Genomic DNA, 72,089 nt, shown 5'->3' with positions numbered 1-72,089 from the left:
TTTGGTATCTATTTACTCGGCGTAACATCATCTTTCACATTATACAAAAAAATTGGGGTAACTTTACTGTTTGGATTTTTTAAAATTCATGGAAGTGTCCCTTTTCCAAAAATTTGCATTTAAAACACCGCTGCACAAATATCGTGTGATATACAATATTGCAACAATCTCCATTTTATTCTCTAGATTCTCTGCTAAAAATATATATATAATATTTGGGGGTTCTAAGTAATTTTCTAGCAAAAAATATGGATTTTAACTTGTAAACACCAAATTTCAAAAATAGGCTTAGTCATGAAAGGGTTAATGGTTGCCACTATAATCCCAAGTAGGAAAAGAGTACTCACATACAGTGAGTGGATATAAAAAGTTTACACACCCCTGTTAAAATGTCAGGTTTTTGTGACGTAAAAAAATGAGACAAAGATAAATTATTCCAGAACTTTTTCCACCGTTAATGTGACCTATAAACTGTACAACTCAATTGAACAACAAACTGAAATCTTTTAGGTGGAGGGAAGTAAAAATAAAAAATAAAATAATATGGTTGCATAAGTGTGCACACCCTTAAACTAATACTTTGTTGACCCACCTTTTGATTTTATTACAGCACTCAGTCTTTTTGGGTATGAGTCTATCAGCATGGCACATCTTGACTTGGCAATATTTGCCCACTCTACTTTGCAAAAACACTCCAAATCTGTCAGATTACGAGGGCATCTCCTGTGCACAGCAGTCTTCAGATCACCAAACAGAATTTCAATCAGGTTCAAGTCAGGGATCAGGCTGGGCCATTCCAAAACTTTAATCTTCTTCTGGTGAAGCCATTCCTTTGTTGATTTGGATATATGCTTTGGGTCGTTGTCATGCTGAAAGATGAAGTTCCTCTTCATATTCAGCTTTCTAGCAGAAGCCTGAAGATTTTGTGCCAATATTGACTGGTATTTGGAACTGTTCATAATTCCCCCTACCTTGACTAAGGCCCCTGTTCCAGCTGAAGAAAAACAGCCCCAAAGCATGATGCTGCCACCACCATGCTTCACTGTGAGTCTGGTGTTCTTTTGGTGATGTGCAATGTTGTTTTTGGGCCAAACATATCTTTTGGAATTAAGGCCAAAAATTTCAACCTTGGTTTCATCAGACCATAACACATTTTTCCACATGCTTTTTGGAGACTGTGTTTTTGCAAAATTTAGTCTGGCTTGGATGTTTTTCTTGGTAAGAAAAGGCTTCCGTCTTGCCACTCTACCCCATAGGCCAGACATATGAAGAATATGGGAGATTGTTGTCACATCGCCAGTACTTGCCAGGTATTCCTGCAGCTTGTTTAATGTTGCTGTAGGCCTCTTGGCAGCCTCCCTGACCAGTTTTCTTCTCGTCTTTTCATCAATTTTGGAGGGACGTCCAGTTCTTGGTAATGTCACTGTTGTGCCATATTTTCTCCAATTGATGATGACTGTCTTCACTGCGTTCCATGGTATATCTAATGCCTTGGAAATTCTTTTGTTCCCTTTTGCTGACTGATACCTTTTAACAATGAGATCCCTCTGATGCTTTGGAAGCTCTCTGCGAATCATAGCTTTTGCTGTAGGATGCAGCTAAGAAAATGTCAGGAAAGTCCTACTAGAACAGCTGAACAGCTGAACTTTATTTGGGGTTGATCAGAGACACTTTAAATGATGACAGGTGTGTGCAGGCTCCTATTTAACAAGAGTTTGAATGTCATTGCTTAATTCTGAACACAGCTACATCCCTAATTATAAGAGGATGTGCACACTTAAGAAACCACATTATTTAGTTTGTTTTTCAATTGAGAGTTGTACAGTTTATAGGTCACATTAAAGGTGAAAAATTTCTGGAATGATTTATCTTTGTCTCATTTTTGAAATCGCAGAAACCTGACATTTTAACAGGGGTGTGTAGACTTTTTACATCCACTGTATGGGACCTCTATGGTTAAGTCCACACCGATCCTGGCTGCAATAGACTTCCTCGCAGGGGGTGAGAGAGACATCCGCACATGCAACAACAAACAGACTTAAGGTACTGGGTCAGGATGCCTTATCCAATAAGGGAAAAAGGTATGACACATGCCATTCCCACACATTAAACTTTCCTAATTTAAAATATAGAAAAATGTTTTCAATGCAAACTATTTATTAATGTCCAGCTATAGCAGTTATTAGCACATTTCAATAATTTTGACTACTATAAATGTATTATGCAGTGTTCATCACAAGTACAATAGTTGAACTGTTTAAGCCCCTCTAAGACAGTTTAAAAGATAGCACATTTCAAGAAATGTTATCATCTACTGAAATGAGAATCACTTATGCTGTTAAACCTTAGCAGTATCAATATTTCCATAAAAGAAAATTTATTTAGAAGTCTCTTATTCAACACGGCAGTAGAATTGATAGAAAACACTTATATAAAAAATACCTATTGGCTTTCCCAAGGCCCACTAGGATTACTTATGTCCCATTTACTGGAGTAGCATTTAGATAGCACCCCCTCCCAAAGACCACTGTAGGTTTGTTTGCATACAAGGCTGGTAATTCCCTATTCACTGCTCATTTATGCCCAACTTGGAGCAGTGTAGAATGTGGTTACAAACTTCCCATTGATTACAGGCTCTTTGTGGTCCCAACAGAGCAGCATCCGTATGCAACCCACGTAGTGATTCACTCCTTTACTGGAGCGATTATATAAAATGCAAAAGATGTGTTATGTATTGAAGTCCACTTGAGCATTGTTTGTATACAGTGCCAGTAATTCTCCTTTGCTGCTCATTTATATGCCCAACCTGGAGCAGTGTGGAATGCATTGCAAATGATTTCCCCTTGTGCATATGCTCTTTGTGGTCCCATCAGAGTAGAGTTCATAGACAATTCATTGTGTGATTGGTTGCTTTACTGGAGCAGTGTTTTGTTAATATGAAATGCAAATTATGTATTGCACAATCAAGCCCACTGTAGCATTGTTTGTAGATGTAATCAGGTGGTGGCTAATTTTTCCTGTGTTATCGTGGGACATTCTGTAACACCAGCTGCAGTGAGCCTGTTTCCCTCTAGTTTTCAGCCTAAACACTGTGTCATCATCGACTGAATACAGAGCAAGCAGAGACCACAGCTGAGAGCAGGGGATCATGGGATATGTGGTCTGAGGAGCCGGGATTTGCAATGGAGCCAGACTGCTGCATACTACAAATTCCAGCTGACTGAGTGAGAGAAGAATGCTGGGTGAGGACATAAAGAGCCTGGTCTGGGGAAGAGTTGCTCTCTTGGGACCATGGCCTTCAGCTGAGAGCCGGGACCCAGCTGCTCTGGGGAATGTAAGCAGGCGCCGCGGCAAGTGAGCGAGCCGATCCACCATTGCCAGATCCCTGTCAGCTGAATGACTGTTGGGGGGGTCACGCTTATCATCGCTGGTACAGTTACAGCAGAATCTCAGCATCAATAGGTGCATGCCCAGGCACCCTTCACTGGTTTCATATTCTTCAAGAGCCTTTTCCGTGACACCCTTAAACCTTGATATCATCAGGATTGGTGAGCAGGCAGAAGCCCACCCTGTTTACGCCACACAAAGACACTGCATGCAGGCACCTTTATCCCATCATATCCCATCTCTTTACATTAAAGCCTCAAAAAGGAAACACTTTGCACATGCTATTTTCTTTTTTTCTGGTTGCTATTGCACAGCAAACCTTCCGGGCCCTTGTTGAGCTAGCTGAAGACACTGAACATCTACATCACAAGGACTCCACGTTCCTCTCAATATCTGCACACATTAAGGGGAACTCTACTCAGAGAATAATTATTGCATTTCTTGTAAATTGTTCTATAATTGTGCCACAAACATGTTGGGCCCATGGCATCAGGATTTAAAGGGAGCAGTCTGGCAGAAAAGATCATTATCTTCTCTTTTATGCCTGCGGTCATAGGTTTAACACTGAAAGATATCTGCCTAAATCATTCTTGTTCTTATTTGCGTCAAGAATTTTAAGTAAAATACTTGCTTACTTTGCTACAGTAAGGTGTCTGTGTAATTGCATAATCACTTTGCAATATGTCCGAACCCAGGGTGTCAGAGGTGTCAGTCATCTTCCCGTGGCCCTCAGGGGGGTGGCGCTACATATACAATGCCAGCAATTCCTCTTTGCTGCTGATTTATGCCCAGCCTGGAGCAGCATAGAATGCATTGCGCATGATTTCCCATTGGTTGTAGACTCTTTGTGGTCACAACAAAGCAGCTTTCAGGTGCGAATTAGATGCAGTTCAGATGCAAATTTTTGGAGCTGGCGGCCACTGGAGACTTTAACATTAGCAGGCTGTTAAGGAGCGGGCAGGGAAGCTGGCCGTCACGTCCTTACCAATGGATGACTCATCAGCTGTCAGTGGGGTTCCCCGTCAACAGCTGAAAAAAAAAAAAAAAAACCATTGGCAACAATAAAAAATTGTGCAAAAAAAGCGTGGGGTCCCCCCAAATCCATACCAGACCCTTTCCCTTTTCCAAGCATGCAGCCCGATAGGCCATAAAGGGGGGGAGATGAGCAAGCGCCCCCTCTCAACCATACCAGGCCACATACAATCAACATAGGGGGGTGCTTTGGGGCAGGAGGGCTCTGCCCCCCACCCCAAAGCACCTTGTCCTCATGTTGATGGGGACAAGGGCCTCTTCCTTACAACCCGAACCGGTGAAAGAAAGCTAATGCAGCCATCACGTCTAAGAACTGGTAAGCTGCAATATAATAAATGTTTGCTTTTGGGCTTAATACCACTTTAATTTGGTAAGAAATGTGCCAACATGGAAAAAAAAGTCCCATGTTACTTTCCAGTAGCAATCTTTTGTGCTGGGGAATGTTAGCATCTATTAACAAGCTGTCCTTCTGTGTTCTTGTACTGTTGCCATAGACTTCTTTAAGACCTTACTGATAAGTATATTCCCTATCTTCTATACCTAGCACTCCTTTTTCTCTGTACTGCCTTAACACCGCAATATAAAAAAGTTGGCCTACCTTCAGCCTTATTTTAAAGTTCACTTACATGTGATTTATTATCAACGGACACACCTAATTTACATTAAACAGTCACATTGCTCATAGTGAGTGTAACATGACCTTGTGTTTGCCTGAGTATTACATTACTGGCTTGTATACATTTACTATATACATTAAGCCATTACCCGGGTTACCTTTGTGCCTTGTCAATGTAGGTAATACAATATTTTAACAATCAATAATACATGAAGATGATCTCACATAATGAATAGATTATTTTTGAAAGGTGTGACTCTTAATTTGTTAACAAAAACACCAACACTGACCATTAAAAAATCATTAAACATGAGTCATCAAAACCGCCAATGGCAGGTAAGTTTTCATCTACCTTTCTTTGCGAAACGTTCAAGTCCTTTGAAAAAACACCATGTTGGCCTTGGATACTCTCTAGGAGAGGACTATTTATTTTTCTGGTTTTGAAAAGAGACGGGAAGGGTTTGTCATGTTTTTATTGCCATATGTCCCAAAGTCATTGTAAGTTGTAATAAACCCTCAGCAATTTTTTAGCTTTACGGATTAAGCAAAAGAAAATAATGATCTTCCAGTAAACTACTTTGTTGTAATTCTCGATCGCCTAGCTGCCAATGAGTTGGCTTGTAGTGTAGATAAAGTTAATCAGCTGTCACCCTCCAAACCATTAAATAACCTTACAGATTCTACAACTACAAATGAGCAGGGAGGAAGACGTATTTACACACTGAGGTTCCAGATTGTCTACAAAGATCACAGGGAATATATTCATCTATCACAAACCCAAAAAAACCCTCTAAAACTATGCATTATTAGCTTCAAATATAGTGCATTCATAAAGTATTCAGACCCCCTTCATTTTTTTCAATTTTGTTACGTTGCAGCCTGATAGTACAGTTGTTTAAATTCTTTTTTTGCCATCTTTGTGGGCACTTTTGCCATTAAGCACAACAGGAATGTTCCTATACAGTATCTCACAAAGGTGAGTACACTCCTCACATTTTTTGTAAATATTTTATTATATCTTTTCATGTGACAACACTGAAGAAATTATACTTTGCTACAATGTAAAGGGGTGAGTGTACAGCTTGTATAACAGTGTAAATTTGCTGTCCCCTCAAAATAACTCACAGCCATTAATGTCTAAACCGCTGGCAACAAAAGTGAGTACACCCCTAAGTGAAAATGTCCAAATTGGGCCCAAAGTGTCAATATTTTGTGTGGCCACCATTATTTTACAGCACTGTCTTAACCTTCTTGGACATGGAGTTCACCAGAGCTTCACAGATTTCCACTGGAGTCCTCTTTCACTCCTCCATGATGACATCACGGAGCTGGTGGATGTTAGAGACCTTGCGCTCCTCCACCTTCTGTTTGAGGATGCACCACAGATGCTCAATAGGGTTTAGGTCTGGAGACATGCTTGGCCAGTCCATCACCTTTACCCTTAGCTTCTTCAGCAAGGCAGTGGTCATCTTGGAGGCATGTTTGGGGTCGTTATTATGTTGGAATACTGCCCTGCAGCCCAGTCTCCAAGGGGAGAGGATCATGCTCTGCTTCAGTATGTCACAGTGCATGTTGGCATTCCTGGTTCCCTCAATGGACTGTAGCTCCCCGGTGCCAGAAGCACTTGTGCAGCCCCAGACCATGACACTCCCACCACCATGCTTGACTGTAGGCAAGACACACTTGTCTTTGTACTCCTCACCTGGTTGCCGCCACACACGCTTGACACCATATGACCCAAATAAGTTTATCTTGGTCTCATCAGACCACAGGACATGGTTCCAGTAATCCATGTCCTTAGTCTGCTTGTCTTCAGCAAACTGCAGTCTTTCTTGTGCATCATCTTTAGAAGAGGCTTTCTTCTGAGACGACAGCCATGCAGACCAATTTGATGCAGTGCGCGGCGTATTGTTTGAGCACTGACAGGCTGACCCCCCACCCCTTGAACCTCTGCAGCAATGCTGGCAGCACTCATACGTCTATTTCCCAAAGGCAACCTTTATATATGATTCTGAGCACGTGCACTCAACTCCTTTGGTCAACAATGGCGAGGCCTGTTCTGAGTGGAACCTGTCCTGTTAAACCACTGTATGGTCTTGGCCACCGTGCTACAGCTCAGTTTCAGGGTCTTGGCAATCTTCTTATAGCCAAGGCCATCTTTATGTAGAGCAACAATTCTTTTTTGCAGATCCTCAGAGAGGTCTTTGGCATGAGGTGTCATGTTGAACTTCCAGTGACCAGTATGAGAGAGTGAGAGCGATAACACCAAATTTAACACACCTGCTCCCCATTCACACCTGAGACCTTGTAACACTAACGAGTCACATGACACCGGGGAGAGAAAATGGCTAATTGGGCCCAATTTGGACATTTTTCACTTAGGGTGTACTCACTTTTGTTGCCAGCAGTTTAGACATTAATGGGTTGTCACATGAAAAGATATAATAAAATATTTACGAAAATGTGAGGGGTGTACTCACTTTTGTGAGATACTGTGTATATGTATATATATATGTATATATCTATATATGTAAATATTTATATATATAATATATATACATATTTATATTATATTTATATATATTTTGTTGCCAGCGGTTTAGATATCAATGAGGGGACAGGAAATTTACACTGTTATACAAGCTGTACACTCACTACTTTACATTGTAGCAAAGTGTCATTTCTTCAGTGTTGTCACATGAAAAGATATAATAAAATATTTACAAAAATGTGAGGGGTGTACTCACTTTTGTGAGATACTGTAGGTAATAAAAGTGACTTTTGCCTGTATTGTTATTGGCCATGTATTTCTTTTATACATCAGCAGCAGGAATAAATATCTGATATAAGGTTATTTACACATTATCACAGTATTTTAAGACAGTGTCATGCAGAGGCGCAACTAGAAACCTCAGGGCCCGGGTGCAAGAAATCATGAAGGCCCCCCCCGATTAGCATGATTTTGATACTATATTTTTCCACTGTACAACAAAGTAAAAATTTCTGTTTCTGATTTCAACTTTAAGGCGGGTTGTAACAGTGGTACTTGAGGGGGGTGGCAGCGGTGGTAATTGAAGGGGGTGGCAGAGGTGGTACTTGAGGGGGGATGGGAGCGGTGGTACTTGTGGGGGGTGGCTGCGGTGGTACTGGAGGGGGGGTGGCAGCGGTTGTACTGGAGGGTCATTCAGAGGTGTAACTAGAAAGCTCAGGGCCCCGGTGCAAGAAATCATGAAGGTTCCCCCCCCCCCGATGAGCATGATTTTGATACTATATTTTTTTCCACTGTACAACAAAGTAAAAAATTTCTGTTTCTGATTTCAACTTTAAGGGGGGTTGTAACGGTGGTACTTTAGGGGGGTGGCAGCGGTGGTACTTGAGGGGGGGTGGCAGCGATGGTACTGGAGGGGGGTGGCAGCAGTTGTACTGGAGGGGGGGTGGCGGTGGTACTGCAGGGGAGGTGGTGGCGGTTGTACTGGAGGGGGGGTGGTGGCAGTGGTACTGGAGGGGGGTGGTAGCGGTCGTACTGGAGGTGGGTGATAGTGGTTGTACTGGAGGGGGGTGGTAGCGGTTGTACTGGAGGGGGGTGATAGCGGTTGTACTGGAGGGGGGGTGGCGGTTGTACTGGAGGGGGGTGGTAGCGGTTGTACTGGAGGGGGGTGATAGCGGCTGCACTGGAGGGGGTGGTGGTGGCGGTTGTACTGGAGGGGGGGTGGTGGCGGTGGTACTGGAGGGGGTTGGCGGCGGTGCTACTGGAGGGGGGGTGGTGACGGTGGTACTCGAGGGGGGTGGCAGCAGTGGTGGTGCCATCCTCTCCCACCACCTTCCTGCCTCTTACTGATCCCACACCCCCACCACTGATCTCATCCCTATTCCCCCCCATCATCACCTCTGTTGTAGTGGTGATGGATGGGGTGGGGGGATAGGGATGAGATCAGTGGTGGTGGTGGGATGGGATCAGTAAGAGGCAGAGATGGTGGAGGTTGGGATCGATTGCAGTGCAAAATGTCACTTGACTTACCGCCAATCAATCGATTTCCCCCTTCAAAAATGATCCTTCACCGTGCCTCCTCCAGGAATGCCTTGCCCCATGGGTGGAAGGACCGTAAACGGGACAGCAGGTACTCCACGCAGTCACAGAGGAGAGAGCTCCTCCCCCGTCTTCACTCACTTGGTCTGCTGACTTTATTTTTCAGTGTCTGCCCCGCCTCACTACATTCTCTCTGGATAGGCGGGGGCAGGGCGGTCCACAAACACAGTCTGTCTCAGCGCTGTGCTGCCTCTGCCTTCTCTCTCTCCCTTCAGCGGGAAAAAGCCCCCCTACCCGCGGCATGGACCGACACATGACAAATGGACACAGACACACACTCACACACTGGACAGTCAGGTGGGCCCCTTACGCGGCGGGCGGGCCCCTCACAGTCACACTGACGAACGGGTGGTTGGCGAGCCCCCCTGAAGTGGTGGAGAGCTACAGGGCCCAGCCACAAGTGTGACTGTTGCGACCCTGATAATTCCGCCATTGGTGTCATGGGTGTACTGGGATCACTAGATGACTGAGGATGCTCTGAAGTGCATGGGAGTCACAGGTAGCATAGGGGTGCACATATGTCATGAATGTACTGATGTCCCAGGGAGCACGCCTAAGTACTTCCAGCGTGTTGCTTGAACACCAAGCCATGAGGCCTTTTTCACTTTAAAACTGTGGCAGTCAGGAGAGCTATCTCCTTTTGACAGTAGCGCTGATCAGGGGAAGTGTGTTCTGTCACATTTAGCGCCTGGGCCCAGGCGTTCCACCACCATAAGTGGGGCCCCGCCTGGGGGTCAGGGGGGCTCTTTATGGTTTCTTGCACTGGGGCCCCGAAGGTCCTATTTATGCCTCTGAGTCTGGTTTTTTACTTTGGGACAGAAGCCCTTCCAGTCAAGCAGGTACTGAAGTTTTACACAAGTAATCTTGGAGTCTGGGATTTGGTGAACCTTGTTATTGAGATGGATTTACTGAGGGAGTTGCTAAAAATGAAGGATAAGGCCCCTTTCACACTGGGGTGGGAGGTGAGTCGGCGGTAAAGCGCTGCTATTTTTAGTGGCACGTTACCTTCATTTTAGCGGAGGTATTCGGCCGCTGGTGGGGAGGCTTTACCCCCCCCCCCGCTAGCGGCAGAGAAAGGGTTAGAAACCACCACAAAGCGCCTCTACAGAGTCGCTTTGCCGGCGGTATAGCTGCGGTGCCCCATTGATTTCAATGAGCAGGTGCAGTGAAGGAGCGGTATACACACCGCTCCTTCACCGCTCCAAAGATGCTGCTAGCAGGACTTTTTTCTCCGTCCTTCTAGTGCACCGTTCCAGTGTGAAAGCACTTGGGGCTTTCACATTAGAGACAAAGCAGCAGCACTTTTAGGGTGCTTTGCAATCGCTATTTTTAGCGCTGTAGCGCCTGCAAAGCGCCCCAGTGTGAAAGGGGTATTAGAGAATCTCTTCAGGACCAGAGGTGTGACCAATGAAACATGGAAAGAATTTGATAACCTATGATGTGGAGGCAGACAAATTTTGGAGCAGATTGGATTAATCTTTGCAGTGATCACAAAAGCCCCAATATAAACTTTATGGAAGGAACTTCGAGAGAAATATTTTTATCAGCAAGTCAAACTTTATCTCTGGGTTGGAGAAGTGGTGCCGATCCAAAAATGTCATGCATCTGAGGGCAGACTGCTGTTGTCAGTCCAGAGACTGGGGCCAAATATGGTTGAAGTCTTTCTGCATAGGACAGAGTGCAGCAAACTCTGTTGAGCTAAGTAATGGTAAAGCAAGAAGCTAATGCTTGCCATAGACAAAGAAGAAAAGGGACTGCTTGGTGCTATCATTAGGATTGTTATCTTAAGCACATTCTGCCCATGGGTGATCAAACCATCTTGAGGGGCAGACACTAGGGAATGAAGATATTTTTCCAAAGAGTGTTTTATCCATTAGTCTGTGGATGATGGGACGAGTAAACCTGAAAAGGGATATCCAGAGACTTCCAGAAGCAGGGGTGAATTGGACCCTACAGGTTGGCATTTAGACAGTGGCGGAATTATCAGGGTCGCAACAGTCACACTTGCGGCTGGGCCCTGTAGATCTCTGCCACTTCAGGGGGGCCTGCCGACCGCCCTTTCGTCAGTGTGACTGTGGGGGGCCTGCCTGCCGCATGAGGGGCCCACCTGACTGTCCAGTGTGTGAGTGTTTGTCGGTGTCCATTTGTCATGTGTCGGTCCATGCCGCGGGCAGGGGGGCTTTCGCCCACTGAGGGGAGAGAGAGAAGGCAGAGGTAGCACAGCGTTGAGACAGACTGTGTGTGTGGACTGCCCAGTCCCCACCTATCCAGAGACAGAGAGAATGTAGGGAGGCGAGGCGGACAAAATAAAGTCAGCAGACCAATTGAGTGAGTAAGGGGGAAGAGCTCTCCCCTCTGCGACTGCGTGGAGTACCTGCTGTCCCGTCTACGGTCCGTCTACCCATCAGGCAAGGCATTCCTGGAGGAGGCATGGTGAAGGATCATTTCTGAGGGGGGGGAATCGATTGATTGGCAGTAAATCAAGTGACATTTTGCACTGCAACCAATCCCAACCTCCACCATCTCTGCCTCTTACTGATCCCATCCCCCCACCACCACCACTGATCTCATCCCTATTCCCCCGCCCCATCCATCACCACTACAACAGAGGTGATGATGGGGGGGGGGAATAGGTATGAGATCAGTGGTGGGGGTGTGGGAACAGTTATGCCGCGTACACACGGTCGGACTTTTCGTCTACAAAAGTCCGACAGCCTGTCCGACAGACTTCCGGCGGACTTTCGGCGGACTTGCAGCAGACTTTCTAACGAACGGCCTTGCCTACACACGACCACACAAAAGTCCGACGGATTCGTACGTGATGACGTACACCGGACTAAAATAAGGAAGTTCATAGCCAGTAGCCAATAGCTGCCCTAGCATGGGTTTTTGTCCGTCGGACTAGCACACAGACGAGCGGATTTCGGGGTCCGTCGTAGTTACGACGTAAAGATTTGAAGCATGTTTCAAATCTAAAGTCCGTCGGATTTGAGGCTGAAAAAGTCTGCTGAAAGTCCGGAGAAGCCCACACACGATCGGATTACCAGCCAGCTTTAGTCCGTCGGCGTCCGTTGGACTTTTGTAGACGAAAAGTCCGACCGTGTGTACGCGGCATAAGAGGCAGAGGTGGTGGTGGGAGAGGATGGCACCACCATTGCCACTGCTGCCACCCCCCCTCGAGTACCACTGTCACCACCACCCCTCTAGTACCACTGCCACCACTCCCCCTCCAGTACAATCACTACCACCCCCCCTCCAGTACCACCGCCACCACTCCCCCTCCAGTACAACCACCACCACTCCCCCTCCAGTACAACGCCTACCACCCCCCCTCCAGTACAACCGCTACCACCCCCCCCTCCAGTACAACCGCTACCACCCCCCCTCCAGTACCACCGCAGCCACCCCCCTCAAGTACCACCGCTGCCACCCCCCTCAAGTACCACTGCTGCCACCCCCCCTCAAGAACCCACCACAGCCACCCCCTCAAGTACCACTGCAGTCACCCCTCCTAAAGTACCACCGCAGCCACCCCCCTCAAGTACCACCACTGCCACCCCCCCTCAAGTACCACCGCAGCCACCCTCCCTCAAGTACCACTGTTGCCACCCCCTCAAGTACCACCGCTGCCACCCCCCCTCAAGTACTACCGTTACATCCCCCCTTAAAGTTGAAATCATAAACAGAAATGTTTTACTTTGTTGTACAGTGGAGGGGGGGGGGGGGGCATCATGATTTCTTGCACCGGGGCCCTGAAGTTTCTAGTTACGCCTCTGATGTGAGATCACTTACATGAATTATTGATCCCAAAGTAATTTATTAACTATATCGACTAGACACAAAGGTAACCTGGGGAATGGCCTAATGTAGTAAGTGTACACAAACAAGTAATGTAATACTTTGGCAATCACAAGGTCATGGTACATTCACTGTCTGTCCATTTATAATAAATATGTAACTGAACTCTGAATTAGGCTGGAGGTTGGTCAACTTTTTATATGGCTTAGTAAAAGCAGTGCGGGGAAAATGGAATGCCAGATTCAGGTACAGCAGAACTAGAATACACTTTGGTACCAGTAAGGTCTTGTAGTCTATGGCAACAGTACAAGAACACAGCAGGACAGCCCATTAATAGAGGTCTTATAGAAAGTAACATTGCAGAGTTTGAAATGTTAGCACAGTTCTTATCAGATTAAGCTTTTGCCTATTGACTTTGCTACTGTCTTCTGCCTATACATCAGATTTAACCAGTAGGACAAAGTTGGCAGACACACTCTGGGGGCATCACGCAGCAAAACCTATTTTTAACTAAGTGGTATCAGCCCTGTGTTCTTACTACTAAAACCCACCCACTATCCTATTCTCCACAACACAGAGTGCACAAAAACACAGTAAAACCACAACCCCACATTCCATGAACACTGTTTCCCTAGTTTTTCCTAAAATATTCAAACTATAGACTCCAGTATGTGTTTGCTAGAATTTGGCTAGCATCAGGACAGTGTACAGTCACTTAAATAGGCAGCAAATATGGAAAGCACAAGACAGGTTTTATAATGCAATACAAATTAGAGTGTATTTTTTGAGAGACAATAGCCACAAATAGTGTTTAGTGGCTGGATAGCATGTAGGCAGTTTGGTTAGGCCACAATAAAAAAGGGATCATTAAGGCAGTTTCTTTCTTGCAATAAAAAATTAGAGTGTATTATCTGTGAGACAATTACAACAAATATTGTTCAGTGGCTGGGCAGTATGGGCAGTATGCAAGCAGCTTAGCTTAGCTAGCCTACAATAAAAAAAAGGTGGAATGAGGCAGGTTTTATCTTGCAATAAAAATTTGAGTGTATAATCTTAAAGACAATAGCCCCTAATATTGTTCAGTGACTGGAGAGTGGGGAAACAGTTTGGCTAGTCTGCAATAGAAGATGGACACACAAGGCAGGCTTTATCTTCAAATATACCTGAAAGTGTTTTATTCGAGAGACAATAGCCACTAAAATTGCAAGCAGCTTGGGTAGGTCTGGTGGGAACTGGCCATATGGGGGCCATGCATATCTATATATAGTGTGTGGTGGCTGCCTTCTACTATCCTAGAGCGGACAGCCTTACATTATTACTACAGCATGCTTTATCTTATTGAAAGTAATGAGAGGGAGTTCAGTCTGCAGACTCCTGGGCTGGTTGCCTATATATTCAGTACTTCTTTGTGCTGTGTGTGTGTATATATATATATATATATATATATATATATATATATATATATATATATATATACGGTATATATATATATATATATATATATATATACCATATATACTCGAGTATAAGTCGACCTGAATATAAGCCGAGGCACCTAATTTTACCACAAAAAACTGGGAAAACTTGGGGGATGGGGCAGAGCGTCGCTACGTAAGAGCGCTCCGTAGGGGGCCTGGCGCCACTGCTCCCCCCGCATATCCGCTCAAACAGAGAGGAGGAGGCTGGGAAGCCGCAAAGACGCCGGCACAGTGAGATGTTACCGGCGCGGCCCAGAGCGTGATAGAGAGGGGTAGCCGCTCGTCCCTGGCTGCCGCTGGGATAAAACCACAACACCGTCGCCGACACTTATATCTGGAGCTTGGAGCTCCGAAGCAACGGACAGGGAAGAAACCGGGAATGGCCCTGGAGGCACAGGTCGGCTCAATAATAATAAGGTAACGCTGCAGCTGGAGGGGGGTGAGCCAGCACGGGGATACACTGGAATAGGAGCAGGGAGAGGTGAGAGATGATGAGAGCTCTGCATATGCTGATATCCCCTCTTGTGTCCCCCCGGCTCCTCTTTTGAAGTGTCTATGAAAGCAGCTGGAAAACAGGGTAAGAACTTAAACTTTATTCTCTATATACACTCCCTGGAAAATTAACCCTGCTATACACTGCTGAGATACCTGGATTTATGATATATATTAAAGGCTGAAGGAATAATCTCCAGAACAATACTGAATAGATGAGATGTGTTTGAGGTGCACTTGCCTGTATACAGATGCCCTCGGCAGATGAACTGCTTACCTATTTACTCAGTGTGAGCACCTGTGTTTATCTATATCCACCCCCCTTGGTTCTCTGCGACTTTTTAAGGTAGAGGAGAAACTGAAGTAGAGGGAAGCAGAAGCAGACTAAGTCACATATATAAATCTCAAGGAGAACTGACTTGGCTTCGTGTCTAGAAGAATAGTTTGAGTGGAAAATAAAAACCTCAACTTTAAATGACAATCTCTGCAACAGTATTAACCCTCTGAGATGCATGTAGTAGACCGCAGTTGATCTGAGCAGACGGTCCTGTTGTTTTCGCTCTCTCTTTCTTCTTTTAACGTGGGGACCCTCTCTGACCCCTTTGACGTCCAAAGGCTAAGAGGCCCTAAGTACTTGGCAGAGGTACCGGCTACCCGGGGCTACTTGGACCATATAAGTGAACATTTGGCATAGGGACAGAAGGGTAGAGAGGCAGGGGCAAGATCAGCTCAAGAAGAAACGCACATCCTAAGCCTGGGTCTGGCGGTTAAACTTTATTTATCTCTCCGACAAACAGGGTATAAAAGGGGCCAGATAGTGGTCCTGCGGTATTCCTGGGAGGTGAACATCCCCGCCCAGACCTGACGTGCAGGGTTGGTGGCGGACAAAGCTTCTACGCAGGACCCCCCATAGACCCAAGTGGACCTGGGGGATCCCCTGTGGAATCAATACAAGAGCCTATGTGTGAGCGGATGCAAGTGACTTGCCCACTTGTATAGGAGGGCTAAGAGAGGGAACTGAGGGAGTTGGCTCCCGACTCCGCCAAGGAGTAACCTGTGTACAATCACTAGCTCTTACACCTGGGCTCGCACTAATCTTTCAGGGCAGGGTGGAGTATTCCGAGGCCCGTGGAGATGAGGAGGAAGGCAACTAAAGGTAGTAAAGGAACTGTAACCGCACCAAGCCCAGGGGGGATTCAGCGATACATGTCAACTGAAGCTAGCATGTTGGAAGAACCTCAAGGGAGCCCCAGATTGGGAGTACCCTCACGTTCAGGAATAAACAAACAGAAAGGGGCATCAGAAGAGAATAGAAGTAAACACGTAAGAGCAAGGACCAGAGGATGCCAGCAGATGTACGGTTCTGAGATACAGGAAGGCCCCTATGGGAGAACTGAGGAGGAAGATACCACAGGGGGGAACAAACCACCACTGCAGCTCACACAGGAGGAGGTCCCACAGATTAAAGAAATGCTTGCTGAATTGCTATTGAAACTGGAGACCTCCCTTAAAAAAGAGATTGCGACTGTAAGGGTAGACATCGGGCATATATTGAAAAGGGTGGAGGAGACGGAGGACAGACTGGAAGAACATAAGCGGAGGCTAGATGGTATGAGTACGCAAATAAGAGATCTGCAAAGAGCAAATAGAAGTCTTCTCTATAAATTAGAAGATCAGGAGAACCGCAGCCGATGCAAAAACTTGCGAATCAAGGGTCTCCCAGAGAAATCCGGGAAGGAAGAGCTGGTGCCGGTACTACAGCAACTGCTAAACCCATTGCTGGATAGAGAGGTAACGGCCCCCCTGAAAGTAGATAGAGCCCATAGGGTTGCACAATACCCCAGAAATACATCAGAGAACCCAAGAGATGTGATAGTGAAATTCCACTATGAGGATGAAAAAGTTAAAATTTTGGGAAAACTGCAAAATCAACCAGGCCTAAGCTTTGAAGGGGCAGAGATACAGGTTTACTCAGACTTATCTGCAGAGACTCTCACAAGAAGGAGGCTGCTGAAGCCGCTGACAGGCATACTGAAAACGACAGAAATATCATATCAATGGGGGTTCCCGGCTTGCTTAATTGGAAAAAGGAATGGACGAACGGCAGTGCTTAGATTCCCAGAAGACCTCGAGGACTTTTGTTGCAAGCTAGACATTGGCCCTCCACGTATCCCTGGCTGGGGCACGGAGGAGACTGTAACCCCAGCGCGAGATATAGTATGGCGGAGGGAGGGTAGGGGCACAACGGTTAATGTAAGCTAGTACCCAAGAGGTATAGTTAAGGGAAGAAGGGTAGTGCCGACATGAGCGGGGAGGGGGGAGGGTGCTGGGGCGATACGGAAAATCCTCACGACATGAGCCCTATGGGGAATATGGGTGCAGGGTGGCATCTGATTGAGGGTGGCCACCTGACCCATATTTTGAACAGAGGAGTTTGCCCCGCCGGGAATAGGCGATCTGTTCCAGATGGGGGGTGAGGGGGGGGAGGGAGGAGGGGGAGGTGGGGGTGGAGGGAGGGGGGGTGGGTGGGTGTGCACCCCCTTTTTTTTTTTTTTTCCTTCCTCTCTCTCTCTCCTGCTATGCCGCATGGTATTGGCCGAACGCTCCTTCCAGTAATAAAAAATGGGAGTAATCAATTTTGTTACCTACAACGTGAGGGGGCTGAATACAGAAAAAAAAAGGTATAAAATCAATCAGGAGCTGCAGCTCCTGGGCGCAAACGTGGTGTTTCTGCAAGAGACCTATGTAACGCACTCAAGTAGGGGACTAACATCATATTTGTTCCCAAAGTGGCTCTATGGAGACGCTAGCTCAGTACATTCAGGGGGAGTAGCTATAGGGTTCGATAGAACAATAACGTTTGAAGAAGAGGAGCGACTGGCCGATCCTAGGGGCAGGTTCTTGTTTGTGAAAGGGAAAATGTTTGAGACGTGGATTACATTGGTGAACATCTATGCCCCTAATAGAAACCTGGAGAACTTCTTAAAGAGAATTTTGACGAAACTAGAATCTTTCAAAAAAGGGAAACTAATAGTCGCAGGAGATTTGAACCTGTGTATGGACCCTGAGGTGGACACATCAAGGGGCGAGTTAAGATCGGGTACACAGGGAGGGACATTTAAAAAAATGTTAAAACGCCTGCAATTAATAGATGCATGGAGGATAAGCCACTTAAAAGATCGAGACTACACTTTCTTCTCCCCTGTTCACAAATCATTCTCGAGGCTAGACTACATTTTAATAGAACATCAGTTGGTCCCTTTTTTGAAGGCAGCAGAAATAAAGGCTATTACCCTATCCGATCACGCACCGGTGAAAATCCAAGTAGAGATCGCCGGTGTGGATCGGCCTAGGATAAGCTGGAAACTTAACGACTCCCTCATACAGGATCCAGATGTAGTTGTGAAAATAGAGCAAGAATTAAAAAGTTACTTCAAGATCAATGATACAGAGGATATATCCAGGTCCACTCTCTGGGAAGCACACAAAACCTATATAAGAGGTATTTGGATTGCTATTGAAACAAGGAAAAAAAAAGAGAGAGGGGAGAAGTTGACACGATTATATAGGGAGATTCAGGAAGCAGAACAGGGTACAAGACCCAGGGGGCTCCCAGAAAAGCACGAGCTAATTAAGAAAAGAAGAGACCTGAATGAGTTACTGGAGAAGGAAAGGAGGTGTGCTTTTGACATGATAAACAGAGACGTGTATCGAGAAGGGAATAAACCAGGAAAGTGGATGGCTAGAAGGATTTGGGAAAAAAAGGATAGGACTTTTATACCTAAAATAAGAGATGAAGAGGGGAACCTAGAATTTTCTACTCCAAAAATTGCTAGAATATTCCACTCTTATTACAGTGCCCTTTACAAGGTAGGCCGGAGAGAGAGAGTGAGTGATAACAAGAAGGAAAGGATAAGGGAGTACCTTCGGGGACTAGACCTTCCCAGGGCAGAGAGGGATATGGTTGAACATCTTGATGCTCCCATATCCCAAGAGGAGGTAGAAAAGGCGATAAAGAACACTGCCCTGGGAAAGAGCCCGGGCCCCGACGGATACTCCGCAGCATACTATAAAAAATTTTCTGAAATACTTGCACCCAAATTGTGTGATTATTTGAATGCCCTCGGGGAGAACGAAGAGTCCCGAGAAGAATCCCTATTAGCGTATATTACCCTTATCCTGAAAGAAGGAAAGGATCCAACCTCCCCCGGAAGCTATAGACCAATCTCGCTCCTAAATGTAGATACAAAAATCTTTGCTAGAATACTCGCAGATAGGCTGAAAATTGGATTAAAACAATGGGTACACATCGACCAGGTGGGATTTGTCCCGGGTAGGGAGGGGAGAGATAATTCCCTGAAAACATTTCTTCTCATGCAGGAAGCAATTAGGAGCAATATCCCAGCAGCCCTGCTATCAATCGATGCCGAAAAGGCATTCGATAGAGTGGATTGGGGATTTATGACGGAAACCCTGAAACATCTAGGACTAGGAGAGAGGATGATGAGATTGATCCTCTCATTATATAGGCATCCCAAGGCGATGATTAGAGTAAATGGGACCCTGTCTTGTCCCCTTGAACTCTTTAACGGGACAAGACAGGGTTGCCCTCTCTCCCCAATTTTGTTTATCTTATCCCTAGAGCCACTCCTAGCGGCTTTCCGTAGGAACGAAGACATTCAGGGAATCAAGGTTGGATCGAAGGAATACAAGATAGCAGCATTTGCTGACGATTTGCTATGCTTCATTACTTGTCCTAGAACGACAATCCCCATGGTGCTCAAGGAATTTGAGCGCTATGGGGGCTTGACAAACATTAAAATAAACATGAGTAAGTCAGAGCTCCTAAATATAACAATCCCAAAGCGAGAGCAGAGAGCACTTCAAGCTGGGCTCCCGTTTGTATGGTGTGAGAGGGAACTGGTTTATCTAGGTACAAAAATATCATCCTCACCGGGAGACTTGTTTGCCGCTAACTATATACCCCTACTTAACAAAACTAAAGACCTACTAGGTAGGATGAGATATAAAGCTCTGTCATGGATCGGCAGGATAAATGCGATTAAAATGTTTGTGCTGCCCATGTTAATATACACCTTTCAAATGGTTCCAATAGAGATCCCCCCTATATTTTTTGTTAAACTGCAGTCTTTAATTTTGAGATTTATATGGGCACGTAGGCACCCTAGGGTAGCATATGACACTTTGACGAAGGATAAAAAATTGGGAGGGCTAGGCGCACCGGACTTTAAAAAATATTACCAGTCGGTTGTGATTTCAAGGATAATTGACTGGTTACACAATAAACAGGAGAAAAGTTGGGTGAACATAGAAGTAACACTGAGTGGGGTGGACATAGAAAAATGAATATGGAACCCACCACAATATAGGGATTTAGGAAATAGAGTTAATTTTTTGACTAGGAACACTTTTAGAATCTGGGATAGGGTAGGTAAGAGTTGCCATTGGGAATTTAACTCACCGCTATTATCACTATTAAACACGGATTATTTTTTACCTGGGAAGGAGGAATATCTATATTTCACGAGATGGGCAAAAAAAGATGTAATACAACTCCAAGATGTGATGAGAGGAAATAGATTGTACACTTACACTGAAATCACACAGGCCTGGGGGAACAAACCACTAGATAAGTGGAGGTACGCCCAGATGCATTTTACACGTTCACTGCCACAACCACTAAGAGGAAAAGACCAGTTAAAGGTTATAGAAAAACTATTAGGCACCCCAACGTGTGTGAAAGGAAGTATCTCAAAATTATATAGCGTTCTAAGGGGGGAAGCTAGTAAAGGATACCCCACCTTCTTGGAGAAGTGGGAAAAGGAATTAGGAGGTTTAGAAGGTGAAGCACACAGAAGTAAGATTCTAAAGATGGTTTACTTAATGGCAAAAGACTCCCGGACACATGAAATGGCATATAAAGCGATAGCAAGATGCCATAGGACGCCCCAGAAGGTGCATGAATACAATGCTGAGACTCTTCTAACTTGTTGGAGAGGATGTGGAAAAGTTGGCACTCTTGCCCACCTTTGGTGGGAATGTCCTAAAATCCAGAAATATTGGGGAGAAGTTTTGGGCGAAATACAACAGATAACGGGGGAGCAGGTTAATAAAAATCCTTGGACGTGCCTGTTCCATGACACGGAAAGAGAGATTTCCCAATACACCAAGTCAGTAACCCCATTCCTTTTAAACGTGGCTAAAGCACTGATCCCGCGTCATTGGAAGGATGTAGAAACCCCAAGGATGAAGGAATGGATAACAAGGGTAGAATGGGTTAGAGGAATGGAAGAAGCAAGACACTTGATGGAAGGCCGACGAGATAAATATACTAGGACGTGGGCAAGATGGCATGAGTATAGGAACACAGAAAGATACGTGACAATTATGGATTCTTGAGGACTGTGGGGGGGGGAGAGGGAGGAAGGGGGGGATTTCCCCCCCGTCTTCCCTTTTCCTTTTTTTTTTTTTTTTTTTAATAAAATAAAAATATAAAAAAAATAAAAAAACTGGGAAAACTTATTGACTCGAGTATAAGCCTAGGGTGAGAAATGAGCAGCTACTGTAAGTGGAAAAGAGGGTCATCAATGCCCATTTGCAGCCTCACTGTGCCCATTTGCATGCCTCACTGTGCTCTTTTGCAGCCATAGGTCCCCCGAACTTCAAACTTGGTAGTTAAGGGTTCCTAGATGTCCCCTAGCTGCAGCCAAACTTTGGGGTCTCTGGACCCAAAGGGTCCCGAAATGACATTGCTGCAGATGGACACAGTTGACCGACATTGGGGCCCCATATCTTGGAGCCGCTTAGCAAGTAACCCCAAATTTAGTGTGCAAACCCAGTGGAACTAGCACCACAATATATCCAAAGCTGGGGTTCCTAGCACCAAGTGGCCCCAAGATACAGGGCCCCAAAATCGGTTCAGAAAATGTCAAGCACTTTTCTGCAGCAGAGAATGACATTTTCCAAACCGACTTTGGGGCCCCGTATCCCGGTCCACTTGGTGCTAGGAACCCTTGGATATGTTGTAGTGCTAGTTCCACTGGGTTTGCACACCAAATTTGGGGTTGCTAGCACCAAGTGGCCCCGACGTACGGGGCCCCAAATTCGGTTCAGAAAATGAAATTTTTTGCTGCAGAAAAGTGCTCAACTTGAGTATAAGTCGAGGGGGGCACTTTCAGCACAAAAAAATGTGCTGAAAAACTCGGCTTATACTCGAGTATATACGGTATATATATATATATATATATATATATATACCGTATATACACAAGGAGAAGCAGGAAGACATTAGTGAGTATTAATTTGCTAATGTCACACAACTGGGTGGGCTCAGGGTGCAGTGCTCTGCCTCAGGCTCTAATCAAGTGCTTGAAAAAAAAAACATTAGGGGCCGGGCGCATGGGTTAGAGGGGTCGTGCCCCTGCTCCCCTAATGGATGGGCCACCACTGGTGAGTATTGTGATGAGGACTTGTTCTTTTGTATTTTAAAGCAGTATTAATTCCAAGAACATAAATGTAGTATATTGCAGTGTACCAACTCTCAAATGTGATGGCTGCATTAGTTTTATTTGTAGGGTTTTTCCCATTATTTTTACTTGGTAATTCAGCATAACACATTTCTTGTCTTAGGGTGTCTCCACAGTGCTGGAGGAGCACAGGGGAAAAACCTTAGGTTAGTGTTATTTGCACCAGTAGATTTAGATGGACTTGACTAAAAAAATTAATGAAATCTAAAAGATAATAATTGTTAGGCACTTACAGCAACAGATTTTTCCTTTTGAGGTAAAGTTTCTACATAAATCAATAAACAAGTGGTAAAAATAAAGGGAAAAAAAACTAAATAAATAAAAGATTGATGGCTACTGGTAGTGATTAATATTAGGGTGATTTTGTATCCGTTTATAGTCTAAGTATTTTCCCTTTTTTCCCTAAATATTTTACCTCAACCTTTTGAGGTAAAGTTTCTACATGATTCAAAAAACAAGTGGTAAAAATAAAGGGAAAAAAGATTGATGGCTGCTGGTAGTGATTAATATTAGGGTGATTTTGTATCCCTTTATAGTCTAAGTATTTTCCCTTTTTTAATTCCTTTTTCTTTTTTTTGGTGATCCTGACCTCTCCCCTATTCTTGATGAGCTTGCTTCCTGCTATAAGGCAGACCCAGTAAATACATCTGTTCAAATCTGAGTTTGTTTTTTTTTTTATAGTACCATACCTCATATGAACATCAATGATCCTATAGTTCGTTCTACGTAGGTACCAAGGTTACCACGTTCTTGTCCTTTCTGTATGCTCAGGGGATCATCTTTATGCTGTTGTTGCTCTAGTGCTGAGGTGTGCCCTGTATATTATACTGTACATGTAATGCAGAATGATTATTTTTACAGTTATTTATATGTATCTCTGAATGTTATTTTTCTTTTTAGACAACTACTGTATTGTTTTTATGCATCCTGATGAAGCTATTTCTTTTCTTTTTTTTTTAAGTCTCTTTATTGTTTTTTTCCTTTAACTCAACAAAACTAACCGAATACAGTACACAATACAAAACATAATACACGTTGGTCAAAGTATATGTTCATCATTGAGATCCTCATCGGATCACGATACCATTTTGCTATCTAGTAAATAGATTAGCATCATAATAAACAAAATACTATCGAGAACAGTGGTTCTCAACCTGGGGGTCGAATGATGATTTGCCAGGGGTCACCGAATACTGGGCTGTTCCTGAAGCTTCAGAAGTTCCACCGCTCTCCCAGCCATTTTGCGGCCGCCCAGCAGGGCTGTCCCTGGAGCCTGTGCCCGCCCACTCAGCCTCTTTGCAGCCGCCCATTCAGTTCATGGCATGGCTGGGGGGGCAGAGACTAGAGGTCAGCTGACTGGTGAGGAATGTGAAGTGGGAGGGGCTGGAGAAGACCCTATCTCCTGATTTCGGCATAGGTGTCACTGCTACGAGACACCACAAAGTCGGAAACACAGTGAATCCGGAGACACAGTGAGTAACACTACCTGTGATTATAGTTGCCATTAAAAGTCCCCACTACAGTTCTCAGATCAGCAGATGACCTTGATCAAGAGCACCTAAGTTGGCCGATCAGAAATCCCCCCAGCAATGCCACTCATCCCAACTTCCCGCCAGCACTGCCACTCATCCCATTCCCCCCACCAAGGAGTAAGAGAAGGAATAAAAATAGAGAATATATGGAAGGGAGAGGAAAAGAGGGGAAGGAACAAAGAAAAAGGGAGAGAAAGAATATGAGAAAGGGGTGGAGGAAAAAAACAAGAAGTTAGGATAGAGAGAGATAAAAGGGAAAGAAAGGAGAACAAAGAGAAAGAGTGGCACATCCTAAAATGTACCATAAGGGGTTTTAATATTATTCAAGTGGAAGGGACTCATAATATCCTTGGGTTAGGGGTGCAAATTACTTGTCTTGCCTTGGGTGCCGATAACCGACGCTACGAAAATAATTTTACTGTTAGGGTCCCCACAACTTGGAAATTTTATCAAGGGGTTTCGGCACTAGTAAGGTTGAGAACCTAATATTGTTGGGGGATGCCGTGTAGGGCTCCTCCAACCACTTAGCCCAAATTTTTTCATATTTACGAGGACAACCTCTGTTCACATAGGTATCTCTTTGTAAGAGTAAACTGTTATAACCAGTTGTTTCCAGTATACTATTGTGGGCGGAGAAGGTTTCTTCCAATACAGGGCAATAGCTTTTCTGGCATAAAACAAAGTAATATTAGCGAATGTCCGCTCTGCCTCTGTAGAAAGAATATCCTTAACCAAACCCAACAAACACACTGACATAGAGACTGGCATGTGGGCATATAAAATAAAATTTAGCAAAGCTACCACCTCCATCCAAAACCCTAAAATATAAGGACAGGTCCAGAAGATGTGTGTGAAATCTTCTAGAGCCACACCACACCGCCAACAGTCGGGAGAACACATAGGGTTCATCTTGTGAAGTCGGTATGGTGTAAAATAAGCTCTATGCACCAATTTAAATTGAATCAAACGGTCTCTTGGTGATACCAAAGATCGAAAGCGAGAATCCCACACTTCATCCCAGTCATCATTGTCTAAATCAGGAATGTCCCACAGCCATCTCGCCATAAGGCCCTCTAACGCCAGGGGAGAAACTGTAAGAAAGTGAGAATACAATCTGGAAGCAGGTTTCGCCAAACAATCAGACCGAAGTACCATTTCCAAAATAGACTGTTCGATCAGTTTGTGCAAACTGGGCATTGAAGGCGTGGGAAAGCTGATAATATCTAAACAAATGGGAATTGGGTAAATTAAAATTTAAGGTAACAATAGGTCTGATGAAGCTATTTCTAGCGAATTGTGCTGACTCGAAGATATACAGTATATTCACATTGGCATATCTATACTGTTTGTAATGTGTGTTACTTCATCATCATGGATGGTTGACTCAGTTTATGAGCAAACAAAATACAGACATGCACACATACTGTATGATATTTTAGATTGATTTACAATAAAATGTATTGTTTTTATATGGATATGTACTCCTTATCTGGCCAATATAGTCAGATTTTTCTTTTTTTTTCCTGCTTTGTAACTAAAAAAAGAAAACAAATAAAGCTAACTTAACAATAATGGTGGAACTCTCCAATGTATGGAAATCTCAATAAACTTCAATACTAACCCAGTACCGGTCTCTGTGATATGTAACATCACATATAATACACATTAAAGTGAAAATAAGACATACTGTATAAAATAAAACTCAGCAGGGATGGTGGAAACACCTCCTATAGATATTTGCCATACAGATTAACTTCAAGAGCAATAATTCCAGTGATTTGTGATTTCACATCAAAATGATAATAAGACAAACATTTTTTTTTAAAACTTAGCAGGGATGGTGGGACCCCTCTACAGATAATTACAATACAAATTAAGTGCAACAACTTTTTAGTTGGGAGGTTTACACCATTATAGCACTTTTGAATTTTTATTTTTTACATGGTTACATTTAATTTTATATGTTTTAGTTACTATTATAATGTAATTTTTTGCACTTGAAGTTCATTTTCCACCACCCTTACAAGTCCATGTCTTTATGGACCTTGCTTTGTGCACTAGTGTGCAGTCATGTTGGCACAGGAAGGGGCCATCCCCAAACTGTTCCCACAAAGTTTGGAGTATCAAATTGTCCAAAATGTCTCGGTATGCTGACGTCTTAAGAGTTCCCTTCACTGGAACTAAAGGGCAAAGCCCAACCCCTGAAAAACAACCCCACACCATAATCCCCCCCCCCCCCCACCAAATGATTTGGTCCAGTGCACAAAGCAAGGTCCATAAAGACATGGATGAGCGGGTTTGAGGAGGAACAACTGGACTGGCCTGCACAGAGTGCTGACCTCAACCTGATAGAACACCTTTGAGATGAATTAGAGCCGAGATTGCAAGCTAGGCCTTTTCAACCAACATCAGTGCCTGACCTCACAAATGCGCTTCTGCAAGAATGATCAAATATTTCCATAGACACACTGCTAAACCTTGTGGACAGCCTTCCCAGAAGAGTTGAAGCTGTTCTACGGTGGGCCAACTCAATATTTAAACCTACGGGCCAAGACTGGAAAGCCATTAAAGTTCAGTGCGTGTAAAGGCAGGTGTCCCAATACTTTTGACAATATAGTATGTGTATGTATGTATATATATATATATATATATATATATATATATATATATATATATATATATATATATGTAGCACCCTGTAGTTTAGACAGGGAGCTCCTCACAAATTTACTTGCCAGGAGTAGTTATCCTGGTTGATTGATAGAGATCTTTTGATTTCTCCCTATATTTGGCCTTGTTGCACTTTTCTCTTCTACAACTAGGTGGCCGGATGCTTGGTGGTACTAGATATTACAAGGGCAACCCGAGGTCAGGTTATGGGTATGTGGGGTATCTCAGCCAATGGGCAAGGGTTTTCTTGAATCCCTTGGCCTGCTGGGAGAACCTACCCTGTTTCCCCGAAAATAAGACCTAGTGTGATTGTCGGTGATGGCTGCAATATAAGCCCTACCCCCCCAAATAAGCCCTAGTTAAAGTCCTTTTAGGTCTTATTTTCAGGGTAGGGCTTATTTTCAGGGAAACAGGGTAGGGCTTATTTGGGGGGCAGGGCTTATATTGCAGCCATTACTGACAATCACGCTAGGTCTTATTTTGGGGGAAACAGGGTATATATTTGGGTGGAGTTAGGTGATCTGTGTTCTGTGCCACCTGGACGGCTGTCGTATTGCCTGGAGATTGGGCCTATCCTGGGCACATCTGGCTGCTAGGCCTATCCAGAAGCAAGAGAGCAGCGCAGGGTTGGGATTGCGGCTTGCAGTTCAACCAAAATTGACGGTTCTGCCGGCCGGAGAACCTGTTGTGGTCGGAGGTAGAGGGGAAGCTGTCGCCAGTAAGGGACTATCCGCCTTATTACCAGGGACCACAGTGAGTAACTGAAGCAAGTTCTGGAGCAGCATTCTCACCAGACGGGGACAGTGAAGAATCGGTGGGAATCAAGCCAGGGACCCAGCCAGTGGAGGTGACGCTTGCAGAGCAGCCTTGTGTGTCAAGCTAGGGACTGAGCGGGCCAAGCTTGAAAAGGTATCTATAGTGCCAAGCTAGGGACCCAGCAGTGAAGTCGGGGTGACGCTTGAGGAAGATACCACCGTGAAGATTGGAGGAGCTCAAGGGATTCAGTGACAGTGAATCAGTGGGCCTAGTGAGAGACCGGGAGCTCAGTGCACTGAAGAACTACAAGGAGAAGTTGTAGTGAAGCTGAAAGAACTGTTACCCTTTGTGTTAGGAACTGTTAAAGACTGTTGCCATAGGAGACAGTATTCCTGCACGTGCAGATGTGGCTTCTTGCTGGAGGCCTTTCCGTGCATGGCTGTCCTCCTATTGAAGTCTCAGTCTGCTTATTGAGTTTTCAACTATCTAAGGGTGTCCTGGCCCTAACCCTCTCTCCCCCCAAAAAATACAAAAAGGACTGTTAAGAGAAATAAAACCTCTTTTACATCCAAGTGTCTGGCGCCCAATGACTTTCACCATCTTTGCACCCACTATATACAGGATGTCAGCTATCCCTGGCCCGAGAGGTTCTCATCAGACCAAAGAAGGCCTGGGACCTTGCTACACATAGATAGATCTATCTATCACACACACGCATGTGTGTGAGCTTTGGGGTGCACACCGTAATGCAATAGGCTGTGCACGCTTAGATTGTTGGCCAGAGTCTGTCATCCTTACATTGATGATCAGTGTCTGTGCCCCTTTACATTGACAGTCGGTGTGTGTCTACTTACATAGGTGGTCAATGTCTGTGCCCCCTTACAGTGGAGATCAATGGCTTAGCCCCCTTTACTCACTGTGCCAGGTTGCAAGCTACCCGGACTACACAACACAGCAGTACAGAGCCCCGCACCTTCTCTTCCTGGTCCAAGTCCGGTGAATTTAGTCACACCACTCAATGTCAAATATCAGCTGAAAAAGTAAGCACCATTTTAGATGTATAAAGGAGGGAGATAAAGGGTCAGTTCACACCATAGAAAAGCAGTCCGGATGCGCTCCAGATGCTTTTTTGCATGTGCGTTTTTGATGCGTTCCAGTGCGTTTTTGATGCAGTCCAGTGCGTTTTTCCCCCCCTTTTTTTTCCCTTAACCTTAAATAAGAACATGGGTGTTCCAGTGCGTTTTTGATGCTTTTTACAGCGTTCCAGTGCAGGAAAAATGCATCATGTTCTACTTTTTTTCTGGAACTGGAACGCACTGGAACTGCAAGCACTGGTGTGAACTATGCCATTGAAAACCATAAAACCTACTTTCTACACGTTTTTGATGCAGAAAAAACAAAACGCACTGGACTGCATGTGGTGTGAACTGGCCCAAAAACCATGTGCTGCTACAGACATGTGTGTGGCTCCAGTATAATGTAGAAAATATGTTGCCAGCACACCTTACCCATTCACAGCAGGTGTGCATTCTGTGCTGTATAAATGCGCACCCACTAGTGTGTATTGTGTAGGTCCAGTGCAATGCGTTATTTTTTTCTTAACTTTATTGCACATCACATGAGCCTCATAAAAAGGGCCCTGCAAGGTTCTGAAATGTTTCAATGCTGTAATATGATGCTTTTAATTTTCAAATGAAGCTCTTGATATCAAGAGCAAATTACAGCAGTTCAACATTTATAGAACTCGTGCCGGTGACACATTCTCCATATTTTTCATGTGATGCCAAAAGTTAGTTGCTATAGCACCCTAACCTCTATGGTTGTTTCTAGTAAGGTGTGTGGTGGAATTTTTCTTCTTTTTACTGGGGCCAAATAAAATATCATAAGGCCACATTTAGGTTAAGGCTGGGTTCACACCTATGCAAATTGGATGAGGGTTTTCCCCGCATCCAAGTCTCATAGCAGGAGAATGTAACCGGCTCTCTGTGGAGTGGGTTCACATATCTCTGGGGCGGCTGCAGAGTGCACTGTGCATCTTTGGATCCGTTTCAGGGCAGAATTCAGGCACAGACTTGGCCCAGATTCGTCCCTGAACCGGAGAATGGGGACGCGCAGCGTTCCTGTGTGATCCCCAGCCGGTTCCAGTGTGAACCCAGCCTAAAAAGGGGTCCAGTCTTGGGTATAGACTTTTTGGAAAGTATTAAAAAAAAAAAAATTCTCAAGTCGTCTTCCAGGACAGCAGCCCAACTTCTTTTGGTCACCAGCCCCTGATCTGCGCAATCCTGTCCCCTTCACCTGGCACCAGCGCAAGAAGACCTCTGCTTAGCATATGCCTTTCCCCCTTAGTTCTAATCCTGAGGATACTGCAGAAACTAAGTCTTTCAGAGGGCAGACTAATTCTGACCTTCCCTGGGAAATTGGTCCATAGCTCCCCCTCAGCAACTTCCAGTCCGGCAGGACCTTCTCCTTCAGGGCCCAGTCTGCCACCCAGATCCCGGCTTTTTAAAGCTGAAGGCTTGGCTCTTGAAAGGGAGAGCCTACGAAAAAGGGGGTCTACTGAGAGTAATCGACATATGGTTACCAGGCGTTTTTACGCAAAAGTCTGGGGAGTCTTAAAAAAATAATAATAATAATAATAATAATATGGTAAAAAGGTCTTAGAAAGACTGGATATGTTCTCTTGAGATCTATAAACACCAACTGCAATAAATATACATGCTGAAAGACTTTATTAGAAACTTGTTGACAAGCACAGCTACTGCTGCATTATTAAACATAGGATCACAGAAAGTTTGAGAGATACATTTTGTCACATGATGTCACTCCGATAGTAAAAGGAATATAGATGGGAAGTAGACTGTCTGGATCCTCATGGGTGGTACACAGCTTAGCTGCTCTCTTTCACGCTATGCTTGTCAAACAGGTACTCGCCCATGCCGTTCTCGGGCAGCCCAAGGCGTTTCAGGTTGGTGATGAAATCTCCAATGCGTTTGATATCCTTCACCTGTTCCTCCAAATATTCAGATTCCAGGAAATCACACAGCTGAAAAACAAAACGATGTTGGTTAAATGTCCGTTTTACTGCTTCTGAAACTTTAAGAAAACACAAGATAGAAGGTACATTTTCGGAAAAATCTGTTGCTTCCCTCCTTCTGCACCAATGCAACTACTTTTAATTCCTGCATCACGTTCTGTGATTTGCACTATTCGTTTTTGTTAAAATTCCTGGTTATGAAAGACTTCTCCAGAGCCTCCTCCATCCTCTGAAACTCTACCACAGTCTGTCCCGCTATCCCATACTTTGCGTTTAGGCCAGGGGTCTTCAAACTGCGGCCCTCCAGGTGTTCAGGAACTACAATTCCCATCATGCCTAGTCATGTCTGTGAATGTCAGAGTTTTACAATGCCTCATGGGATGTGTAGTTCTGCAACAGCTGGAGGGCCATAGTTTGAGGATCCCTGGTTTAGGCAGTCAATTCTTCACTGTCTGCATTGTATTGGAACTGTACTGTGTCCCACTGCCAAAACTGTTGGTGCAATATAAATCCTGTATATCAAATTTAACAGTTCTTTTAATAATGCAGTTTAAAAAGAACACATGATCAGATTAAGGTATTGCTCAAGCAAAACCAAAGTGGTTCTAAAGCCTAAACATTTACTTTAATGCACTCCTTGCATTAAGGTAAAAAACGTTTAGGCATCATTGGCTCCCAGTGCTATCAAAGCCAGTGACGAGGGAGCGGGGGGGGGTTTGGTCGGCGATGCAGAGTCACAGCACAGCAGTGGGGCTCAGGAGCGGGCACTAAATGTCTTCCCTCATTTATTTTGGTAACTACACTTTAAGAAAGCACACTTCTGTGTATATATATTACACACATATAAACACACATGGTCTGCTTTACCATGTCACCTGTCTTGACTCAACCCAACCCCTCCAGGGCACATTTAGGTGCAGTCTGAAAACAATATATTTTATCATTTCAAATCAAAAACAGATAAATGCTACAGCAATTTCTACTTTCAGATTTACCTGTCCACCCCACACTAAACCCCCCCCCCCCTTCGCTTGAGCCCGCTATTGACAACACTGATCCGGTCACCAACTCACCCTGCACTTACCCAGTGCAGGTAACGGCTGTGGCGGCAGCTTCCCCCCTCGGCTTCCCCCCTCTGTCTCCTCCTTGTCCTGGCTGTCGCTTCTCCTCCCGGCCAATCGGGCGTCAGGACCCACTTCCCGATTGGCCGGGAGGAGAAACAGGAAGACATTAGTGAATATTACTGCTTACCTACCTGCTGCAGCTGTCCCCCGACACTTCTACACTTAGAACAGAGCGATCGAACACCGCTGATGGTTTGGTTCTCACAGCTGACTGTCAATCAGCAGCTCTCCGCTCCCCCTCACTCACTAGAACGCTGAGCTGTGGAGGGGAAGGGGAGCAGCCGTCTCAGCCTCTCAGCGGCTCGCTGAGGGACTGAGACGGGTGTCAGTCCAGGCACCTGAAGGATCCAGACTTCCATTTTCGGGATGACGTGCTGCCTGGACTGATTCCGATGGCGTCAGCAGAGAGCGGACTATAGCCCACTCTCTGCTGAAAATGGGTCACAGGAGTGTAAAACGATTTGCACTTCTGTGATCCATAGGAGAAGTACAGCCAAACGAGCTTTGGCTATACGTCTCCTTTAAGATATAAAGAGTCAGCTGTATCACTTACTTGCTATTTATCATATGACAGAATAAAGAGCTTTACTGGCATTTAATTTTTTATCATGGTGAGCAGATACTTACATGGGGGTCAACTTTGTCCGTGGCCAGCTTGTGCAGGTCCAGAAGAGCCTGGTTCACGGTCTTCTCCAGCTGCAGAGCAGCCTGCATGGCCTCCAGGGTATTACCCCATTCATCACGCTCTGGTTTCTGAAGTAGAAAATAGTCTTATAAGACAAAACTTATCTAAAAGTATAAATTGATTTATTTTTTTTTTTTATAACATATATAATTGCTACACGTCTTTTTGTACCTTAGGGGTCTATTTAGGCTAGGTTCACACTTATGCGGTTGCAGGAATGCATGTAAATCGCACACGTTCCCACATCCACAGGTAAATCGCACTGTCCTTTAGCAGACACGCAGGTGTGCCATTAATTCTTAAGCCGCAGCTGTGATTTTAAAAAGCTGAAGAGACCCTTTTCCTGCAGATACAGCAATCCATTCAAATAAATGGGCTGCTGTGCCCAAACATGCACGGCACACAGCAAACAGCTAGATGTGAACATAGCCTCATAAAACATTCATTGCACATGCTGAATGAAATGTCCCATTATTTTTGTAAGCGATTAATGTCTGTATCTATAGCTCTACCCAATAGCAAAAATGTGGTATAATTTTCTTTGTTGAGGGGGTTTCAGAAAAAATGACTGCATTTGGCCACTAGATGGAGCTGAAGAAACAAGCATCAATCTCTTACACAAATTATGGGTCATTTTGCTCAGTGTCCATGAATGCTTTTGACATTCGTGCAACTGTTTTGTAGATTGAAACATGGTCTTAATTAGCTTCTTTCTAGCTGTATAGAACTGAAATGACAATTTTCACGACTTATAAATAAAGGAATAGTAAAAAAAAAAATAAGGAGCCTAAAGCCCCATACACGCTATCAGATTTCTGCCGATTCTTTCCATCAGATTTACCAAAACCATATAATATGGGGTCAAACCTTTTGAGTTTGAATTTGTATGCAATCAGGCAGGCCCTTGCACTACATGGTTTTGGTAAATCTGAAGACAAAAATCAGCAGAAAATCTGATAGTGTGTATGGGGCTTTATACTCTGTTCCAGCCTTCTGGAAATGAATCCACTGGGCGCCGTCATATTATCTGTACAACATATGTGCAATGAGAGAAGCCTATCTGATTACTGCATTCTGGCTCATTACCAACATAAAAGACACGTCCTTGGCCTCTTTCCAAGTCCTTGAAAATACATTTTTTTCCCAAACATTAGAGGTCTGAATTTACAGGCTGTTCTTACCTTGATGTCCTGCAGGACAACACGTCCCCCACGCTTGTTTTGATATTTCATGAACTTCTCGGCATGCTCCCTCTCCTCATGACTGTGCTCCTTGAAGAACTCGGCCACATTGTGAAGGGCAACATCATCACGATCGAAAAAGGCATACTGAGGATGGAAAGGAGATTAAGATTAAATGCAAAAAATTTATCTAAATAGCTCTTAAATCTGCATTATGTAACACCTAATATCTTATATTTGTGGAGGTGTGCAGTTTATTGTTCTCTGAGAGATCTACATCTGTCTATTGCCACGTATGCGTAAGAAAATGTAGCTGAACTGCAAGCAACCATTGGCTTTAAGCATAGGGGTGCCCAGGTCCTTACATAAATGAAGCATCATGGGAAAATTCATTTAGATGTCAGGAGGTGCGCCATTGGTCAGAAAACCGGCCACTTCCAAATGCAATTTGTTCTATTACTAAATAACAGCATGAGAATGCTTCCAGTTGTCCAAGTAGAGTTAGTAATCACTAATTCTAATCAGACTTTATACTGGAAATTGTACTTGCTTATCTGCAATAATAAAGGATTAAACATTAATAGCAGTAAGAAAAAAAACACAAAGTGAGTCACGTTATGTGTGGTAAAAAAAATTCCAGGAATTAATTTCCCCATTTCTCAAGTTGTTGGATAAGCAGTTTGTGGAAAATTGCTGCTCAGTCATTTTCTCAGAACCATGAAACAGGAAGTTCTCACCAGTACTACTGAAAAAATAAAAAAAAAGTCACCCCACACTTGTAAACCTTGTAAAGATTTATTAAGAAGCCCACTTGATCTTATTTTGTGCAATAATCAGTAGCAACCAGATTTTGGTTCCTTTGCAGTGAAATGCTGCAATATATATATTGCCCTTTGTCTCCAGGCACTGCAAACCAGAGCCATTGCCATCAGAAAAACACTTGCAACAATTGTGCAATGCGTGTCGTCTTTAAAGATGTACGTCACCCAACAAAAGCAGCAACAGTTTTATCCATCCGTATTTTGTAGAAGACATTTCATCTAGGTGGGACATGCGATAAAACGGGTCCATGGACATGTTTGTTTAGTTATAACTAATTTTACAACACTAACCCTTCTTGAAAATTAAAATGTTTTAAGTGCATGTATAGACAGGCAAATCTTTCATCAGGAACCATAAATTAAGAACTGTGACCTACACAATGGTAATGCTGGAAAGGACTAGATCCTCTGACACAAAGCTGCATGTGATTTACTGATTTACTAGAAAAGTGTTCCAGTAATTATAAAGTGTTGATTAATACCAATGAAAACTGTCAGCTCCAGTTGGAGACACTGTACTACTAACCATGCGAGGATAGTTCAGTGATCTCCCCTGCTAAGCCGTTGTGTTCTGACAGTGGGACGACCTCCCGGGAGTCAGGCTGCTGGTTTTCCCAGCATGCTCATCCAACAGAAAATCGGCCAAATGGCCAACTTCTGATGGACAGACCGGTCTACACACGGGCAGACTGACAGATCTTCTTTTGTAAAGACTTTGCAAGCAGCATCTCAAAGTACAGTGGGCTCCATTTACAAAGCGGTATTTTACATTAAAGTGGTGTTCCGCCCAAAAAAATTAAATTAAAAGCCAGCAGCTACACATATTGCATATTCCAGCGATGTTGGCACCGCAGCTGATGTTTCCACCAGCTGTCGAGTGCTGCCGCCGGGAAACCTACTGTGCATGCGCGAGGCGCCGCTCCTCTCTCCTACTGGCCTGGTGACAGGGAGAGGAGAAGGGAGCCCCGCGGTGATGTCACAGGCCGTGGCCCGGACTCCCGAAAGTGGGAACAGGATACCCGTCAAAGACAGGTATCCTGTCCCCCCTCCCCCCCGAAAGGTGCCAATTGTGGCACCGAAGGGGGAGAGGAGACAAATGAGCGGAAGTTCCACTTTTGGGTGGAACTCCGCTTTAAGAAGCAGGTGGCCACTGGCATCTTTAACGACCAGTTACTGTCATGTCCTTAACCAATGAGTCATCAGCAGGTAATCCCACTGACAGCTGACGACTCATTGGTTGTTAAGATGTAGCAGCTACCCTTTACTGGTTGTTAAGGATGCCAGTGGCTGCAGGTTCCTTAAATATCACATGCCGGGACCACTACTTATTTACTGCATGCATTTTTTTTTTTTTTTGTGAATCAACTTTCACTTCTGTTTTAAGCGGTATTTAATTAGCATTTTTTCTTTATATGGTAAATATCGCATAAAGTAGTGAATTGACATTTTCAAAATATTTGGGAAAACACCTAAATACTGCATGCAATCAGGTTCTGTGAATGAAGCCCATTATCATCTTAGTATAATGGCCTGTACACACGATCCGAAAAAAAGACAACAGATCGAATTTTTTCGCTTGATAGTCACAAGTAGAAATTCAATAGGTTACTAAAGTTACAAAAATTCTGGTACGACAGAAAAAATAAAATCAGAAGCGATGTCATGTGTTGTAATGCATTTGTATTGTATTTTCGGGTGACAACTGTACTGACTAAACAAAGATCATACGAGGAAAATGTTCATGCTTGTCCGATCGAATAATAGCGGATGAATTGTCGTGATCGGCTCTCGAAAGCTTTGTACTAACGATCCGATTATCGTATGATCGCGTTAAAAGCAGGATTTTTCGTCTGATTTTCGGATCATGTGTATGGGCCATAAGATGCTGTTCTCTGTTTAAAAGTAACAATTGCTCTGACCCTGGTAGACTGGAGTATATGTAACACTCCAAGACACATTGTCAGGGCAAATAAACAATGATGAAACCGTACTGTAACTTTGTCAGTCTCAGTACTGAAAGTGTAATCTGACCTTGCTAAACTTGTTTTCAGCCTATGGAATAGAACTAAAAGTGCCATGTTGGTACTGTTTAAATAAAAATAAAGTATGTATGTATGTCTCTAGGATCTACATTTTATCACACACAGTATATTGTAAAGTCAAATACAATTAAAACGTAAATAAATGTAATTGCACTTAAGATGATAGGTCTTGTAGTCCCAGAAATAATGTAGTATACAAGATTTACTAATGCTGACCACAATTAGCTACACAAAAAAATATATATATATATAGAAGTAAAGCACAGTAAGAAATATGTCCTTGTAAATAAAAAAAATAAAACACACACCACACAAACAACAAAAACCAAAATCCTTACCAAGGAGGAGTAGGTGTAGGAGGCGTACAGCTCCAAGTTCACCATACGGTTGACGGCAGCCTCGCAGTCGCGGTGGTAGTTCTGGCGCACCTGGGACTCCATTTCGGCGTTTCGGTGGTTTTGGGTGGCGCAAAAAAAAAAATCTGAGAAAATCAGCAATTGGAAGAGGTTTGAAAAAAGAGCAAAGGACTCAGAGAGGGTTCCGTTCAAACACTGTTGAAGCAAGAACTCTACTCAGAGTCAGGTGTAGATCTGATCACAGCACAGAGGAGCTCTGTATATATAGGCAACCAGCCTGAGAGACTGGGGACTGCCCTCCTCCCTTCACTTACATCATCTTCTAGAAGCCAATCACATAAAGCTTGCTGTTATGCAATAATCTTGGCCCTTGGCCAGGAGATGAGAGTAGAGCGAAGTTCATGAAGAAACAATACTTTTTTATCTTAGCATTAGCCAACTTTTCTATTTCAATGTAATGATGAAATTACTGCATGGAGAAAAGGTCCTGTTCAGATACACTGAATTATTACATTAGGTTGTCTCATATCATAATAATTATACACAAATATAGACAGTAAACAGCATTTTAGCATTTGGTGTTTGAGTTTCAATGAATGTTTTTTTTAATATTCTACTGATACTGAATGACACGCATCCAACAAATCAGGCATAAAATTACATGTAAATCAGGCTGCCTTTGCAAGATCTGTGCTTGTGATCCTGGACAGCCAGAATTATCATTGGAGATGAGACAAATGTGTACTCCAAATAGATGATCAAATAAGAACTGGATAGGATTTATTATGTTGAAGTGCTATTTTAGAGTAGCTGTGAGAGGAAAGTATGAATGAACCAACCTAATTATAATAATATTATCAGATTATCTGTCTCATTGGTCCTGCTTAGCATGGTCTTACTGTGCTACAAAATGAATACCCATAGGCGTGGGCACAGGGTGTGCCAGGTGTGCCTGGGCACACCCTAATGCCCAGGCACACCCCAGGGCTTTTTTGCTGGCAGGATCTTCATTCTGGCACCTCTGCTGATGGACAATAGGAACGCTGCGACTATGCGAGCGGGACTGTTTATTTGGCTGTATAACTCCTGTGAGTGCAGACACTGAACGTGGAGTGAGCAGGCAAGCGGCCACATTTTCTGATGCTACTTCTATAGTTCCAGCTCCTGCATCCCTGACAGCTGAATATCACTCCGCCACCTGCTGTCAGGAATGCTATAGCCACAACTACAGAGGTAGCATCGGGGCTGGTTTAACCCCACTGTTTTTAAACAAGACCTGCCCGCTGCCTATAAATCACCAATCAGTGCGTCATTACCAGTGCTGCCTATCAATACCACCTACCAGTGCCCATCAGTGACATCTATCAGTGCCACCCATCAGTGCCGTCTTATCTGTGCCTATCAGTGTCGCCTTATCTGTGCCCATCAGTGCAGCCCATCAGTGCCCATCAGTGCAGCCTCATCAGCGAATATCAATGAAGGAGAAAAATTACCCGTTTGCTAAATTTTATAACAAACTACGAAACTTTTTTTTTTTTTCCCAAAATTTCTGTATTTTTTGTTTGTTTAGCAAAAAATAAAAACCCCAGTGGTGATTAAATACCACCAAAAGAAAGCTCCATTTGGGTGAAAAAAATGATAAAAATTTCATTTGAGTACAGTGCTGTATGACCGCGCAATTTTCATTCAAAGTGTGACAGCGCTGAAAATTGGTCTGGGCAGGAGGGGGGTTTGAGTGCCCAGTAAGCAAGAGGTTAAATGAACTCATGTTATGGTCACCACTACCCAGATGTTCTTTTATATGAAAATTAGTAAAAAGCTCTGCATTGTTTAAGATTAAAGTGGAAGTAAAGGTCTTTGGTTATGTTTAACCTTTAGGTGAGGCTTACCTGTAGGTACTGTAAATATAAATATCTCCTAAACGTGCAGGAGATATTTACTTGTTAAGTTGCCAGAGTCACCAGTGCATGCACTCTGAAGGAATGTCATACCTGTGCCATTCCTTCAGAGCCCTGTGCCGTAAACAGTGGCTTAATCGTGGCTCATCCAGGACAGGAGCCTATGAACAAGGAAAAAAGCCTGGGTGAAGTTGTAAGGTAAGTTTCACACATAATGTGTTAGTATGCGATGCATACAAACACATTGGGGTTTATTTACTAAAAGCAAATTCACTTTGCACTACAAGTGCACTTGGAAGTGCAGTCGCTGTAGATCTGAGGGGGACATGCAAGGAAAATGAAAAACAGCATTTTTGCTTGTACATGATTGGATAATAAAATCAGCAGAGCTTCTCCTCATTTCAGATCTTCCCCTCAGATCTAAAGCGACTGCACTTCCAAGTGGATTTGCCTTTAGTAAATCAACCCCTACATGAAGTTGCAGGCATGGGCGTCCGCAGAACTTTTTTCGGGGGGGGGGGGGGCGACATCATTTTAAGGTCACCCATGCTCTGACGCTTTTCGACAATGTCATTATCATGGTCAGAGACTGCAGATGTAGTACAGGAGATGGTCAGAGACTACATACATGGCCCAAGAGACTGTAAGAGACTGCATACATGGGGGGGGGGGGGTGACAGAGAGAGAGGGGGTGAGAAAGACAGGGGTGACAGAGGCGAGCGGGGTGACAGGGGTGATGGGGGGTGAGAGAGAGGGGGGGTCAGAGAGAGAGAGAGAGACCCCTAGCCCTGTCTGCAGTCCCTGTAGTGCCCCCAAGTCCCAGTGGTGTGTAATGCTCAGTACGGTACCTTGCATGCCAGTAGGATGTCTATGATGGCCAGCAGCTGGCAAGACCCTGTTCCTTCCATCGGATCTATGATGTGACATGAAGCGGTCCCTGACTGCTTGCATTTCCTCCCCGTCCTTGTTCTCTGAACCTCCGGTTAGTCTGTCCTCCTGGCCTGGGAGCAGTGAGGAGGTTTAAGGAATCCAGGGGTTCCAGGCTCTAGGAGGCGCCAGGGACACTGTGCCCGCTGTTCCTGGCTTCTTGCTGCTCTCCTTTCCCGCCGCCTCCATCTCCTGGGCCACTCGCTCACACTATGTAGACCGGGTGATGTCATCCTGCCCACCCCTTAAGGCCTTTGCTGTCCCACTCCTTGCACCAGCTGTCACCGGCCCTGCTAAATTGTGTACAGGTGCGAGCAGGGCTGGGGCTAGAATAAGGACTGAGTGGGGAACCCCAGATCCAATCCCTGATTCCAGGGGGGGGGCACTTGCCCTCCCTTGCCCCTACTTGCGGACACCCATGGTTGCAGGGGAAACATTTTTGGGTTTTTTTTTGCCCGAGTTTACTACCGCTTTAACAGGTCCAGCAGAGCATAATAGTTCTAGTTGGAGCTTCTATAAACTGCACCATAAAAAATTGTAATAGGTTTAGAAATTTCTATCCTTATACTTTTACAGCACTGCCATTACTTTTCCAGCAGTGCCATTACTATTCAAAGTAGGTAAAATCTCCCATCATTACCATTGTTCCAGACCTTGTAGACCTCTGTCTGTGCAAGGAGCTGAGTCTCTACCTCCTTGTTAACAGTAGGGGCTCCTTTAACAAACTGCAATAATTAACTTAGCAGTACATTTTCATGTCTTGGTGAGACAACAGTCATTTTAGGAACCGACAGGAACCATTTTTGGATGATTGGGATTAAGAATTGAAAATCTCTATAATGCATTGTAAGGTAAGGGAGATTCGAAGTTCCCAATGCACTCCTTCAGCCTGAAGAAGCAGCTGACCTACCTGGCTTTCTAATGCCACGTACACACGAGCGGACTTTACTTGGTCCGGCGGATAATCCGATCGTGTGTAGGCTCCCGCTGACTTTTTTTCCCAAAAGTCCGATGGACCTAGAAATGAAACATGTTTCAAATCTTTCCTTCGTAACTCCGCCTGACGGAAAGCCTGTTCGTCTGTATGCTGGTCCGACGGACCAGATACGACGCAAGGGCAGGGTACTACATCTCGCTGCAATAGAAAAAACAAATGTTACTATTGCGGCAAGCGCGGGGCATAACAGGCCCTTAGGTCTGGTATGGATTTTAAGGGGATCCCCCTACGCCAAAAAAATGGCGTGGGGTCCCCCCAAAGTCCATACCAGACCCTGATCCGAGCACGCAGCCCGGCCGGTCAGGAAAGGGGGTGGGGACGAGCGAGCGCCCCCCCCCCCCCCTCCTGAACCGTACCAGGCCACATGCCCTCAACATGGGGGGGTGGGTGCTTTGGGGGAAGGGGGCGCCCTGCAGCCCCCCCCACCCCAAAGAACCTTGTCCCCATGTTGATGAGAACAAGGGCCTCTTCCCGACAACCCTGGTCGTTGGTTGTTGGGGTCTGCGGGCGGGGGGCTTATCGGAATCTGGGAGCCCCCTTTAATAAGAGGTCCCCCAGATCCCGGCCCCCCACCCTATGTGAATGAGTATGGGGTACATGGTACCCCTACCCATTCACCTAGGGAAAAAGTGTAAAAAAAAAACACTACACAGGTTTTCAAAGTAATTTATTAGACAGCTCCGGGGGTCTTCTTCTGACTTCGGGGGTCTCTCCGGTTCTTCTCCGCTGTCTCCGGCCTCTTCTCCCGTTGTTCGACCTCTTCTCCGCGCTCTCCGGGTCTTCTGCCGGGCTCCTCCACTATCTTCTGCTCTTTTGCCGCTCTTTTGCTAGTGGTGGCCCCACTGTTTTTTTTCACAATTTTTTTTTCACAATTTTTTTTTTAGCTGGCATTTTTTTTTTCTTACATTGAGCGGGAAGCCAGCTGACAGCTGATGACTCATAGGTTAAGGATGCGGCGGCTGGCTTCCCGGCCCCCTCCTTAGCAACCAGCTATATACAGTGTAAAAAAAGAAAAAAAAACGCAAATTGCGGCAAAATCGCTGTTTGCATGAACCTATCATGCAAACTCTGTTTGCATGATAGGTTCCAAGTAGTACACAGGTGATAACAGTTTTATGTGTAAGTCAAGGAAGCAAATTTCTGCTTAGTCACGTGGCAGAAAAAAATACGCAAAGGTCAAATAATTACTAATCAGTTTCTGCCTGCAGTAAAACAAGTGTGGAAAAGTACCAACTGTTCAAATAGTTGATGATGAAGTTACAGTGGGAAAACAGCCCAGTGACAGTCATTATTCAATGGTTATACACAACAAAATATATATCGCACCTCCCAGATGCTTCATCCTCCTTTAAAAAATGTAATATTTTTTTGTAATGCTGCTACACGGCTTATTTGTCTGCTTTTTTTTTTAATTAGTAGAAACAGGAAAGCTTACAATTTGATTCCAAAATATGGTTGAATAACCATGTAAGTATGGGTTGAATACCCTACAATTAGTATTAAATGAATTCTGTCTCTTAAATACCGTAGGAGACCTCCAAAATGCAGCCACTGATTAACAAGATAAAAAAAATCAATTACCAATTTGGAATTGCCCACAATAATTTCTTAATTTGTAATGATAGATTTCTGCATACATAATTTTTACAGTATCCAGACAAAGGACAATACAGACAGTCCCTGTGTTACAAACATCTGACTTACATATGACTCCTACTTACAGAGAGAGACAACAGGAAGTGAGGGGAAATCTACCCCTAGGAAGGGAAATTCTCTCCTGTTATGCCCTGTACACACGGTCGGATTTTCCGATGGAAAAAGTGCGATCGGATTGTGTTGGTCGGAAATTCCGATCGTGTGTGGGCTCCATCTGTCTTTTTTCGTCGGAATTTCTGACGCACAAAGTTTGAGAGCAGGATATAACATTTTCCGACAACAAAATCCGATCGTTTAAATTCCGATCGTGTGTACACAAATCCGATGCACAAAGTGCCACGCATGCTCAGAATAAATTAAGAGATGAAAGCTATTGGCTACTGCCCCGTTTATAGTCCCGACATACGTGTTTTACGTCACCGAGTTCAGAGCGATCAGATTTTCCGACAACTTTGTGCGACCGCGTGTATGCAAGACAAGTTTGGCCCAAAATCCGTTGGAAAAAAATCTGATGGATTTTGTTGTCGGAATGTCCGATCGTGTGTACAGGGCATAAGAGTTATGGGAAAAAGGTGTCTCCACTGAAGCTTTATCACCAATCCTTGTTTCCACAACAACCCACATTTTTTTAAATCCAATTGTCACAGGGACAGAAAGTGAGGTGAAATCTTCTGAACAGGGGCACAGATGGAAAACAAACATTACAGGGGTTCCAAATTAAATTCAACTGAAGAACAAACTTACAGAACCCATCTTCTTTGTAACCTGGGGACAGGGCCGGATTAACATAGGGGCTGATGGAGCTGCAGCTCCAGGCCCCTGCCTTAAAATCGGCCCTCCCAGTCAGCAGTATAAGCCTGATTTCTCCTGTCCATAAACTTCTATGGGACAGGAGAAGCTGTGTGTAAATGTAGGGGTGTCTGGCTGCATCTGTGTTGGCTCACTGTGTTTATTACAGTGTCAAAGTGCACAGTTCCCCCCCTACACAAATGGCTCTGCCTTCCCCCTCCCCTCTCTCCTCTCTCTGTGTGCAGTGAAGGAGCCGTGTGGGCTGGGAAATTATGAACAGAGCAGCCTGCAGATAGAAGGTGAACAGATATGTGAGTGATAAGCTTCCCATCCAAGTGTGAGCTCAGTGACTGGACTCTTATCTCCCTTCTCTCCCCCTCTTTTACCTTTATCTTCAGCAATGGCTCTTATAACTGCAGTCAATATGTAGACTCGGCTCCTTGTGCTTTTAGGTGGGTTCACACTGCTTTGCTGTGTTTTGGCCCATTGCTGGTGTATCCGCAGTTTTCCTGCGTTTTACCCACAGTCCTATTGATTTCTATTAGGTTGCATGTTTTTTCTGAAAGCGCACCAAAATCAATAGGACTGCAGCTAAAACTGCAGATACACAAGCAGTGCGCCCAAACTGCAGCAAACCAGTGTGAGCCCAAAGGCTGTACACACAACCCTCTATAGAACTTGGTCTGATCAATACTCCTGGCATTCATTTTACACACAACCATACCATCCCAGATCAGGAGGGGTGGGGGCTTCAGGGATTTGTTTGACTATGCAGGTCCTGTCCCTTCTTTCCATCCTGGAAGAGTCCTGGAGGGAGTGGCAGGCTGCTGGTGGCAAGTGGCACACTGTATCTGGTGGCAAGTGGCACACTGTATCTGGTGAAAGGCTGCTGGTGGCAAGTGGCACACTGTATCTGGTGGCAGGCTGCTGGTGGCAAGTGGCACACTGTATCTGGTGGCAGGCTGCTGGTGGCAAGTGGCACACTGTATCTGGTGGCAGGCTGCTGGTGGCAAGTGGCACACTGTATCTGGTGGCAGGCTGCTGGTGGCAAGTGGCACACTGTATCTGGTGGCAGGCTGCTGGTGGCAAGTGGCACACTATCTGGTGGAAGGCTGCTGGTGGTAAGTGACACACTGTATCTGGTGGTAGGCTGTGGTTGGCAAGTGGCACACTGTATCTGGTGGCAGGCTGCTGGTGGCAAGTGGCACACTGTATCTGGTGGCAGGCTGCCGGTGGCAAGTGGCACACTGTATCTGGTGGTAGGCTGTGGCTGGCAAGTGGCACAATGTATCTGGTGGTAGGCTGCTGGTGGCAAGTGGCACACTGTATCTGATGGCAGGCTGCTGGTGGCAAGTGGCACACTATCTGGTGGAAGGCTGCTGGTGGTAAGTGACACACTGTGTATCTGGTGGTAGGCTGTGGTTGGCAAGTGGCACACTGTATCTGATGGAAGGCTGCTGGTGGCAAGTGGCACACTGTATCTGGTGGCAGGCTGCTGGTGGCAAGTGGTACACTGTATCTGGTGGCAAGTGACACAATGTATCTGGTGACAGGCTGCTGGTGGCAAGTGACACACTGTATCTGGTGGCAGGCTGCTGGTGGCAAGTGGCACACTGTATCTGGTGGCAATTGGCACAATGTATCTGGTGACAGGCTGCTGGTGGCAAGTGACACACTGTATCTGGTGGCAAGTGGCACAATGTATCTGGTGGCAAGTGGCACAATGTATCTGGTGGCAGGCTGCTGGTGGCAAGTGGCACACTGTATCTGGTGACAGGCTGTCAGTAGCAAGTGGCACACTGTATCTGGTGACAGGCTGTCAGTAGCAAGTGGCACACTGTATCTGGTGACAGGCTGTCAGTAGCAAGTGGTACACTGTATCTGGTGACAGGCTGTGGTTGGCAAGTGGCGCACTGTATCTGGTGAAAGGCTGCTGTTGGCAAGTGGCACACTGTATCTGGTGGCAGGCTGCTGGTGGCAATTGGCACATTGTATCTGGTGGCAGGCTGTGGGTAGCAAGTGGCACACTGTATCTGGTTGCAAGTGGCACACTGTATCTGGTGGCAAGTGACATGCTGCATCTAGCGGCAGGCAACTGTGGAAAGTGATACGCTACATCTGGTGGCAGGCTATGAGTGGCAAGTGACAAGCTGCATCTGGTGACAAGCTCAGGTCCCACTAATTCTGCACGATGGTGAGTTGAACTATTTCACTATATATTACAATGTAGTAACTGAAATAATGGAATTTGATCATCCTGACACCATATCAAGCATGGTGTCAGGATGATTGATTTTAAGTACTAACACCAGCCATTTGCCTGACAAATCACCTCCACTGCCGATTTCCCTGCCAACCCCGAGACTACATCCTCCACCCTCATCTTTTTTTTGGGAAAAGGGGGATGTCCCTAAATGACAGTTTGGAAATGTGGTCTCCCTATGTTGCTGCTGGTGAGAGACCGCATAGCAGGTGGTATTGGTGGTGTTGCTGCTGCTCAGAGGTTGCACGGCTGGTATTACTGGTGAGAGTATATTTAATTCGTTTTAGCGAAAAATTGTTTGCATTTTCATTTTGTTTCCATAAAAAGGCCCACCGAAATTCTCAGCACCAGGCCCATGATGCTCTTAATCTGGCCCTGCCTGGGGACTACCTGTATCAGGAATATCTAATTTCACATCGTTTTCTGCTGCAGAGTTGAAGATTTAAACAGAAGGTGTCACAATGATTTTCTACTGCTGGTTACTCTGCAACAAGTACATGAATGGTAAAAAAAAGTAAAAACAATTTCTACAATGTTCATAATGTTCTACAACACTGAAATATATTCTTACAAGTGACAAAATTGTTGTAGTATTTGGGTGGGTACTGTATATGAAGAGAGCTACCGAATAAATGAAATAAGATCACCAAAATGAAAGTATCCATACACAGGCCATCAAGCAAACTCCTTAGATCTTATCTGCCAGTAATTATATAACATATCAAGTGGTGGTGTTGAGACAGTGGTAAAGATGTTGAGTTAAATGACTGCAAATGACAGTGGACTGTATGTAGTTATCATACAACACGTATTATTGTCAGCCATGTCATACATACCTGCCAAGTATTTTTTCCACAGGACATGACTTAGAACAGGGGTGTCAAACTCAATTTCATTGCGGGTTGCATCAGCAGTTTAGTTGCCCTCAAAGGGCCGGTTGTATCTGGGGTGTGTTACATACAGGGTTCAGGGGTGCGCTATGTACAGAGTGCAGGGTTCAGGGGTGTGCTACGTACAGAGTGCAGGGTTCAGGGGTGTGCTACGTACAGAGTGCAGGGTTCAGGGGTGCACTATGTACAGAATTCAAGGGTTCACTGTGTGCAGACTGCAGGGTTTCGGGTGCACTATGCACAGTGTGCAACCCCAACTTGCCCCAAAGCTTCCTCGCATCCCCACTCTCTCTCCTACCTGGCCTGGCTCTAGTACCTCCCTGTGTAGGTGGCTCTACTACCCATGTTTAGATTTTTGATGTTTCGATTCAGGAGTCGCTGAGAGCAAATGTCTCTTGTAGACTTCTGTGTTTACAAATGACAACGTGGAGTGGGAGCGGAGGGTGAGAGTCGGAGGTGGCAGAATGGAGTAGAATGAATATGGCACTATCATTAGCAGTGTAATGATGAAGACAGGGCCTTTAATTAGTTTAAGAGAACACATAGATATCTTTCTAATAGACATAAGATGGTCATATACATGGTGGCTAAACAATCTGCTCCTTAGGACAAGGGTAGTTAAAGCGGTTGCATACCCCGCTTGCGCATTTTTACCTACAGGTAAGACTTACCTGTAGGTAAAATGAATACCTCCTAAACCTGTATGGTTTAGATATTCACCTTGCATGCAGCCGCTGACGTCAGCAGCACATGCGCTCTGAAGGTTCAGCGGATGCTGTCGGACCTTGCTGGAGAGAGGACTCCTGCGTGCATGCGCAGGAATGACGTCATCGCGGCTTCAGCCACTCACAGAGCCGAACTCAAAAGAAACGCAGAGGAAATATCTCAGCTCCCTCAGCGGTGACCGGGAGGCGGTGCGGGCGCTTCGTTCTAAGGTAATTATTTCATAATGAGCTAGTATGCGGTGCATACTAGCTCATTATGCCTTTTTTCTTTACAGTTTTTCTTTCTTTTTTTTTTTTTTTTTTTTTAATAACTTAGCAAGACCCAGTTACAAAGTAAGGAAGTTTAAAGAGCTCAGGGGTCAATAGTAGGTAATGCAGGGATCATGGTCGGTAGTAGGTATTGCAGAGTTCAGGAGTCAGTAGCAAGTAAAGCCAAATTCAGAGGCCAGTCATATGTAACAGAATGCAGAGGTATAAAATGTAATGCATTGTGCAGGGGACAAACGTATGTAACACAGAGTGTAGGTGTTAAAAGTAAGCAATAGAGGTAAATACATAACAGAGTGCAAAGATCAGTAGCATGTAATGTGTACTACCATGGAGTGCAGGGGTCAGGAGTAGGTAATGCAAAGTGCAGGGGTCAGGAGTCTGTAGTATGTAATGCAAAGTTCAGAGGTAAGGGTTAAGTAATGAAGAGAGGAGGGAACATTAGCAAGTAACAGAGTGCAAGGGTCAGTAGTATGTAATGCACAATGTTGAGATTAGTAGTATGTAACACACAGTGAAGAGGTCAGGAGTAACTAACATACATCTCCCCCCCCCCAAGCAAAAATACCTCCCTTCCAGTACAAACATAAATTCCCCTAATCTAAAATTGTTCACAGTACAAATTCTCTTCTCTTTTTGTAAAATGTAGTCATTAGACTTCAGATTCAGCCGCACCCGGCAGAGAGAGCTGCACCCTTCCAGGTTTCCCCTCAGCCCGTGTCATATGACACATCAGAGTCGAGGAGGAGCCTCGGACGCAGGTCTGCAATGCCTACTGTCTCTTTGATTTCAAGTCTGAGAGGAGGTGGGTGGGGTCAGGAGCTGACGACTGCCATGTCACGGTCATGAATTACCAATCGTATAGCCATGATTGAAGAATAGATTGCTATGGACATGTTGTTGACCCCTGCTTTAGGATAATAATTGTGGCAGAAACATGAATGCTTGAATTGACTTGCCTTGTCATACATAAATATGTTATAAGCAGTCAGCCTATGCTGGCCTTGGCTTTGCAGCACATTAAAGCGGAACTTTACCCATAACAACTTGATAAAAAATAATGTTATTTAGCATGGAACATACAGTACAGTTCACATAAATAATTATGTTACCAAAATGAATGTGTGCTGTAAACTGCCTCCAGCATTTTTCCTGTTTCTTCTTGCTGGGGGCTGCCATTTTGCTGAAGTCCAGAGCCCCTGAGCAGCAGTAAATATTTATACTGTCAGCAGATCGGTTTCTACATTTTCAACGCAGTGCCAAAAAATAGAGAACTGAGCACGTGCAGAGCAGGGTGAGACAGTATATTATTGAATTTTAAACAGTATAGGCACTTATTTTAATGTTTTACATAGCTATACCTGCAACAGGGGCCAGCCTGAAGTGATCTAGAAGGACTTAATTTTCTGACCAAAGTTCTACTTTAAGATTGGCTGGAAAATCCATTCAAACTCTTTCCGGGTAGAAGATGTCTGCAGAGGTCACAAATGACCCAAGAACAGAACCGTTTCTCCATAAATGACTATAGTGGGCATCAATCATCTGATGTCTCTGAAAAGGGATGACAATAGTGTTAAATGGTGCTGAGTCATTATAGACTAGGTGACATTATCAATACTGAAATGACCTTTAATTGTCAATGATGTTATTCAAAGAATCCCTTGAAATTCCAGTCAGATGTAGTGACAGCACACATTTGGTAAATAAAACAAAACAAAACAAACAAAAAAAAAAACACAACAATGTGGGGTTCCCCTTAACTGCTTCAGTACCGGGCACTTTTACCCCCTTCCTGTCCAGGCCAATTTTCAGCTTTTAGCACTGTCACACTTGGAATAACAATTGCGTGGTCATGCAACACTGTACCCATATGAAATGTTTACCATTTTTTTTCACACAAATTATAGTTTTCTTTCAGTGGTATTTAATCACCACTGTTTTTTGCAAAATAAATGAAAATGCCTGAAAATGTTGAAAAACAAATGCGTTTTTCTTTATTCCTGTTACAAATTTTTGCAAATAAATCTTTCTTCATAAATTTAGGCCAAAATATATTGTGCTACATTTCTTTGGTGAAAATAACCCAAATCAGTGTATATTTAGTCTATAGGAAAGTTATAGTCCATAAAGATAGATAGATAGATAGATAGATAGATAGATAGATAGATAGATAGATAGATAGATAGATAGATAGATAGACCTAAGACGGCCAGTATGGTGGCCTTAATCTATGGGAGGAGCCCGAAGGGTATTTAAGCAGCCCACTATTCCATGTTCTTTGTTGGTTCAGTGTGCGATACTACACGTCATTGGGCCGACTCTTCCCAGCTCACCTCATGTTCGTGAGTCTGTGCATTCGATCGCAAGTGTGTTGCGGCTTCTCTGTTCCTAGTCTTCATCGGCGGTTCCTGCTCAATGTCGCAGGTAGTATTAGAAACTTTTCGTATCATGTGAAATCTTGCAATTCGTTATACTTCCTATCCCGCATCCCTTCGTAAAAAAACCTGCCTCCGAGTTTTTGTCGGCCATGTCCTGACATCATTCGGCACAGGCGTAGTACATTCGTAAGTTCCTTCTGCCAAACACGATTCATTTGTAGATCCAAGCTTCTGAGCCGCTGTCGGTCGTTGTCCGATATCACTCGACATAGGCTTTACTGGTTATAAGATGACTGTCCATGGGGTTGCCGTCTCATCCATTTGGAGATGAACATGTATTGTTTGTACGGGTTCTGTGGCTGACTGAGGTGGTAATTAGACCCACCCGGTGCCTTTTCTGAACTTTGATTAGCCTGGGGGGCTGGGTGGTTGGTATGTGTTCGGTTACAACCAATTCGTATCAGATTCATTTAATATCCTTACTACTGATTATTATCGGATTCATTTCATACATTTTACAACCGATTCGTATCGGAGTCATTTCTCTTTACAACTGATTCGTATCAGATACATTGCATACGTTCCTTGTATCCCCCACGCTGTGTGTTTTAGTTCCCGCAGCAGAACTTACAAATCGTTTGGACGCGGTTCTCCTCATTTATTTACCAAACCAAAGTTATTTTCTGTGCATCATGCACGGCGTCACACCACACTCTTCGGATATGTTGCATACCCGCTCCAGTACAATGCGAACCAGTCGCACGGTCACTGGTAGGATTCGTTATGTTTTGTCATGTCAAAATTTGTGGCCACTCACGGTATCGCCCGTACCATGTGTTCGGTTCCCACAGTGGAACTTACAAATTATTCGTACGCATTTCTCGCGTTCTACACCAAACTCTGTTTTGCCCCGTGCACGGGATCACGCCACGCCTTCTCGATATGTTGCACTCCTGCTACAGTCTGCCGCGAACTCAATCGCATGGCTCACTGTCGCAAGTAAGATTCGTTACCATATTCTTTATATCCTATCAATTTTTTACCATTCGTTGTCTCCCATATCGTTCTTTAGTTCCCCCTACGGAACCTACGAATCAATGTTGTCCTTATACTGCTTAAAGGTACGGCAAGCCGCCAAACAAACCAGGTGTTTCTGTCCTTTTCTCAGTAACCCAATTCTCATTCGTTGAGACCCTTGCAGCCATGCAAAACCGTCTCAGCAGCCTGTCACTCTTGTCGAGACCCTTGCAAATGTAATATCGTCTCAGCAGCCTCATACTCATCGAGACTCTTGCAAACGCAATATCGTCTCTGCAAACCCGACACCCATTGAGACCCTTGCAGTCATGCAATATCGTCTCAGCAACTTCTCACTCAAAAAAAAAAAAATCCCTTCACCACAATGCAATTTCAGCCCAGTAACCCGACACCTGTTGAGACCCTTGCAACCATGCAAATCGTCTCAGCAGCCTGACACCCTAAGACCCTTGCAAAATGCAACATAGTCTCAGCAACCTCTCACTTGTCATAAATAAATAATAATTAAAAAAAAAATAAATAAATAAATAAATAAAACCCCCTTTGTCACCACACAATCTCGGCCCAGCAACCTGACACATGTTGAGACCCTTGCAACCACGCAAAATCGTCTTAGCGGCCTGACACCCTTGTTGAGACCCTTGCAAACACAATACCATCTCAGCAGCCTGACACTCATAGAGACCCTTGCAACCACGCAATACCATCTTGGGCAACCTTCCACTCATCAAGACCTTCGTGACCACGCTGTCTCGCCCCAGTAACCTTACATTCATTGAGACTCTTGCAGCCAGACAAATTGTCTTAGCAGCCTGACACTCTTGCTGAGACCCTTGCAAACGCAATATCGTCTCAGCAGCCTCACACTCATCAAGACTCTTGCAAACGCAATATTGTCTCTGCAAACCCGACACCCATTGAGACCCTTGCATTCATGCAATACTGTCTCCAGTTTGCTCTTCATGTTACAAGCTCTCTGGAGCCCCTCAACCCGTCCGGTTGAGAATTCTGGGTCACAACCTCCTTCTAGACCCTTGCAGGGCAACGCGCTGCCACAAAATATATATTTATAAATATATAAAACTCAATCCTGATGTACTGGCAGCCTATCTCATTTCTTGAGGCCTGAAAATGTCAGGACAGTAAAAATACTCCCCAAATGACCCCTTTTTGGAAAACAGACAGTCCAAGGCATTTAGTAAGAGGCACGGTGAGTTTTTTGAAGTTGTAATTTTTTTGTCACAATTTTTTGGAAAATTTAAGAAATTACAAAGTTTTTTTTCACAATTTTTTTTACATACTGTCACCAGTGCAGTACAGCGTCATCACACGACTGGTGTGGCGGTGATCAGGGACACTGGCTGGTAACATTTTTTTTACATACAATTGACAAGAGCAATACAGTGTTACCGTTGTAACAATGTACTACTCTGGGGAGGTGATCAGAATTTTTATTTTTTTACAAACTACGATTGCTTATAACTGCATTTTACAGTTCTAACCAACCATTTTTACTGAATGAAAACTACTCATTCAGTGCTTACTATTGTGGTTAGCTGTGATTGGTCACAGCTAATCACATGGTACAGATGGGCTCTGATTGCCCGGTCTGTACCAGGTGATGATTGTGTCCAATCGCAGAGCTCATCACAATAGTACACAATGAAAGGCATGCAACACAACTGTCATGTGATTGGCCACAGCAGTCGCATTGTACCGGCAGCGGGTACATTGATCTGTCATCGGCCATGTCTGGTGGACACAGCAGGTGACAGATCGTGTCTGAGCGTGGCCCATAGGGCATGCTCAAGGCACGAATCTGGGAGGACATAATGTGATATAACAGTTCTCCTGCCCAGCTGTCATTTGACAATAAGCTGGGCAGGAAGAGGTTAATATTGAAACCAGACCCTTATCCTGGCATGCAGCCTGGGTGGCCAGAAAAGGGAGGTCATAGAGGGCTATCATACCAGGCCACATCCCTTGCAAGAAGGGGTAGCAAAGTCTGCCCCCTTGAATGTAAACTTGTCACAATTTTGAGGGATAAGGGCCTATTCCTTACATCTGCGTGCCCTAAAAAGCAGGTGGGGGTAAGTAAAATGGGGAGTGGAATTTGGTAGCCCCCTTTTATAATAAGGAATTGACCAGTGGTGGCGGGAGCTCCATAATTTTGGGGGGGGGGGGCAGCAAACAAACCTGCTCCCCTCATTCGCACAAAAGCGAACCCTCCAAACCCCCCCACCCTCACATGAGACGGACGGGAAGGCAGCGATCAGTCTGGTCTTACCTTAGGAGGCTGCTAATCGCTCCAGCATTCCGAGGGAAGAGCCGGGGCCGTTGCTTCTCCTCCCGGCAGAACAGGAAGTGGGTGCTAAGACCTGATTGGCCTAAGACTCCCTGGCCAATCGGGTCTCAGCTTCAGCTTGCTGATTGGCCGGGAGGAGAAGCAGGAAGACATTAGCGAATGTTAATTTGTCACACAACTGGGTGGGCTCAGGGCGCAGTGCCCACCCTTTTCTGAAGCCAATTAGAGCCTTAGGCTCTAACCATGGGCTTTAAACCCTCCCCACCCCATTGAAATCCATGTGTCCGGCGCCCTGCATGTAGATTAGGGGCCAGGCGCCCCTGCGCCCCTAATGGAGTGGCCGCCACTGGAATTGACCTTATGTGATCTCTCCCAAGGAAATGAATAACACAATACCACTGCAAAGAGCCTCTTGGCATAGCACTGAAAATTCCGTCAGTAGCAATGCAAGGAGCTGGATCATTGAAATTCAACTTTCATTATTATTAGTAGAAGTCTCTTAGTTGTTGGCAAAAGCAATACTGAAATGCAAGTGAGGGAACAGAGACAGAGCATCAAAATTCTGGTAGCATATTAAACTTTAGAAGTTCTGTCACTGGACACATGCTGTAGACCTAGAAAAAAACAGATCCTGAAAAGAAAAAGGTTCGGTATACTGTATGAATGCTGCATGTTCCTTCTTATTTATCTTGGACTTATATTTCTTGGACTGACCAGAAAATAATTTCATTAAATAAGGCGCATGTTCACTAATGTGTGTTTTTTAGGGAAAGCAAGTTACATTCCCATACAGAAAATGAGGATTGAGCCCTGGTTCACATTGCAGTGATTTGGCATGCGATTTGACAAATTAGCGGCTATTGCCAGCAAAGGCACCATCCGAATCGGTGCCAGGCCACATTTGCCAGGCCGTACCAATTCCCAAAAGTAGTTTCTGTACTATTTTGGCGACATCGGGGTGCAATTTCAATAGACATCTGTGCACAGATGTCTCTGAAATCGCCCCCGAAGTCGGGACTGACATGCGGGAATGAATTTCATTCCCGCTGTCAGTGTGAACCTGCGCTAAAATCGTTAAACATTCAGAACCTGGCCCCTAAAACTCAAGGTTACGTGACAATAAACCATAAGGCTGAAATGTGACCGCTCTAACCCCCTGTTCCTATTTCACTGAGCAGAAATATTAGTGCGTTGTTCTAAGCAAACATCATGTGACTGTGGGGTTTATTTACTAAACTTCTCCATAGAATCCAATCAGCTTCCAGGTTTTATGGCCAAAGCTTAATTGAACAAGCTGTAGTTAGAAGCTTATTGGTTTCTATACACAAGTGAGCCTGAGTTTGTACTCTCCAGCTTTAGTAAATAGACCCCTGTGTATTATATGCTGCTTGTAGGATATTTTTCCACAAGTTGCTGAGTCATTTCCAGAACTTTATGCTGAGTCACTGTACATCGACCCAAAGATGTGTTGTCTGGTCTGTCACATGTTGAAGTCTAGAGTTCAAGAGAGACAAACTACAATTCACAAAGCACTCGGATCTCCTGTCATTTTATTTGTGTTATAAAATGAAAAAAAAAAAAACACATTGTTGCCATTTCAATAAATTTACGAGACAGTATTGCCAGCACAGTAGGTTAAGCACTTCAGCACTGGAAGACTTTACTCCCCCCCCTTCCTGACCAGGCCATTTTTTGCGATACGGCACTGTGTTACTTTAACTGACAATTGTGCGATTGTGCACTGTAAACAAAATGACAATTTTGAAAAAAAAAATAATATTTTTTACTTTCTGCTATAAAACCTCCAATAAAAAAAAAATGTAAAAAATCTAATTTCTTCATTAATTTAAGACAATATGTATTCTGCTACATACCTTTTGGTTAAAAAAATCCCAATACACATATACTGACTGGTTTGAAAAATTATAGCGTCTACAAATTATGGGATATATTTATGGAATTTTTATTTATTTTTTGACTAGTAATGGCGGTGATCAGTGACTTATAGCGGGACCGTGATATTGTAGCGGACAATTTGGACACTAAGGCTGGATTCACACCTATGCAGTTTTAGTGCTTTTTGCATTTTGCAGATTTGCGCTACAGTCCATCCAACAAGGTTTCCTATGGAACTCGCTCTGTAGTGCAAATCTGCAAAATGCAAAAAGCACTAAAAATGCATAGGTGTTAATCCAGCCTAACTGGCACTTTTGACACTTTTTTGGGGACCAGTGACACTAATACAGTGATCAGTGCTAAAAATATGCACTGTCACTGTGCTAATGACAGTGGCTGTGAAGGGATGATCTGGGGCGATCTAAGGGTTAACTGTGTGCCTAGCTGGTGTTTTACTGTAGTGTGGGAGATGCTTTTACTAGGGGAAGGCATAGATCTGTATCCCTGCTTTGCAGGAACACAGAATCCGTGCCTTCCTTACTGACAGAACGGCGATCTGCCTTGTTTACATAGGCAGATTACCATTCTGCCTGTGTACCACACGATCAGCAGGTGCCGGCGGACATCAGGTCTGCGGGTCTTGCTGTGTAGAATCACAGCAGAAGAGAGCCACCGGTGGCGCACACTTGCGCCCGATACGTGGAAGTGCAGGATCATATATATATTTTAATGTAAAACTGCTATAGGGCAGTTGGCAAGTGGTTAGCTACTTGCCGCCTACTAAATTTACTGTGGACAGGTGGCACAGGCAGGCTGGACAAGGTACCTGTACATCGCCACCTTTCTTCCGGGGTTCCAGTCATGCATATGTGCACCGCCAACCTGTGCTGTGATTGGCATCAGATTTCAGGCAATGATTTCGCCTGAAATCAGTTGATCGGATGTGTCCAACCACACACAGAGTTCTGTGTTTACAAACACACAAAACTCTGCGTAAGAATAGTGATCTGACTGTTTCTTCTCTCTGAAAAACAGGGAGAAAAAACAGCCAGATCAGAAAGTAAAAGCATCACATATTATATGCATTATTATATGCATTTGACCTGTGTTTTTCTTTGTCCTGTCACTAAGCAGAAATGTGTTTCTGTGACTTAACATATACAGTACATCCTTGCTTGCATACTAACTTGAGCATATATGTGGTAGCATAAAAAAATAGATTGTATTGCTCAGTTATTTAGGCTCAGATTTCCCTAATACTTTTGTCAGCAAGTAATAAAAGGAGCACCGAGTCTGTGAGGTCAGCAGCCTCTCTAGATAGGGGGGTGCACAGAAAGCATCCAACCCTCCTTGTTCTCTTAACCCACTTCATCTCCGGAAGGTTTACCCCCCCTTCATGACCGGGCCATTTTTTGCGATACGACACTGCATTACTTTAACTGACAATTTCATGGTCGTGCGACACTGTACACAAATAAAATTGATGTCCTTTTTTCCCACAAATAGAGCTTTCTTTTGGTGGTATTTGATCGCCTCTGCGGTTTTTATTTTTTGTGCTAGAAACAAAGAACGACCGACAATTTTGAAAAAAACCCAATATTTTATACTTTCTGCTATAAAACATATCCAATAAAAAAAATGTAAATAAATCACTCTTTTTCATTAATTTAGGCCAATATGTATTCTGCTACATGTTTTTAGTAAAAAAAAATCCCATTAGGCGTATATTGATTGGTTTGCGCAAAAGTTACAGCTTCTACAAATTATGGTGTGTATGATATAATATAATATAGCGGCGGGCAAATCGGACACCTGACTGACACTTTTTTTGGGACCAGGGACACTAATACAGTGCTAAAAATATGCACTGTCACTGTACTAATGACACTGGCAGGGAATGGGTTAACATCAAGGGCGATCAAAGGGTTAACTGTGTGCCTAGGTAATGTTTCAGTGTAGTGGGGAGGTGCTTTTACTAGTGGAAGACATGGATCAGTGTTTCTGCCTTACAGGAACACCGGATCCATTGTTTACATAGGCAGACTGGCATCCTGTCAGTGTGTCGGCGGACATGGGGTCCGCGGGACCCACTGATCAGCTCCCGCTGTGTAAAATCACAGCAGGAGTGAGCTGCCGGCGGTGCGCACTTGCGCCTAAAACCTGGAAGTGCAGGATCACGTACACCGCCCGGCCACCCTGTATCAGTAAATCTGCTATAGGGCAGTCGGCAAGTGGTTAATGAATTACAGCAGAGTTGTTTTTCCACATAGCAAACCCAATCCTACATTTCTTAATATGATTCATTATTGTGTCCAAAATTTCTACAATGTCATAATTACATAGGGCCACCAGAAAATGGGTGATCCAGTTTATCACTTTGAGCCACTTGAGCCATTTTCTGGTCATCCAAGGCAAGGAAAGAAAATATTTGTATCCATTGGTCAACTTGGGACCTGCATATATAACTTCCATATGCCCCTATTATTAGAACTATCAGATTATTTTAAATAATACACAGCCATAGACTGTGTTCTATTTACTGGTCTTTCTGGTCTCTCAAATTCTGGGTTACGTATTTCCCAAAAGCTACTACTAGGACCAAATACTCTGATAGAACAACTGGGTCATTTTCTTTCAGTTTGTCCACTAGACATCCAAACCACATCTTTTTTCAGAACATACAACAGGGCCAGCTAGGAAAGGTGCGAGAAGAGCGATTGCCCAACCCCCTCCTGAACCATACAAGGCCACATGCACTCAACATAACTGGCTGCCTTTGGGGCATGTTGGGCTCAACCCAAATCCAACCACAAAGCACCTTGTACCCGCTAGTTTAAAGGGGCTTTCCACATTGAGTAAAGCCCCCTGTGTGCAGCCCCCCACAACCGCAGCCTAGGGTTGTGTGGATGAGGCCCTTGTCCCCCTGAATATGGGAACAAGGTGGTTGACTTTTGGGGTGGTTGAGCCCCTCCTAACCCCAAGCATCCACCCCCCTTTCATTGGCTTGCTGTGTGTTTGGCTAGGGCAGTGATGGCAAACCTTGGCACCCCCAGATGTTTTGGAACTACGTTTGCCATGGTGTTCAACTACACTGCAGAGTGTATGAGCATCACAGGAAATGTAGTTCCAAAACATCTGGGGTGCCAAGGTTCGCGTATCACTGGGCTAGGGGTTTATTAGTGTATGGGAGGGGCGCAATATTTTTTTATTTTGGGGTGGGATTTTTCACGTGGGGGTTCTCATTTTAAGCCTTTACAGACCCAAATAGCCTTGTATGTTTTGGGGGGCAGGCTATTTTTGGTTTTGTGTTAAAATCTTGCAGCTGCAATGTCGATTTGTACGTTTTCTCTAAAGCCATACATCTTTGAAGCAGCATTTTGGATATATGCTACAGATGCACCACTTTACAGGCAGAGTAACCCCCCCAAGTTACTAGCTTTGGGGTTAGTTCACTCCATAGAAATGCAGTCCAGATGCTTTTCTTCATGTGCGTTTTTGATGTGTTCCAGTACTTTTTTCCACCTTCTTTTTTCTTAACCTTAAATAAGGACATGCTGGGTGATGTGCTTAATTTTGGACAGGGGGGTGGCTTATTTTGTGCTAGCTGCATTTGGGTTGGTCTGGGCATGCTCAGGGACTTTCGTTTTTTTTGTGCTTTTTTTGCTTTAAACAGCACTTGGATGTTTCTGGGCATGCTCAGAGAGTGTGTTTTTTGGGTTAGTAATTTAAAGAGGAGTTCCTATTTAAAAAAAAAAAAAAAAAATTAAAAGTCAGCAGCTACAAATATTGCAGCTGCTGACTTTTAATAAGACACTTACCTGTCCCAAGGTCCAGCGATGCAGGGGATAGAAGCCCCGCTCGTCTCCCCCTCTGTTCGGCGGCGCCAGCATTGCAACTGTGGGCACCCGGCTGTGGCTTCACAGCCAGGCACCCACTGCGCATGCACGAGCAGCGCCACGTGCCGTGATTGGCCGCTCAGTCATCTGGGACCTGTAATGTATACCAGATGATTGAGAAGAGGAAGGGGGCAAAGCTGAGCCCTTCCTGCGCCAAGGGGAAGTGATGTCACCAGCCCAGGCACTGAAGGAGGCAGACTACAAGGGACCCCCTAGCAACAACCATTTAGAGGTGAGTTAAAAAAAAAAATTCCAAAATTTTTTTTTTTTTTTTTTGGCACATTCATGCATTTTTTTTTTTTTGGGTGGAACACCACTTTAAGGACATCCTTAACAGGTGTACCCACTTTGAAGTTCAGTCTCTACACTGGGTGAACTTGAATTTTGTGTGTTTCATGGACTGTACATGTGTTTTAATTGCCTCATTAGCACACAAACCTATGTTATATAAAGCTTGCAGATAGCATTCTTTACCTTGGCCTGAAAAGAGGCAAGATTGTGTGTGTGGCCGGCAAGAGCGTACATTTGTGTGTCCGTATTGAGTTTGTAACACGTGTATTTTTGCTTTGTATTTTGTTTGTTATGTCTTTGCAAAACAGATGTGTTTTCGAGCAAGTTTTTTTTTTTTTTTTTTTTACTTTGACTTATTGTATTTTTTTGGGTGGGGGATATTTACCCCTGAAATACTTTTGATGTTGTCAATGTGTGTCGTTTGTAGGTTGTTCACTTTGATTTAACTGTCTGTGCTGCCTTTTTTTTGCAAAATCTTTGTCAAGATGTTGTGACTAATGTTTAAATCCTTAATAGATATCCCATTTGTGGGCGCAGTCCTTTTAACTCATGTTAATTTCCAATGCAAAATGGCCATACCTCCAAAAAACTATTCTGCTAGTCTCTCAAATTAACATACATGTGTTTTTTTTTTTTTCTTTCCTTGCTTCTTTTCCAAGTCCTGTTTTGTTGACCAATAAAATTTGTAGCAAATTTGTATGTTTTTATGTGGTGGTGTTTTTTTTTTGTTTTTTTTTTACGCAACATCTTTCCTTCCTGCAGCTTAACTAAGCTGATTGGCATGGCAAAACAAAAAAAAAAAAAAAAAGTGTGATTTGTCTAAAAGTTACTTTCCTGGTGCCTTTGTGGTATAGTCACCAGGAAAGAAATTACAGAGAGATAAGTATTCAAATTTTCCATTTTAGCGCAGTGGTTCTCAGCCTCAGTCCTCAAGTACCCCCCACAGGACATGTTTTGGGAATTTATCTTAGCTAAAATAGCTGTCTAAAATACCAAGCCATTGACTGACTGTGATTTAAAGCACCTGGGCAAGATGAAGGAAAACCTGCAAACATGGCCTGTTGGGGGTACGTGAGTACAGGGTTGAGAAGCACTGATTTAGAGCATTGCGCTAGAATCTAGCTCAAGACAATCCTATTCTAATTGTGGGCATTTGAGCGAAACCAAGTGAGTGTTAGAGCCCCTGCTTGTATTTTTTAGGTTTGGCTTTGTGTCCCTTTTCTTAAAATTGGCTTCACTTCCTGTCACATAACCAAACAGGAAGTCAGGGTAAAACCCTACCAATGTCTTTCCTTGGGGACACACAGGTCAATCTAACTAGTGTCCCCTTTAGGCAAATTGCACTCTAGCACTTTGTTGTGTGCACCCCAAATTCTTAGGTATTTTGGGGTTTATTAAAAGCAAATCCACTCTGCAATATAAGTGTAGTCGCTGAAAATCTGAGGGGAAACACTGGTGATTTTAACATCCAATCATGTAGAAGCAAAGATGGTGTTTTTTTTATCTTCCTTGCATGTCCCCCTCGGATCTCCAGCAGCTGCACTTCCAAGTGTACTTGTAGTGCAAAGTGGATTTGCCTTTAGTAAATAAACCCCAAAGTCCAAGATACCTAATAATTTGGGGTGTACAGAGCAAAATGCAATTTACCTAATGGGGAAACCATTTAGATTGACCTGTGTGTCCCCAAAGAAAGACATTGGTAGGGTTTTACCCTCACTTCAGGTTTGGCTATGTGACAGGAAGTGAATAAATTTGAAGGAGAAAGTGGCAAAATTTGTGAGGGGTCTTCACCCTATCAGGGGTGCAGACATCCCCAAAAACTGACAAGACTTCTAATCCCTCTGCACTCTATCCCCAAGCAAAAATAAGAAAGGATTTAATTTAGTTGAGCTTTGCAAAGACCCATTCCTATGTTCAACTATGATGCATGTTAATGGCCCATTTAGACCTTGTTTAATAGAAAATACCAGTTGCCTTTCACCATAAAAATTTGTTAGTCCAGTCCTGGAAATCTGCATCTGCTTTACTATTAATTTACATCCAAATATGGATTCCTGCAGCTAAATGCATCCAGATGCGAATGCTGTATGTGCATTGGTATGTGTCTGTGGCGCATATCTGTTTCCCAGAAGCAGCGGACAGCACACAGGAATGACATTACGCCCCTACAGGAAGTTGCTTGTACTGCTGCTATTTTCTTCCCACCACCATGCCCCGCTCACTGTTCTCTGAGGAAGAGATGATCTTTGTTTGCAAATGAAGAAAATCATTTTTTTTTTTAACATGGGGTAGTGTTTGTGTGGGTCCCTAACACACATTCAGACATATTAGGGCCAATTTAAACAGGATCTGATTTACCTACCAGCATGTTTTTAAAGTGTAAGAGGAAACCGGAGTACCTGGAGGAAACCCATGCAGGCACAGGGAGAACATGCAAACTCCAGGCAGATGGTGTCACGGGCGGGATTCGAACCAGCGACCCTTTTTGCTGTAGGTAAAAGTGCTAACCATTACACCACTTTTCTGCTCAATTTTATATCTAGAGATGTAGTTTGAACATTCCTGATCACTCTAGCATGTCTTGAAAAAAGGTGGGTTCTCATGTGCCATGATCCACTTGTATTTTCCTACTGATATTTCTTGGGCATTATACAAGGCACATCTACATTCCAAATTTGGCACTTAAGATGGTCATGCACTATGCATCTGATTGGCCAATCTCTGTACAACTCGATATTTTGGCAAAACAGGTAATAGGAAGATGCACTTGAACAATTAATTCAAATTATAGGAAATCAAACAGGCTCTTGCACTAAATCTATTTTTTAAGATCTAACTGATTGCAGTGCATGATGACCTTTAAAGATCAAGATCGGAAAATATTAATTTATTGGGTTTAGAAACACTTCTCTGTTTTTTGTAATGTATTGGAACATTTGGGTATAAATAGAAAATAAACACATTTCAAAGATATATTAAAAGTAATAGGAATGAGATTAGCATCAAAATTCACTGAGAACACCTGCTAATTGCCTAACAAGACACATCCAATAAGATGAAATTAACCAATTGGATTGGGTGTGCGCTATTATCAATGAGAAAACTGCAGTTACCTTAGCACCAGTTGCAGTTTACATATTTATTATCGCCTGCGTGCGCCGGTTCGCACGTTCAATCAATGATGTTTCTGACGCACCAATTAAGGTGTGAACCGGCGCAGCGCATTCGTCTTAGTAAATCACCCCCAAAGTCACATAAATTAAGCCTCTCCTCCATATTCCTATATAAAAATAGATAACTTTATGTGGCTAAGTGTCATTCAGAGTTCAGGAAAAAATCCCCTAATAGAATATAGTGTAGGACCAACCCATATATAAATGGTGTAGAAAAAAGGGGGGGTAAGAGCGGAATAGGGGATTGTTGGGACTTTATATGAAGCACACCACCAGGATCAATTGATATATACTAACATATTTAATGGTACACATGGATGCATATGGGACAGTAAATTACATATAATAACATAAATTATATATATACAGTGGGGACAGAAAGTATTCAGACCCCCTTAAATTTTTCACTCTTTGTTATATTGCAGCCATTTGCTAAAATCATTTAAGTTCATTTTTTTTCCTCATTAATGTACACACAGCACCCCATATTGACAGAAAAACACAGAACTGTTGACATTTTTGCAGATTTATTAAAAAAGAAAAACTGAAATATCACATGGTTCTATCACATATCACATGGTCCTAAGTATTCAGACCCTTTGCTCAGTATTTAGTAGAAGCACCCTTTTGATCTAATACAGCCATGAGTTTTTTTGGGAAAGATGCAACAAGTTTTTCACACCTGGATTTGGGGATCCTCTGCCATTCCTCCTTGCAGATCCTCTCCAGTTGTGTCAGGTAGGATGGTAAACATTGGTGGACAACCATTTTTAGGTCTCTCCAGAGATGCTCAATTAGGTTTAAGTCAGGGCTCTGGCTGGGCCATTCAAGAACGGAGTTGTTGTGAAGCCACTCCTTCGTTATTTTAGCTGGGTGCTTAGGGTCATTGTCTTGTTGGAAGGTAAACATTCGGCCCAGTCTGAGGTCCTGAGCACTCTGAAGAAGGTTTTCGTCCAGGATATCCCTGTACTTGGCCGCATTCATCTTTCCCTCGATTGCAATCAGTCATCCTGGCCCTGCAGCTGAAAAACACCCCCACAGCATGATGCTGCCACCACCATGCTTCACTGTTGGGACTGTATTGGACAGGTGATGAGCAGTGCCTGGTTTTCTCCACACATATCGCTTAGAATTAAGGCCAAAAAGTTCTATCTTGGTCTCATCAGACCAGAGAATCTTATTTCTCACCATCTTGGAGTCCTTCAGGTGTTTTTTTAACAAACTCCATGCAGGCATTCATGTGTCTTGCACTGAGGAGAGGCTTCCGTCGGGACACTCTGCCATAAAGCCCCCACTAGTGGAGGGCTGCAGTGATGGTTGACTTTCTACAACTTTCTCCCATCTCCCGACTGCATCTCTGGAGCTCAGCCACAGTGATCTTTGGGTTCTTCTTTACCTCTCTCACCAAGACTCTTCTCCCCCGATAGCTCAGTTTGGCCGGACGGCCAGCTCTAGGAAGGGTTCTGGTCATCCCAAACATCTTCCATTTAAGGATTATGGAGGCCACTGTGCTCTTAGGAACCTTAAGTGCAGCAGAAATTTTTTTGTAACCTTGGCCAGATCTGTGCCTTGCCACAATTCTGTCTCTGAGCTCTTCAGGCAGTTCCTTTGACCTCATGATTCTCATTTGCTCTGACATGCACTGTGAGCTGTAAGGTCTTGTATAGACAGGTGTGTGGCTTTCCTAATCAAGTCCAATCAGTATAATCAAACACAGCTGGACTCAAATGAAGGTGTAGAACATCTCAAGGATGATCAGAAGAAATGGACAGCACCTGAGTTAAATATATGAGTCACAGCAAAGGGTCTGAATACTTAGGAACATGTGATATTTCAGTTTTTCTTTTTTTAATAAATCTGCAAAAATGTCAACAATTCTGTGTTTTTCTGTCAATATGGGGTGCTGTGTGTACATTAAAGAGGAAAAAATGAACTTAAATGATTTTAGCAAATGGCTGCAATATAACAGAGTGAAAAATTTAAGGGGATCTGAATACTTTCCGTCCCCACTGTACACACACACACACACACACACACACACACAGGTGTTCCTAAATAGTTCATGATAAATATTAAAAATGTATTAAATGTAACCCAAACTTGCATATAGACATGATTGATTGCACACATGATATTGCAAAATTGATTCAAAATTCTTCAAGGTAGTCTCATAATAGATGCATGACAGCTGTGACAATGCATCGATAAATAGCTCTACGCGCGTTTCGTGGATAACTTCCACTCATCAGGAGCAGACGTAACATAGGTATGTCTGTAACATAATATACATGCCAAATAGTATAGTACATAAAATAACGGGAAGAGGGGGAACCACATCTTAATCCCAACACTCTTATCTATAAGTAAACAAAAGTATTCAGCAACATGGGTAGTATTGGCAGCTGGAGGCGCTATGGGAACATCATCTATGGAAACTGAGGTAGTGGTAATTACGGCAAAACAGCAGTGAACAGAGAACAAGAAGTGAGCATCAATGGAGATGTCGTCCCTAATAGGTAACCGTGGTAGTAATGGGTGCTAGATAAATGCCCATTAGGGCTTCTGTGAAAAAAAATGTAAATAAAGTGTATCAGCAAAGTGACTACATGAATGGTGTAGATGGGCCACTGCATGTGGCTAGATATCATTCAGAGTCTATGAAGGCGTCCTTTAACGGAATATGTTATAAGACCAACCCACATATGAGCAATGTAGAGCCAGAGTGAATTATGGCACATGTATCAAACATCACTGGAAGACTCCCAGGGAGAGGTGCCCATATCATCGCATACAGCCTTCATGTAGCTTGCAACATGGCACCCTGTACCCTCCCTTTTTAACAATTAGATCCTCATAGGAAAGTTCTTCCAAATGTATAGTGTATGACTTATAATTGCCCAGTAGCGGAGCCACCAGTTTTGATCAGAAAAAGTTCAAAGCCATATAACACACAAATGGATAGAGTAATACTTAGCCGTCTAGACATGTGCAGAACAGAAAACTTTTGTTTAGTTTCGGATAGATTCGGTGTGTTACTAATTTCATTTTGTTATGGAAATCGTTTAGTTTGGTTTCAGAATTTGCTTAATTTCGTTTTCATAAAAAAGCTTCCCCACTGACAGCTGAATGTAGAGAAAAGAATGCCGGCATTGCCCGGCAATAGAAAATTTAAAAAGAAAACATTGGGACAAGGTACGTTGGGGTGTCGGGCTGCATGCTTGGATAAGGGTCTGGTATGGATTTTGGGTCAGCTACGTCACCGATGGCATCATCCCCTTCTGACGTCATTGCCTATATAAGAACTGTCAAAGCGCAGACAAGGCATATGACGGGTAGCCTTCCAGGAGGAGGAGCAGGTTTTTTTTTATATTTTTCGGGTCCAGTGGGTGTCGTGATGGACCATGATTACATCGAGGGACACTATTTTAAACATTTTTAATAAAGGACTTGTCAAAAACTGTTCCTTGTGGTTTTTACTTTTTGACACTTTTTTGGTGAATGGGTAGGGGTACAATGAACCCGATACCAATTCACATAGGGCGGGGGGAGCCGGAGCTGGAGGCCCCCTTGTTAAAGGGGGCTTCCAGATTCAGATAAGCCCCCTGCCCACAGACCCCGACACAGGGCTGACGGGAAGAGGCCCTCCCCCTCAACATGAGGACAAGGTGCTTTGGGGTGGGGGGCCTCCCTCCCCAAAGCACCCCCCCATGTTGAGAGCATGTGTCCTGGTATGGTTCGGGGGGGGGGGGCGCTCGCTCATCCCCTTCCCTGTCGGGCTGCATGCTCGGATAAGGGTCTGGTATGGATTTGGGGGGGGGGGGGGGGCATTTTTTTATTTATTTTGGCATAGGGTGCCCCTTAAAATCCATATCAGGCTCTTCGGACTGGGGGGGCCCAACATAATTTTTTTTTAACATTTTCTATTGCCAGGCAATGCCGGGCATTCTTTTCTTTCCATTTATCTGTCAGTGGGGAAGCCCGCTGACAGATGACTCATGGTTGTTAAGGCTGCGGGCGACCGGCTTCATAGCCCGCTGCTTAACAACCAGCTGTTTGTTCACACAGAATTCGAATCGGTTGATCCGAATTCTAATTGTTCTGAAAAGTTGTAATTCGTTCAAATTTGATGAATTCCTTACTATTTCATTCAGATACTGTACATCCGAATGTAAGCAATTCACTTACAGATGTACAGTGTATATATAGCAAGCTAGTATGTTGCTCCCACACAGGTTCTGACAACGGAGGACCTCTCACCTGAAGATCTCTTGCCCAGCTACCTCTGTCTCATCAGCTGTGGCCTCTCTGAGCTTCTGAGGGAGGGAAGCTGAGGAACGTATCTTCACTTGGCATGCCAAGGCAGTCAGGGAGTTGTGGGGAATAGAATGAAATGGGTCTGCACCTGCATCAGGGCATGGTGAATAAACGGGCTCTCCGCTACACACTTTACAAGAAAGAAGCCCTTGGTGCGACAATACAAAATTTAGAAACTGGAAAAAACTATTGTAGAACAGTTAGGAGTAAATATATGACAATCTACAATATCACTGTAAGGTGAAGGGACTACTCCTTCACCCAATTAAAAACAATTGACACTCCTGTGACATAACTTTGTGCTGCTTTGTAACATGTAATATGTGTACTAGAAAACAAATAGATGCTTTTATATTACTTTGTTTGCATGAAAAGCTACAAGTAGTACACAGGTGAAAACATATTACTTGCTAAGTCATGGAAACAAATTTCTGTTTAGTCACGGGGCAGAGAAATACACACAGGTCAATGGATCAATCATCAGTTACTACCAGCAGTAAAACAAGTTTGGAAAAGGACAAACTGTTCAAATAGTTATTTCACATTCTGTTGTATATGGGTCCATCCATGCATACTAGGCAGCAGAAAAAATGCCAGGACTGCTGTCAGAAAAAAAGCAGCAAAAAAAAAACAAAAAAAAAAAACACTCCTATGGAACATATTGTACATGTGTTTAGGCATGTTTGCGTTTATAAGCATTTTTCCCCAAAACACTAGAAAAATGTACACTTAGAAATGCATGACACTTAAATGCCGTGTTTAGATGCATCAAGCGTTTTTTTCTGCCTAAAAGCTCCTAAACTCAACTAAACTCAGCTCCATTCCCTGAAACAGAAAAGCTTAAATATTTGATTGTAACGTGTGGTTGCCTTCATCCCTGCACAGGGCCCTAAATGCAGGTACCACACAGTGCAGTGTTCAGCCCTGTCCAGCCACAGCCTGCCATAGGCTTTGACAGGTCACTTGCATTGGGGCTCCTGGGGCATTAAAAGGCTGCTGTAATACTCCTAGTTGGCCTTGTGTGCAAGGAGCCAAATTGTGTCAGAAACATGACTGCTTGTATTGACTTGTAAGGGTGACCCAGCTTATTTCCACGTGGCCAACACAAATAGCTGGGATTCACCTATACTGTACATACAGGGTTGCAGGGTATCAGGCAGGTATTCAGCTCAAACCACATACTGTCATGTGAACAGATGTCGGTTCTAGACCTCTTTGTCTCATCCTCCTGGTCAATAGGTCTCTAACCCCTTCTCTCCTGGAGTTCACTCTCACCATCAGGTGGAAGACTCCTTTTCTTCTTTCGCCACCCACTCCAAGGCCGACCAGGCTAACACCAGTAAAGCACATATCTCATAAGGTGTTGGCTGTACCATCACATCACCTACATAAAATAGCACCCACGCAAATAGCACTGGAGGGTCAAAGTCCATTCTCTGACTGTCATCTGAATGTTTTGGTACTCCAAACAAAACAGGCACTAATGCATTCCCTTGACAGACTTATCTCCGGACATTCACCAACTTGGACAACATGGGGTGTCAGCTGCACCCAACATACTGCTCACCTCTCCAAGGGCTCTGCAATTAGGGATGGGCGAACTGTTCGGCCCGAGCATAAGTTCGGGACGAACTTAGGTTGTTTGGATGTTCTGTGAACACCGAACAATATGCGGTATTCGGGGTAAATTCGAAAGCCGCCGGAACACCATTAAAGTCTATGGGACACTAACATGAAAAATCCAAAATGCTAATTTTAAAGGCTTATATGCAAGTTAGTCATAAAAAATGTTTGGGGACCTGGGTCCTGCCCCAGGGGACATGTATCAATGCAAATTTTTTTTTAAACAGCTGTTTTTCGGGAGCAGTGATTTTTTTAATGCTTAAAGTGAAACAATAAAAGTGAAATATTCCTTTAAATATTATGCCTGGGGGGTGTCTATAGTATGCCTGTAAAGTGGCGCATTTTCCAGTGTTTAGAACAGTACCACAGCAAAATAACATTTGTAAAGGAAAAATCGTCATTTAAAACTGAATTGTCGGGTCTTGGCAATATGGATAAAACTCATTGAAAAAAAGGGCATGGGTTCTCCCCCCCAGTCCATTACCAGGCCCTTTGGGTCTGGTATGAATATTAAGGGGAACCCCGAACCAACATTTTTTAAAAAATTGTGTGGGGGTCCCCCCAAAATCCATACCAGGCCCTTCAGGTCTGGAATGGAAATTAAGGGGAACCCTGCACCAAAATTTTTTTTAAAAATGGCGTAGGGGTCCCCCCCCCAAATCCATACCAGACCCTTATTCAAGCATGCAACCTGGCAGGCCACAGGAAAAGAGGGGGACGAGAGAGCGCTCCCCCCTCCTGAACCATACCAGGCCACATGCCCTCAACATGGCGAGAGTGCTTTGGGGTCTGACCCCAAAGCACCTTGTCCCCATGTTGATGGGGACAAAGGCCTCATCCCCACAACCCTTGCCCGGTGGTTGTGGGGGTATGCGGATGGGGGGCTTATCGGAATCTGGAAGCCCCCTTTAACAAGGGGACCCCAGATTCCGGCCCACCCCCCCTATGTGAATTGGTAACTGGGTACATTGTACCCCTATAGAAAATGGTGAATACCGCGCTGTAAACATAAATGTATCTAAAAATAAGCAGCAGCTAGAAATGTGAGATACACACATAAAGAACAAATAAAGTGGAAAAATAAATGTGCTAAATAATAAACAGTGAACTATGAATATATAATGACACAAATTCTAATGAAAGAAAAATATTAAATAAATGATAACACCATATTGTCATAGTGAAGAAAAAAAATCTATCCCACTATAAATAGCATAGATAAAAATGAAGACAAAAGCTTTAACTTTTGAAGAAACAATGAAACAGTCCAGGACTGAATAAGATTAAATAAATTACAGATAGTTCATAAATCAACACAAATTAATATTGATTAGTGAATGAATGAAAAAATAGATGACAAAAATCCGTGATCTTCCTCCACCAATAGTGCACCCAGACACAAAAAAGATTGCGCGCTTACCAGAAAGCAAGCTGATAGGACTTGCAACTATATACCCAGCCAGGGCCTTTATCCAGGAAATACTAGGGTAACAACTCCAAGATTGTCCGCACAGCAGTGGAGAAAAAAAACAGCCAATAGCCAGACTGGCTTGATCGCGCGGGCACCACGAATTAGACTCAGATGTCACCCAAAACATGAAAGAAAGGGGGGCTCTCCATAGTGTAAATCAGCTGGTAACTGTGACAAACTTATCCGTGACAGAGGCTGTTGGAGAGGACTGAATGCAAGCCTGTTGCCTTTTGATTATGGGCCCTGGATTTTCAATGGAACAATACTCTTTGTGAAGTGAATTAGAAATCCAGTCTGAACTGTACTAATCGGACTCCGTCGTGTATATATATGTATATATTGTATGTTGTTTGATTCTGTTGGGGACTCCTTACTGTAGATTTGTGTCACTGAAGAGAGAGGGGGGATTCCTCCAGCAGCCCCCTGCTGATAAGACTGATTCATACTGTTGGGACACATCCTGTGAGGAGATGCTGGTGTCATCAACTCCAACTACCTGTGTTTATGTTAATTGAAGGAGCTGATCACATTGTCCTCTATACAATGTAGGAGACGGGACGACTCCTATTGGAGCTGCAGCTATTGTGTTTATACTACTGTGTGAAGCTCGGTGCCCACAAGTCTGTCATCTGGTCTGGGTAAATTTTTTTAGTTAATTAGCTCATGTTAATTATGTTAATTAGGTTACAGTTGTATTGTTAGAGGAGGTTCCAACGGCATATAAAGTCTTGTAACTTTGATTCATAATAAACAGTCCTGATGTACTCCAAGACTGGTGTTGTCTAGTTCTTGGAGGTTTCTATAGCCAGATCCATTGGACTCGTGTTCCAGAACTTAGGAAGCGGTATACTGACGGAAGCACTCAAGCGGAGTGTGGGACGTTCCGTGACAGTAACATTTATTAAAAGTTAAGAAAACACACTTATAAAATGTACCCCTACCATTTCACAAAAAAAAAATGTCAAAGATGTTAAAAAAGACAAGAGACAGCTGGGGACAAGTCCTTTATTAAAAAATAAAAATGTCCAGAGATGTAAATTCACGCCGCCTGATGGACCGAAAAAAAAAAAAGCCGCAACTGTTCCGCCTCCATGGGAGGCTCCCGCCAACTGGTGCTTCTTCTGGGTAACAGTTCTTATATAGCTGAGGGCGGGGCCACCCGGTGACGTAAACAGGTGACCCCGCCCCTTCTAATGCCACAGGGAAGCGTCTGCTTCAGATAGAAGGGAGAGTGCAAAACTGTAAGTGCTGGAACATGGAAACTTCAAGTTTGCAATAAAATGTATAATGTTATATAATGGCAAGTTCTCCTGCAATATCCCCAGCACTCAGCTCTTCACAGAGGAATCTGCTAGGACTACCATTGTACAGGCTCAGCCAGGGGATCGCCTGGCGCTCGCGGGTGTCTGTGACCCCGCAGCCAAATGCGGGAGACTCCCGTGACTTGCGGGAGACTTGGGATGCCTGTTATGGCTGTTTTTTTTTTTATATTACTTTTTTAACATTTTATTCTTTGTTCATTTTTTTCCAATACAAAATAATCATTACAATCATCATAGAAACAAGAAGAAAAATCCATAAATGATATTTTTCTGCTACGATGTTGCAAAATATAGCAATATTCATTACCCCCATCCCTCTCTTCTTTCCTCACCCCCCCTTAATAACCAATTAATCTCGGTATGTATATAGATTCATTAGCTATTTCACTCAGCAATTTCTTTCAATTCACGTAATTTCTCTTAACTTGAGTTTAAAAAGGATATATTGAAACATACCTATACTAAGTTGTCTAATATGTAGATTCGGTATTTAACGCTTTACTTTAAGTGGTTATCCAATCTTACTATATCCTCTCCCCTCTAAGGGGGAGATCCCATTTTTTCCAACCAGGGCCTCCACATCCTCTCAAATTCCTTAAGATCTCCTCTTTTTATATAGACGACTTTTTCTTTACATATAGTCTTGTTTATTACAATAATCCAGTCCCTCACTGCCGGGGGTGTCCTCGACTGCCATCTCATCGCAATAATTTTTCTGGCTTGGAATAAGCATCTTAATATTGCTACTGTGATACTCTTCCTCTCCTCTAGTTCCTTCCTGTGTCCCTGTATACAAAGTCTGGCCTCTATCTCCAAAGTTATCCCATAGGTCTCACCCACAGTATTAAGAACCCCCTCCCAATATCGAAATAATTGTTATGGCTGCTTGAAGTGAGATACTTACCTCTGTTTCCCTCCTGAAGAAGTGGGTCAGTTGGCCCAGGAAATACATTGAGAGAAGTCCCTCCGCCAACCAAGTCAATAAGAGCTAACAGTATAGATTTCATGTAGGATATCTAGAGACAAATGTGGGTTGAAGGTAGGAACTGTATACGAGAGAATATGCATTATGTGATTTCATGTGGAACACAAATATTAACTTGAACAGCTTTGAAGCTTTTTTGAAAACTTTTTTTTTGGTTTAAGAGTGGAAAGGGATTTCATTGCTGTCTGTGCCCCTGTGAAGGAGAGTCACCTTCTCATTTTGACCTGTTTACCATTATCATTGAAAGGGAAAGTAAAAAAAAAAAAATCCCCAAATTTGGCTTGCCCCCAGAAAAGTAGTAGAGGGGAAATCTTCCAATGGGGACACTAGTTCTGATGACCTGGGGG

General features: G+C 43.9%; 1 protein-coding gene across 1 annotated transcript; it reads right to left on the bottom strand.

Moving 5' to 3' along the window:
• Positions 1–30,107: 30,107 nt before the first annotated feature.
• Positions 30,108–36,906, bottom strand: LOC141110974 (ferritin, middle subunit-like). The gene is made up of 4 exons (XM_073602838.1): positions 36,621–36,906; positions 33,420–33,566; positions 32,181–32,306; positions 30,108–30,438 (listed from the first exon to the last, which is right to left on the bottom strand). The coding sequence occupies exons 1-4, from the start codon at positions 36,720–36,722 to the stop codon at positions 30,283–30,285; spliced, it is 531 nt and encodes a 176-aa protein (XP_073458939.1). The 5' UTR covers positions 36,723–36,906; the 3' UTR covers positions 30,108–30,282.
• Positions 36,907–72,089: the final 35,183 nt, after the last annotated feature.

Source organism: Aquarana catesbeiana, linkage group LG10 (genome assembly GCF_042186555.1).
Source record: "Aquarana catesbeiana isolate 2022-GZ linkage group LG10, ASM4218655v1, whole genome shotgun sequence".
NCBI lineage: Eukaryota > Metazoa > Chordata > Amphibia > Anura > Ranidae > Aquarana > Aquarana catesbeiana.
This window is presented reverse-complemented; position numbering and strand designations above follow the sequence as displayed.

Bases quoted from the DNA above. Each gene is read 5' to 3' on its own strand.
- LOC141110974 (XM_073602838.1), bottom strand. From the start codon at position 36,722: ATGGAGTCCCAGGTGCGCCAGAACTACCACCGCGACTGCGAGGCTGCC. The intron at 33,567-36,620 runs GTAAGGATTTTG...TTCCATCCTCAG, and splicing joins CCTACACCTACTCCTCCTTG to TATGCCTTTTTCGATCGTGA. The intron at 30,439-32,180 runs GTAAGTATCTGC...TTTGTTTTTCAG, and splicing joins CGGACAAAGTTGACCCCCAT to CTGTGTGATTTCCTGGAATC.